General features: G+C 34.8%; 4 protein-coding genes across 9 annotated transcripts; 2 read left to right on the top strand and 2 right to left on the bottom strand.

The window, feature by feature from the left end:
* Positions 1-11,800: 11,800 nt before the first annotated feature.
* LOC142161657 (calmodulin-binding transcription activator 2-like) lies at positions 11,801-24,661 on the top strand. Of its 4 annotated transcripts, none has more exons than XM_075217456.1 (14): positions 11,801-11,978; positions 15,111-15,230; positions 15,924-16,039; positions 16,169-16,257; positions 16,653-16,695; positions 18,087-18,264; positions 18,412-18,534; positions 18,655-18,780; positions 18,854-18,912; positions 19,469-20,029; positions 20,347-21,038; positions 21,975-22,554; positions 22,859-23,182; positions 24,436-24,661. In XM_075217456.1, the coding sequence occupies exons 1-14, from the start codon at positions 11,939-11,941 to the stop codon at positions 24,448-24,450; spliced, it is 3,066 nt and encodes a 1,021-aa protein (XP_075073557.1). In that variant the 5' UTR covers positions 11,801-11,938; the 3' UTR covers positions 24,451-24,661. The 4 variants fall into 4 exon arrangements, with proteins under 4 accessions (XP_075073557.1, XP_075073558.1, XP_075073556.1 ...); XM_075217457.1 differs by having other exon boundaries at positions 24,421-24,661; XM_075217455.1 differs by lacking the exon at positions 24,436-24,661 and adding an exon at positions 24,050-24,351.
* Positions 24,662-25,133: 472 nt separating this feature from the next.
* On the bottom strand, positions 25,134-29,612 carry LOC107787000 (ubiquitin carboxyl-terminal hydrolase 3-like). 3 transcript variants are annotated; one of them, XM_016608512.2, is made up of 7 exons: positions 29,357-29,600; positions 28,913-29,029; positions 28,247-28,326; positions 27,986-28,118; positions 26,683-26,865; positions 25,952-26,133; positions 25,134-25,878 (listed from the first exon to the last, which is right to left on the bottom strand). In XM_016608512.2, the coding sequence occupies exons 1-7, from the start codon at positions 29,471-29,473 to the stop codon at positions 25,476-25,478; spliced, it is 1,215 nt and encodes a 404-aa protein (XP_016463998.1). In that variant the 5' UTR covers positions 29,474-29,600; the 3' UTR covers positions 25,134-25,475. The 3 variants fall into 3 exon arrangements, with proteins under 3 accessions (XP_016463998.1, XP_016464001.1, XP_016464000.1); XM_016608515.2 differs by having other exon boundaries at positions 28,247-28,329; positions 29,357-29,597; XM_016608514.2 differs by lacking the exon at positions 28,247-28,326 and having other exon boundaries at positions 27,986-28,084; positions 29,357-29,612.
* Positions 29,613-34,822: 5,210 nt separating this feature from the next.
* Positions 34,823-42,250, bottom strand: LOC107822195 (tobamovirus multiplication protein 1). The gene is made up of 11 exons (XM_016648714.2): positions 41,969-42,250; positions 38,163-38,253; positions 38,018-38,070; positions 37,250-37,342; positions 37,007-37,078; positions 36,827-36,899; positions 36,697-36,742; positions 36,532-36,595; positions 35,836-35,889; positions 35,674-35,751; positions 34,823-35,245 (listed from the first exon to the last, which is right to left on the bottom strand). Exons 1-11 carry the CDS (start codon positions 42,095-42,097, stop codon positions 35,153-35,155), a joined length of 846 nt encoding a protein of 281 aa, XP_016504200.1. The 5' UTR covers positions 42,098-42,250; the 3' UTR covers positions 34,823-35,152.
* An 18,018-nt stretch (positions 42,251-60,268) lies between these two features.
* Positions 60,269-69,146, top strand: LOC107820453 (putative protein phosphatase 2C 10). Its single transcript, XM_075217454.1, has 6 exons — positions 60,269-60,575; positions 60,724-60,842; positions 64,709-64,948; positions 65,466-65,742; positions 68,508-68,662; positions 68,757-69,146. The coding sequence occupies exons 2-6, from the start codon at positions 60,804-60,806 to the stop codon at positions 68,895-68,897; spliced, it is 852 nt and encodes a 283-aa protein (XP_075073555.1). The 5' UTR covers positions 60,269-60,575; positions 60,724-60,803; the 3' UTR covers positions 68,898-69,146.
* The last annotated feature ends 2,943 nt before the right edge of the window (positions 69,147-72,089 follow it).

Raw genomic sequence — 72,089 nt, 5'->3', positions numbered from 1 at the left:
TAAGTTGTTGATTATGTGGTTTGGCTTCCCTTTGCTTTTCTTCTTGTATGAGGATAGAGAAGGCTTGTGCAATATTAGGTAGATGATTCATCATCAATATACTTCCTCTCACCATTGTGAATACTTTATTTAGCCCCATTAAGAACTGTATTAGTGTTCTATCTTGCTCAATCTTACGCATATTAGTTTCATCTCCACAAATGCACTGACAACTACATTGTGTAAGTGCATTCATTGTGCAGCTTTGCACCATTCGTTTGATCATATATGTCCTCTAATTCTTGCCATAACTCCTTGACATCATTCACATATTGCAGACTATCTGCTAGATCCTTTGAAAGAGAATCAGGATCCCTGAAGTCACCATATCTTCACGTTCTCCCCACTAGTCAAAGTTGCATGTCCAATTGCTGGTTTTTGACATTTCCTTGTGATGAATCCAATCTTATTGTTCACTTAGAGAGATCTAAGCACACCTCTCCTCCAAGATATGTATCTGTATCATCGAAATCTACAGGCACCAATACTGAGTTGGCACTCTCGGATGGGTGCATGTACAGCGGACTGGTGGTGTTTAAGGTATCCTTATCCCCAGTACTTTCCTTATCTCCAGTCATTGCTCAAATTACGAATCACAGAATAAACAATCGAATCGTGAATTGAAAACAAGTGCAGAGTACTAGAGACAACACAGAAACACACGATCCTTAGAGAATTGCAAATTGAATTGTTGTAAATCGATGATTTTAGACGAACTTATAGTAGAACACAACTTTGAATAAACCTCAAAAAAATATTGAATTACGATCTCGAAGAAAACCTAAATCCCCAAACTGAAATCATAGAGTTTTGAGGACGCAAATGAAGTAAACGATCGTGAGCTACCTCAATAGATGAAGCATATGCTCTAATACTATGACAAATTTGACGATTAGTGGAAGAGTTTGAGTTGAGCTCAACTGACATAGCTGAGATTCATCGAGCGGAAAGAATTAAGAAGCTTCGAGAAGAGAGAATTTGGACTGAGTTGAGAAAATGATCTTCACTAACTGAAAAGGAAAAATGATAGTACTTCTACTTATATAAGTTGTTGTACAACTGTAACTAACTAAGCTACTCATCTAACTGCCACTAACTAACTTAACCGACTGATTGCAACAATAGCCCTTCTTAAAAAATGTGGCTATAAATTAAATACAATACAATCCTAATCTTAACAGATATGAAGCAAATTATTTTTTAAAATGGTGCATCAAAAGCTGGTCAAAAAATAATCTCATAAATTCCAAATTTGAGCTTTAGCCAAAATGTTATAAATTTAAAATACTTTATATTTACCATATATAAGAAAAAAATTCACACGAAGAACACTAGGTATTTTTTGACGGAGAAAACTGGGTGTTCAGACACAAAGATTTGAGCTTTTGTGACTCCAAATTCAAGTTGGAGCTTTAGTAAATATGCCAGCTCTTATTTTGTTGATAAAACTTAACTATAAAAGCAAACATATTTTCTTTTAGGACACAAAATAATATTGTATTCCCTAAAAATAAATATTTGAAAATTTTCAAGAATTTAATTACATAAAAACCTGCAATTACTATTGCACTTCTCTCTCTTTACTATTATGGTTATGCATACTTGCTTTTAAGAATGGCTTTTCTCATATTCTTGGCTGAGATAAATATTTCTCGATTCTCAAAGTGGAGTTGAATCAAACAAAAAATTCTCAACGAAAAGGATTTCTAGAAATTCTCTTCTCCTTGGCCGTCCAATTATTGTATACGTATATTTTTTTGGAACTATTACAATTACATTTAAAAAGTTAATTTTCCTTGCCCGTTGGGTTTAAATTAAATTCTAACAATTGCATAAGTTATCTCATTTTCTCTAAATCCAAATTGAAAAGTTTTACAAGATATTAATTATTTTAATTTAGTCGCAACAATTTGTATGTTGTAGCTTTTGTAATTTTCTAAATACAACTGAATTTGTTCCTATCTTATTCTGTTAGGATAGAGAACCCGGGTAGTGCGGAATTTAGCCAAACAGTGTTATAATGACAATAATAAAGATAATGCAAGTTGATAAAACAGTAATTAAAGCAGATAAAGAAGACACAAATTTAACGTGGTTCGTTTAAGGAGACCTACATTCACAAGCGGAGAGAAGCAATTTCACTATACCAATAAAAGTACAAAAGAGAGCACAAAATTAGAGTAAATACTCTAACTAATCCCAAATACCCCAAGAGAATAACCTCACAACAATCGCTCCAAAGAAAGGGTTCACACAAGTATTTTCCACCACTCACTCTCTTGCTAAATACTCAAGGAAGACAAAAGCTAGTAGAAATATTTCTACTTTTGTATCTCAAGGTGTGTTTGAAATGAGAGAGATGGCCTTGCTTTTATAGGACCCAAACTTGGGCTCCAAGAACTAAGAAAAAGAAAAAGGAAATTGATCAACCAATCTCTATCACACAATGATACTTTGGCTCCAAGTAAACATATTGCCAGCCAACTCTTCTTCCAAATAAGCTTATGCCTATATAAAATGGACCCCACTACAAGATTGGTCATATTACAAATTTCCACCTTGGCCTAATTTTGACTGATATAGTAAATTTTCTCCGCCTTCTCCGCAAAAGCCCTAGTGGGCGAAATCATTCTTCATAAATGCCAATCAAGTTCAGGCAAAGCTTGAACTTGGACACTAGAAGAGGTTTCGAGAACATGTCAGCATGATTGTCTCTAGTATTGATCTTCTTAACAGAGACTTTTCCATCAACAATGATTTCCCGGATAAAATGGTACTTGATATCAATATGCTTCGTCCTCTCATGATAAATTTGATCTTTAGTCAAGTGAATGGTGCTTTGACTATCACAAAAAATGATAATACCACATTGGTGCAAACTAAGTTCAGCAAAGAGACCCTTCAACCATAAGGCTTCTTTGATAGATTTATTATAAAACTTCTACATGTAGTAATGTAGCTTTCCAACTGATAGCACGACCACCAATGCAAAATACGTAGTCTATTAGTGATCTTCTTTTGTCAAGATCACTGACATAATCTGCGTCTACAAAACCAACCAAAGTATTAATATTTCTCCCAAATTCCAAACATGTGTTTGAAGTACCTCGCAAGTATCTGAGAATCCATTTCCCAGCCTGCCAATGTGCTTTACCAGGGCAAGCCATATATCGGCTCACCACACTTACTGCCTGCGAAATATCTTGGCGTGTGCACACCATTGCATACATAATACTGTCGACTGCACTGGAATAAGGTACTTGTGCCATATACCTCTTTTCTTCCTCTGACTGCGATGATTGAGCAACTGATAACTTACAATGAGCAGAAAGAGGGGTACTTACTGGTTTAGCATCTTTCATGCCAAACCTCTCCAAGACTTTCTCCAAGTGCTTCTTCTGGGTCAGGAATAGCCTATTGGCTTCTCGATCTCTCTTGATCTCCATGCCAAGGATTTTCTTAGCTGCTCTCAAATCTTTTATCTCAAATTCACTCTTCAGCTGACCTTTCAAATTGTGAATTTCTGTCAAATCCTTAGCAGCAATGAGCATGTCATCAACATATAATAATAGGTATACAAATGAACCATCATTTAACTTCCGGAAGTAAACATAACTATTATACATGCTCCTCGAATAACCATGACCCAACATAAACGAATCAAACCTTTTGTACCATTGTCTTGGAGACTGTTTTAATCCGTACAAGGATTTCTTCAACAAACAAACGTGATCTTCTTTTCCTTCAATTTCAAATCTTTGGGGTTGATGCATGTATATTTGTTCCTCAAGTTCGCCATGTAAGAAAGCTATCTTAACATCAAGTTGTTCCAATTCCAAATCATACATGGCAACTAAAGCAAGCAAGACACGGATAGAGCTATGTTTAACAAAAGGTGAGAAAATATCATTAAAATAACCCCTTGTACCTGGCTATAGCCCTTTTCAACTAATCGTGCCTTATACCTCGCATCTTCAACTCCTGAAATGCCATTCTTTTTCTTGAAGACCCACTTGCAACCAACAATTCTCTTTCCTGATGGCGGCTTCACAAGAGACCACGTACCATTCTTGTGGAGAGACTCAATTTCTTCATTCATTGCAATTAGCCACTTGGCTGAATCAGCACCAGAAACTGCTTCTTAATATTTTGATGGTTCTCCAATTTCTTCAGTTTCTTGTGCAATCGAAAAGCAAATGAAACATAATCTCCTAACCTTAATGGTTGTTTACTTTTTCTTCTTGGTCTATGTTTGGCTATAGAATACTCCTCTTCTTCTGGTTCAACTTTAGGAGTCTCAACTTTAGAAATTTTAGCTCCTGGCTCAACTTCAGGAGTTTCAACTGTATCTTGCTCCAAAGTTGATGAGCTTGGCTCATAAGGAATGCCAATCTCAATCTCTACCCGCTTCTGTGTATTATTCCCTTTATCTGTATTAAAAGAACTAGTAGACTCTTTTCTAGAATGTAACATAGAGGATTCATCAAAGGTTACATCTCTGCTAATTATAAATTTTGGTGCCATGGGATCAGGATACCATAGTCGGTATCCTTTCACCCCAGATGCATACCCAAGGAAAATGCACTTTTTAGCCCTTGGCTCTAATTTTCCATCATTTACATGCATGTATGCAGGGCAACCAAATATCTTTAAATCAGAATAATTAGCAGGAGTACCTGACCACATTTCCTCTGGAGTCTTAAAGTTTTAGGGTGCAGAAGGAGCACGGTTGACGATATAACAAGCTGTAGAGATAGTTTCTGCCCAAAAGGCATTTGTCAACCCAGTATTTGAAATCATGCAACGAGCCATTTCCAATAGAGTTCTATTCATCCTTTCTGTCACACCATTTTGCTGAGGTGTCATTCTCACAGTACGGTGTCGAGCAATTCCTTCATTCTTGCAAAATTCATTGAATTCATCATTAAAAAATTCCAAGCCATTATCTGTTCTAAGCCGTTTAACTATTTTCATGTTTGCTTCTCAATCAAAACTTTCCATTGTTTGAAAGTTAAGAAAACATTACTTTTATTTTTCAGGAAATAAACCCAAACTTTTCTTGAATAACCATCAATGAAAGTTAACATATACCTGGCATCACCTTTTGACGAGGTACGTGAAGGGCCCAAACATCTGAATGAAAATAATTCAAAGTACCTTTTGTTCTATGAATTGCTGGAGATTTGAAGCTGACTCTTTTCTACTTCCCGACCACACAATATTGACAGAACTCCATATTTTCGGTATTTTGGCCACGCAAGAGACCTCTTTTGCTGAGGATAGAAAGGCTTTTTCACTCATATGCCCCAATCGCATATGCCACAATTTGGTGATGTCAGAATCTGATTTATCTGATATCAAAACTGCAGCAACACCTGTAACAGTAGATCCTAATAGAGTATACAACGTACCGGATCTGCGTGCTTTCACGTTCATAAGAGCACCATGAGAAACTTTCAAAACTCTACCTTCACCTGTGTACTTACACCCAAGAGATTCTAGAGTGCCCAAAGAGATGAGATTTTTCTTCAAGTCGGGAACATGTCTAACGGTGAGAGTTCTCACCACACCGTTGTGCATTTTGATTCAGACTGTACCTTTTTCAATAACTTTGCAAGCAACATTGTTGCCCATCAAGATAACTCCACCTCCAATAGATTCATATGTGGTAAATAAATCCTGATCGGGACATATATGATAAGAACAACTCGAATCTAAAATTCACTCATTGTTAGATTTGAAACTATTATTAGTTGCTAAAAAAATAGTTCCCTCAGTCTCATCAGCAACTACACTTGCTTCGGCAATGTCAGTAATTTTGTGCTCATTTTTCTTTTCTGTATGCTTTTCTTTGTTTTCAACTTAAAGCATTCAGAAATAATGTGGCCTTTCGTATGACAGTATTTGCACATGACATTTCTGTATCTGGATTTTGACCTTGATTTAGGTCTCTCACTACTTGAATCTTTCTTATTGGATGAATCTCCTACAAACAAGCCTTCTCCTTGGTTCCCGCTCGTTTCCCCAGTAATATCTCTATCTATCTGTTCTTTTGATTTCAAAATAGATTTGATATCTTTATAAGAGATATTATCATTTCCATAAAACATAGTATCTCTAATATGCTTAAACGATTGGGGTAAAGAAACAAGCAATAATACAGCTTGATCCTCATCTTTGATTTCAACATCTATGTTACTTAAATCCATAAGAAGAAAATCAAAAGTATCAAGATGTGTAAGTATAGAGGTACCTTTAGCCATACGAATAGTGTAGAGTTTTTGCTTTAGGTAAAGCTTGTTTTCTACTGTTCTTTTCATATATAGGGTTTTCAGCTTTTCCCATATGCCTTTGGCTGAGCTTTCTGCAGCAACTTCACACAAAATCTCATTTGAGAGATTTAAAACGATACATGCTTTTGTCTTTTTGTCAACGATGGCAAACTCCTCGTCCGTCATTTTTTCCGGCTTCTTCTCCTTTCCTTGTAGTGCTAAATCTAAGCCATCCTGAATTAGGATAGTTTCCATCTTTAATTGCCACATTCCAAAGTTTGCACTTCGATCAAATTTCTCAACATAAGTCTTTGCTAGAGTCATTTTGGCTATTTAAACTAACCTAGTTAGATCCAGCTCTGATATCAATTTGTTAGGATTGAGAACTCGGGTAGTACGGAATTTAGCCAAACAATGGTATAATGACAATAACAAAGACAATGCAAATTGATAATAACGGTAATTAAAACATATAAAGAAGGCATAAATTTAACATGGTTCAGTCAAGGAGACCTACATCCACAAGCAGAGAGAAACAATTTTACTATACCAACAAGAGTACAAAAAAGAGTATAAAATTAGAGTAAATATTCTAATTAGTCCCAAATACCCCAAGAGAATAACCTCACAACAATCACTTCAAAGAAAGGGTTCACACAAGTGTTTTCCAACACTCACTCTCTTGCTAAATACTCAAGGAAGACAAAAGCTAGTAGAAATATTTCTACTTTTGTATCTGAATGTGTGTTTGAAATGAGAGAGATGACCCTCCTTTTATAGGACCCAAACTTGAACTCCAAGAACTAATAAAAAGAAAAAAGGAAATTGACCAACCAATCTCTACCACACAATGATACTTTGGCTCCAAGTAAAAATATTGCCAGCCAACTCTTCTTCTAAATAGGCTTATGCCTATATAAAATGGACAACACTAGCCAAAAAGATTGGCCATATTACATATTCCATAGTTAGTTAATTAGCGCAACATGAAATAGTGAAGGTGGGAATAACATGGCGATAATGATGATGAAGAAACGTTGAGTATGATGTCGGTGACATCATTCTACGGTAAAGAAAGAGAGAAAAAAGAAAGAAAAATTACGTCCCTTATCACTTGGTCCAACAACCCAATGAAAAATGGATCGGGTTTGAAGTCCTTACTAGATTTGACCCAAGTGTTGCAATGTGTGTGTGTGGGTTGTACGTGAAAATAGCACGGGCTAGCTAGTTTTTGGACCAATAATTGAAAAATAGCTAGCGTTTGCAAAGTCATTGAAAAATAGTCATTATTTTGTTGCAACACGGAAAATTCCAGCATAATATACTGGAGATTGGAGCACCTGTGCATTAACTTCCAGCATATTATGTTGGAACTCCAGTATATTATGCTGAAACCCAGTATGTTATGTTGCAACTCCAATATATTATGCTGAAAGTTCAAATATAAAAAATTCGAACTCCAGTATATTATGCTGGAATATTTTTCGGATTTTGAATAGTGTTTTATTTCAAATTTATCTTTACATGAAAAATGGCTAAATTTGTATTACTTTTGAAATTGTAGCTATTTTTTAATTATTACTTGTAAATCTGAGTATTTTTAAATTTCTATTGTATTTATGTGTAATTCTCTCGAAAAAGAAGTAGTTGTCGCCGTTGGCTCGTTGAGCAATTAGTGATTCGTGAGCATGTAGGTGCATTGTCATGTGCAAGGTATTTTTAATATCACGACCTTGATTAATCAATATTAAATCGTGTCATCTAGATAGATATACAAATATCAGATGCATTACTGAATGTATGTTTATCTTAAAATCAGAATTAAAATATATATGCGGAAGTGATCGATCATTGGTTTGTTTTTGTATTGTAATTAAATATCTTATTAATTAAATTCTGCAATGTTACTTGTTTCATTGATGGGAAGTAAACATATATTTAGGCTTAAGCGTTTCTATTTAAGTTAGAATTAGTAATAGAACTATCTGTAACCAGGACGTACAATCAATCATAGTAATCCGAAGAATATTCTGCAATGTTACTTGTTTCTTCGATTGGAAGTCAACATATATTTAGGCTTTAGCTTTTTTGTTAAGTTAGAGTTAGTAATGGAACTATCTGTAGCCAGGACGTACAATCAATCGTAGTAATCCAAAGAATTGGCGTTTTCAACTTTTTATCACCTCTTAGTCATCCCTTATATTTTCTAGAATATAGACAATTAACTAGATTAATTCGGAGTGAAATATCCTTGGTATGTAGTGAGGTAACCCCAATAACTAAAAGAGAAATTTTCATAAAGCACTATCTTCTAGTGGTAATTAGCTATCTATAGATATTATTTCCTATATTACGGATTGTAGATACCTTTTCTGTTGTTTTAGATGTATTTAAGCTACTGTATTCAGGAATACAATAGCAAAAATAGGCGTGAATCAGGGAAGTCCACCTAATCAATTGTTGTATTCGAGTGTATTCGACCATATTCAAGGCCTGAAACATGGGATTACAGCTGGACAGACTATTGTATTCAACTGTATTTGACTGTATTCACAGCATGAAACAAGGGATTAGATTGTTTTTAAATAGAAAGTGAATCAATTAACATAATAGACTCCTAGTATAACTCAACAAACTCAATTACAACATACAAATTTTGTATTTCCAGTTATAAAAAAGATTCTCAACCGAAAAATACCCCAAAAACATAGCAATCTTCAGAGAAATTATATAATACATATGAATACATAAATTATATTAATAAAAAAAATATATGAATACATTCATAGAATACAACGAGACAGTGAATACAATGAAATACATGGAATACGACGAGATACATTGAAATACAATGGAAAAAAAAACAATGAATACAATGAAATACATGGAAATACAGTGAGATACATTGAAATATATTAACAGAAAATTCAAGTTGCTCAGTCCCAAACTTCGTCGTCTTTGTTCAAGAACAAACCCTAATTTCCGGTGAATCCACCGTCGAGCAATGGTGGCAGAATAAGGACTATGTTAAAACTTGAATCTTGTATTGAAGATGACGGAAGTTGAGAACCTCGAGTTTATCCAATATTAGGGCTCTTCTTTCTCCAGAAGATGAACCTCGAGAAGATGACGACGTCTACAAATAAAAAAAAAGATTTTAATTAAAGGCCCTAAAAGAATTTTGTTAATGTTAGATTGTTATACAGAAGCTTAAACTGGAAAACGAATTTAGGGACAAAATTTGAAAAGCATCTTGCGGTTGAGTGTGCAAAAAAAGATTTAAGCCAAAAGATTTAACATTCAAATTAATCCAATCCTCCCATTCAAGAATTTGACATACATCACACATTCAATTCCCATGCCAACAACTAGTTTTCTTCTTTTCTTAATTTGGATAGAACAATTTAGAGGATTTGAGACATTTTTAAGCCATCAAAATTTTGATTCTATTTTAGATTTATCCAATATTAGGACTCTTCTTTCTCCAGAAGATGAACCTCGAGAAGATGACGTCGTTGAGCAATGGTGACAGAATAAGGACTCTTTTTTCTCCAATATTAACATACCTATAGCTTTAGTAACCTCGAGTTTATTAGCGAACCATTCTTCGTTAGCTTTAGTCATGTTCCAATTACAATGGCGAAGAAGAGCCAAAGGAACGTCCGATGGAATTGGAGAAATTGGGATCAGAGAGAACGTAGGTGATGTGGGTGAGAGGAATTTTGACATTGAGCATCGTGTTTTCAGGGAATGGGGGAAGAGAATGACATGTATCACAGTAGAGAGAGAAAGAAAATAGTGTAACTGAATAGCGTATTTAGTGGCTTAGGGGTAAGAGGTAACCAAAATTAGATATTTTGGTATAAACATTAAAAGGTATCTATAGAATATAATTTTTGAAAATGATATTTATTTAAAATAAATAAGGTGTTAACCTTTGCTACAGGAGGTAAAAATTCCTAACTATAAAATGATACCTCTAGTGCTAAGTGGCTAGCATAAACGCGAAGGCTAGTATTATTATATTATTTATATTTATAATATATAATGCTAATTATTTCATATATTTTAGAATTATTTTATTTGAGGGAACGAAATAGTTAAGTGTAAGTTGAATGAAAAGTTCCAACCATGACAAAATACATTTTAGGAAGTTCTTGTTCGTAATTCGTTCCTTTTTATTAGTTTCAAGTTCGACACCTCTTGTCCTATGTTGGATTTTGTCATGCCATCTATCTATTTTAATCTTCTGTGATGAACCCTTTTTTCTTCTCAGTTTTCATTTTTAATTAGTTGATCAATTTGGACAGATGACGTCTTATTATCTATTTTTAACCCATTTCTAAAGATAGTCTTATTTTTCCAATTGTAGTTACTTTAGTATTTTTGATAAAGTTTGATATGGTATACCAAAAGTTAAGAAACAAAAACCTTAGGAGATAGAATTGGCATGGGGGAACTAAATTAATAGCTTTGGGAAGTGGAATAATAATGACATTAGTAATTACACAAAAAACAGAAAAAGTTAAAATTTTGAAACTTAATATTACTCCCTCTATCTCAATTATTTATCGTAATTTCTAAAAATAGTTATCTCAAATTATTTGTCATTTTAGAAATTCAAGACAAAATTAATTATTTATTTCTCATTTTAGATGACACATAAATAGAATAAATATTTAATAAAAAAATTATATTTTAAAACATAAGTAAGAATAAAATATTCTAATTAATGTTTTTTAAAGGTTGTGTAAAAAAGAAACACAATAAACAATTTAAAACGAAAGGAGTAGGGAGATTTTTTCGGCCTTTTCTCTGTACTCAAAGAAATTGAGTTCATACTTCATAGACCTCCCTTTTATATGACTTTCATGGAACCATTTGGCAGTTGAAAGTTTCAACATGAAGCTAGAAAGAATTTACTTCAGACTAAGCTAGTGTTTGACCATATATTTTCAAATTTTTTTTTGAAAAATTAGATTTGGGTAAAGTTTGATTTGAAGATAAAAATGTGTTTGGACATATGTTTTCAAACACATATTTTCCAAAATTATTTTGGAAAAACATGTATATTATTAGTGTTTGTAAATATTTGGCCCAAAACAAGATATTGAGCTGGTTTTGGGATTTGGAACTTGAAATTTTGCCAAAATATAGGTAAACTTTATGACCAAACATGTGTTTGGCAAATAAAACTCAAGTTTATCTTGACAAAATCTACGGTCAAACGGCCTAAAAATAATTGAGGACGTACCATGTAAATTTGGGGAAAAGAAATTGAAAACCGGAAAAGAGCAGTGAACCGAAGGGAGCTGAAGGTGGAGAACCGGACGGTTTTCTATTCGGTCCACGCGTCGACAAGTCATGCTAATATTTGAGTGGGGTCAATTTGCCTCCGACTGCTGTATCGATGACACATGTCGCTATACAATTGGTTAAGACATGTCCCACTACTTTATGAGAATTGATAGCCGTCTCAAGTCTGAAGTCTTAAATTAATTTAATGGAGAAGTAAAAATCCGCAATATTCAAATCTAATCCATCACATTCACACCAAACTTTCTCGATTCTCATTTTCATTCCCATTCATCTTCGGTCAAGTCGGTCTTGTGATCAAGTCATCATCAATGGCGGATTGTGGATCGGATCCTCCTGGATTTCGATTAGGTAAAGTAAATTTGTGTTTTCCTCTTTCCCGTCACCTAATTGTTTGTTGTTCATGCAGTTATGCTTTAAGAATTAGATGACTATTGATTGATTAATAATATAGCTCACTGGTATAACCTTAGTCGACTTCGATTGAACTGTGAACGCAAATGCACAACGGAGAGGATACAGTGATTTTAGTTTTTCTTTGAATTGATTGAATTTTCAATAAATTAAATTTCGTAAATAACTGGAGAATTAGCTACTTTTGTTGGTTCCGACGCAATTTGGTTTGCACGTCAGTATTCTCTTTCTCTGCTCTGATAATTCATGGTCAACAATATAAAAGTGTGAGTTTTATATATTCTTTATGACATTATTTGGGTGAAAGAGTTATTGCTAACTGTGATGGACTATACATGTTATGAAAACGGCTAAATATAGGAGTTTTAGCTTTTTTATTTCTCTACCTTTTGGGTGCAAACAGGCAGCTAGTACAGACTCTGAAGTTAGATTCTGGGTTTAACATGTAGCCACAAAACCTTGGGAACTTGTAATATGGAGTATATTGTAAATCATGGGGAATTGAGATGGTTAGAGCGTGTCTGATTTATCCGCAAAATTTGGAATTCAGTTTCATTTTATAGTTTCAAATGGTGTGCAGCTGTGGTGAAGCCAGGAAATTCAATAAGGGTATTCAAATTTTGAACACCCTTTGCCACTGGGCTATGCAATGGTGTTCAAAGTCTGTTTTTAATCAATAACAAGTAAAATTTATACGTAGTATAATTTTTCGGCGAAATCACCCTTGGGCCAACATAGCTTTGCCCCCGGTGTGCAGAGTATTTGTATTGTAGCTCTAATCTCTCTCTGTAGATCAGACTTCATAGTTTGGCTTGCCCATTTCAAAACCTCAATCGTGTTTCTTAAATTTTTGTGTCATATTATAATACTAAAGGCTGACTACATGCTAAGAAGAAATATGCATAAGAAGAAATAAAACCACGTAGAAGTTGATAACCACTGCACCCAAGGGTATGACCCATTGGTCAATAAAGTGGGTGAGAACCATGAGGTATCATGTTCAAATTCAGCGGAGGCAAAAAACACTAGGTGATTTTTTTCCTTCTATCAAGCGTTGGTGGATAGAGTCACTTAGGCCTTATTTTTTTTTTTAAAGATTAAGACGCCTGAATTTGAATACACATCTGAATATTAAGATGCGTATTAAGATCTGAATATTAAATGATTAAGACTGTTCGTTTTTTAACATCTGAATGTACAAAATTTATCTTTATTTGAAAATTAATGAACATAAAATTCAAATAAAAAACAATTCACAATATATTCATATATATATATATATATATATATATATATATATATATATATATATATTATTGATAGAATATTAGTTGCTGGTGGTGATGGCTAACGGTGGTGCTTGTGAATGCCGACTAGAGGCGGTGGTTGATGGTAGTGGTTCTGGGTAATAGCTAATGGTGATTGGTATTGATAGTGATTATGGTTGAGGATGGTAGTGGTGGGTGGTAATAATTAATAATGGGGGGGTGGTAGTGGTGGTTGTGCTTGTGATTGAGGAAGGTGATGGTGGTAGTTTGTAATGGTGGACGGTATCGGCTATGATTGTTGATGGTGATGGGGTGGTTAGTTGTGGTAGTTGAGGTGGATAAGTATGTGGTTGAGAATGATGGTGGTTGAGTATGATGATGGTGGGTGACATAGTAGTAGTTGATAATGGTAACCGGTGGCGGCAATTAATAATAAATGTGGATGATAATATCTTAATGAAATTAAATTTTTATTATAGATCTTAAATCTTAATCATACATACCTATTCAGACCTATTAAGTGGTTGTGAAGAAAAAAAAACACTTAACGATTAAGATCCAGACTTTAAAAACAACCGCACTTAATGTCCGAGATCTGAATAATTAAGATTGAGACCTCCATTAAGTGCAAACAAATGAGGCCTTAGTACCTGTTGCTAGTGGGAGGTGGCGGGTACCCCGTGGAATTAGTTGAAGTGCGCGCAAGCTAGCTTGGTCACTACGGTTATTAGAAAAAAAATTGATAACCACCACTTGAGGGTAAATAAGGGGAATTCATTTAAAATTGAGGTATAATTGTTCTTAGCAATATTGCTCCTCATTTCTTAGATATTCTTTCTTTTGATAAGAATTACAAAGTAAATCTACTGCTCCATACCAGAACGTTAAGAGAAGATTTCACAAGATATTGCTGACCTTCCGCAAAACACTGTTGCCATAGTGGAACCAACTAAAGTGTTTTAGTCTAATTGCCGGTGGTTCCATAAATACGCAGGATACTTACCCACCTGAGAGAAACTTAATGTGTTGTTTGTGCTAGTAGTTTTAGTTGGAGAAAGAAACTGTTCATATGTTGGTATAAAATAGTAGAGGATGGGTGTTTGAGAGCCAAGTCAACTTTTCTTTGGCTCATCTCTCAAATTGAAAACTTCTTAGCTTGAGTGGGCTCAAGTGTAACCATGCCCAAGTTAGTTGTTTGAGCTTGGCTTGCTGGAGCAATTAAAAAGCTCAAGACTTTTGTGACATGACGTTGCAAATAAAATGCATAAGCCAGGGAGAAGCAATCTATTTGCATAACAGCTTCATCTTGAGAAATTTAAAGCAAAGAATTGAATGAAAATGAGACCTCGTCATTAGCTTTCCTTAGCTATAATAATATTGTTGACATCTCACAGATATAATTTCAAACCCAAACACCTTCACCGATGTGTCACTAGTGATCTTTCAAGTCCAACATTATCCAACTCCATCTTATTAAAGTATGTGGAAATGAGATTTGTAGTTTATGCCACAGATCTAGAAGAGAAACTGGTTTTCAGCTATGGCTTAGCTGGAGTCTCTTTCTTATGCCTTTCTCTCAGAAAACAGACACAATTATTAACTATATAAAATGTATAAGGCATTGGCAAGAGTGTTTCAAGTGTTGATCCATAGCATTGGCTGATGTTACATTTGCATGTTTTGAATTAAAGGTGCTACAATGAGGTTTATTATGTCTGACTGACTCTACATAAAACTTCTTCTGAAAGTTGGACTATGTATCTTTGTAAATATAATATTTTTTGTTGATTTTGAGTTGCAGACATAACACAGATATTATCAGAAGTACAACACCGTTGGCTGAGACCTGCAGAGATTTGTGAAATCCTGCGGAACTACAGGAAGTTTCATATAACCCCAGAGGCTCCACACAGGCCAGTTAGTATGTCTTCTTCATTTTTATCCATCTATTTTCTAAACTTGTGATATTTTTTTGACTTCAGAGCAACTATGCCACTTAGTTCATCCTAACAGACACTTCTACAAAAGAAAACTTTCTGGTTCCTTGGTTTTGATGGGAATTCTTAAAGTTTTTGCATGTATGCCCTAACGTCAATGAGTACTTTAGTTGTAAGACTTACTGTCTCAATTTAAGCTAAATTAAAGAGGATTTGAGTTTAGATAAAGCAGCAGTTTCCTTTCTGTACGAGGAATCTAATTAAATTTCTTTTATTATAGTTTTCAATGAAATGATAAATATTCATTTAATAACATGCTGCTTCTCTATCTAAAAACACATAGTCTTTATGTTTATTGGTTTTCATTCTCAGTGAGACCCTAATTTGTTTAGACATTATAAATGACTTTTCTGCAGTCCTGCAAAACTCTCATCTAAGTAGGGAAATAGAAGATCCTCTGAGAATAATTGTAGATTTTGTTTTCAAAGTGACTAAAGAATATACATTATCCTCCATGTGAGACTAGCAACTCTAAATGACTGTTGATGATTGGGGCAGTCTGTTGTAGATCCATTTTATTAGCATTGTTACCTGCATTTCCTAAAAAGGAAATGATTTGATTTTCCCTCTATTCGTGCTTTTAGATGTTTGTTCTTAATGTGTGCTTTACTCTTCAGGTGGTTCTGTTTTTCTTTTCGATAGGAAGGTGCTAAGATACTTTAGGAAGGATGGGCATAACTGGAGGAAGAAGAAGGACGGGAAGACAGTTAAAGAAGCTCATGAGAAGTTGAAGGTCAGTGTTGATAGTTTGGGCATCAGTACCGTCTTTTTGGGTTGGCTAGATGAGTCTAATTTTTCTTAGCTAAAGCTAGTGAACTTTTTTATATACTTCATACTATCTGTTGATAAAATCCTTCTGCAGGTCGGAAGTATTGATGTGCTACACTGCTACTATGCCCATGGAGAAGAAGATGATAATTTTCAAAGGCGTAGTTATTGGATGCTTGAACAGTGAGTATGGACCAATAGATGTGGCATCATTGTTTCGTTTTGTATTTTCTTTTTGGACCTCTTCTCCTTTTACTTTTGTGTCCAAATACTTCTCATGGCAAAAGAAGAAGCTCAAAATAAGAAACTAAAGAACTTATTGATTGGTTAAAATACCTTCATAAAGGAGGTATTAAGCAAAAGTAGATTAGAATAAGTACTATGTCTATTTCATAGGAATTCAGTAAATAAGGGACTATACAAGAGTTCATAAGAACATACTGTTCATTCCGTCTACTAGTCCTACAAAGAGAGATTAAACTGTTTGCACGTTCTTGTTTACTCTTTCAATCTGTTTTTTCGTCATCTCTAACCACCTCTGCACTAAAAGTTCTTTCTTTTCATTTAATTTGGTGCAGGGATCTCATGCACATAGTTTTTGTTCACTACTTGGAAGTCAAGGTTAGACTCTACTGTTTTCTTTCATTATTAGGTCATTAATCAGTTTGGTTAACTGTTACACACTCACGAGGGATTAAATCAAATTACTATCACTAAGCCGGATGTGAGAGTTCAGTTTGAGCATGATCTCCGCATCCTTCTTTCTGATCACTCTTTAGGTAATTGGAGAACCTTGGAAAATCACCGACCCCAAACTCCCACCTTTTAGGGAAAAACGGGAGGAGGAAAGGAGAAAAAGTACAGTGATAACTGGAAATTTCCAAGCATCAGTTTTTCTAGTTCCATACTTTTGGTTTTGTTTGAACTAAGAAAATCTGCACCATGCCTGTTGCACATCCCTTTAACCAGACTCTGGGTCTATGACATACAACAACAACAACGACCCAGTGAAATCTCACTAGTGTGGTTTGGGGAGGGTAGTGTGTGCGCAGACCTTACCCCTACGCCGAGGGGGTAGAGCGGCTATTTCCGAAAGACCCTCGGATCAAGAAGACGAAAAGAGGCAATATATCAGTGCCATCAATAGAAACCATAGAAGAAGAAAAAAAATAACAGCATCACCAGAATCACAAAATAGATGAAAAGCAAAACAATAACCGGTAGATAAAGCCCGTCACTAAGAGGAACGAAAGAGTAGTGTGAACTCAACATAAACCACTAACAGTCTAAATAAGACTAAGTCCTAACAGACTAGCCTCACTCTAGAGTGTCGTAGAAATATGCACAACTACCTCCTAACAAACAACCTTAATACTCGACCCTCACAACTTCCCGTCTAGGGCCACGTCCTCGGTAATCTGAAGTCATGTCCTGCCTGATCACCTCTCCTCAATACTTCTTAGGCCGCCCTCAACCTCTCCTCGTAACCACCAAAGCCAGCCGCTCACACCTCCTCACCGGTGCGTCTGGGCTTCTCCTTTGAACGTGCCTGAACTATCTGGGCCTTGCTTCCCGCAGCTTGTTTTCCATGGGGGCCATGCCCACCTTCTCCCGAATATCTTCATTCCTAATCTATCCATCTTAGTGTGCCCGCACATCCACCTCAACATTCTCATTTCAGCTACTTTCATCTTCTGGGTATGTGAGTTTTTAACTGGCCAACACTCAGCCCCATACAACATGGCCGGTCTAACCACCGCTCTATAAAATTTACCTTTGAGTATCGGTGGCACTTTCTTGTCACACGGGACTTTCTGGGTCTATGACATCTATGGAAATAGCATGTTTTTTAAAGCAAGACTGCTATATTCATTTTGAGCTGAATGCTATTTGGCTGATGATGTAATTCCCTTTATGTACTTTTCCAGTACCTTCTTGGTACTAGTTATCTTATCAAAAAGATCCATAGACTGCCGCTTTTATTATAATTCTTTGTTATTTCTCCTTGACAGGGTAACAAGGCGAATGTCGGTTGCGTCAGAAGCATTAAATCAGCTCACTCAAACTATCTGAACGATTGCTCATTGTCCGATAGTTTTCCTCGGAGTCTCAAGAAACTAGCTTCAGTAAATGCTGACTCAACAAGTGTAGCAAGCACTTTAACTTCAGCACATGAAGAAGCTGAATCGGGTAATGTTGTCTGCGGTTGGTTTTAATGTGATTTCTTCAGCTGTCTTGTAGAAATATTATGGCTATAGCCTTTACTTGATTACCTAGTTGGTAAGTGCCGAGCACTAAATCTGTTGCAAAAGGTCTCATACTGAAATTTTATTGCAGAAGATAGTCACCAAGCGTGTTCTAGATTTCAGTCATATCCAGAGCGAGCATCTGGAATGGACAGGCATCTGGTGGAAAATAGGGATGCCATCTATAGTTCATATGGTTCACCTCAATCTTCAGGTGCCTTTGATAAGTTTTTGTATGAAGTTATTGCATTTTTTCATCACTGTGGTTTCTTCAAGACTTTCATATTCTTTGATTGTTTATTTTATGTTTAAAAGTTTTTAATTATTGTTGCAGTGGAGTATACATCACTTTCCAGTATAGATGGAGGTGGAAAGTGTGGTCGTGGTAATTTTGCATCTGGTCCTCAAAGAACAATTGATTTGGGATCTCAGGAACCAGTTTCTCAGCATTGTTCAAATGGTACTAAATCGCTTCAGAGCCTTTCTGGTATCATTTTCGGAAATGAATTGGGCTTTAACCAAGTATTTTGTAGGTGAGATGGTATGCCAAGATGATTTTAAGAACAATTTGTCAGTCCAAAGAAATTGGCAGGTAAAGCTGTTTAAGGTCCTTTTTTTACATTATTACATTATATTATTGATCAACATTATTGGTTTAAGTACAAAACCAATACCTATCCTCATTCTAACTCTTTTGAGCTGCTCTTTTGGAGTCATTCCACTGTTAGCTGACATCTCCAGTCAACTCGTAGGTTTGTAAATCTGGATCTACTAAGCACTTGTATTTTAGAAATTAACGGAATCTTCCAGGATTCTTATGCATCCATTTTGTTTAAATTTAGAAGATTTCTATTTTGCTTTCTTAAAAAAATAAATTTTTCTAATAACCAAGACTCGCATGTATGATATTTTCTTGCGTTAAATTGAATGCTGCCCGTTTCTTGTGGCAAATAAGTACCTATTTTAGACAATTTAAGAATGTGTTCGTGAGCATGTGTCTCGGCAGCTCCAATCTTTTACTTAGAGTCTGAATTTGGAAATTATTTATTTTATCTTCTCCTTGCCCTTGTTTCTCATCCTTTTATTTACCAGGCTTCCTTATTCTTCAATGATGTGCTAAACTTTGCTTCTTTGTTTTAATTTATCAGTATTCTTTTGGAGACTCTGCATCGCAGTTTCATGGACAAATTGTCAATCAGGATTTGATTGGAGATTCGAGCCATGATTTGGTAAATAGTTTTCACAACAAAAACCTATCTTCAGACCTATATACTGGTAGGGGGCAATCGTACTTGTATCCTGATGAGCAAGAAGAGCAGCTAACACAATTGAATATTCAATATCTGAATTCACTCGTGGAAGTTCAAGGTGACTTCAATCAAGAAAATAGTATGGATATGCTAGGGCTTGGAGACTATTATACGATCAAACAACCTCATTTGAACAGTGTAAAAATGGAAGAGGGCCTGAAAAAAGTTGACAGTTTCTCCCGATGGGTTGTGAAAGAGCTTGAGGATGTTGAGGAGTTGCATATGCAGCCTACTAATCGAATTTCATGGAATGTTATAGATACTTTGGATGATGGTTCCTGTCTACCCACCCAACTGCACGTGGATTCAGATTCACTGAATCCCTCACTTTCCCAGGAGCAGGTCTTCAGTATCATTGATTTTTCGCCTAATTGGGCTTATTCAAACTTGGAAACGAAGGTAAATTATGAAGCATTTGGCTTTTATGTTCTCTAGCGTGAGTGCTAGATTGGCACTGCTTGCGCCTGTTGTCTGAAATCTCTATTGATTTGCAGTAGTTTCATGACTTAGTATCCACTTTTTCTATCAAATGCAATTACCTCTCTTGACCTTCCTGCGTACTGTTTATTGCCACCCAAGCTTTCACAATCATGCAACCAATTATTCAATAGCCTAGATTGTGCATAATCTCATTATTTTAGCTAAGGAATTGAAATTTACTTACTGAAAGATATTAGATGACTTTTCAAATTCTGATTTTTCGACACACAAAGCAGGTATTGATTACTGGTAGATTTCTTAAGAGTGAAGGCGAGCTGATAGAGTGCAAGTGGTCATGTATGTTTGGGGAAATAGAGGTCCCCGCAGAGGTTTTAGCAGATGGGGTACTTCGTTGTCATGCTCCCCCCCACAAACCAGGAGTACTTCCTTTTTATGTGACATGTTCAAATAGATTGGCTTGTAGTGAAGTCAGAGAATTCGAATACAGACTTGGAGCTTATCAGGAATTTGGTGCTGCCAATGTTTCTGCAACTGAGATGCATCTCCTTGAACGAATTGAAAGTTTATTGTCCTTGGAACCACTTAGTAGTTGTCACAGTTCTGATAGTATGGAGGCTGCTAAGGAGAAACAAAGTACAGTGAATAGAATCATCTGTATGATGGAGGAAGAGAATCAGCAGATGATTGAGAGAGCGTCAGACCATGATACATCCCAATGCGGAGTGAAAGAGGATCTATTTCTTGAAAGAAAGCTGAAGCAGAATTTCTATGCATGGCTGGTTCGCCAAGTTACTGATGATGGCAGAGGGCGAACTGCTATTGATGATGAAGGTCAAGGTGTACTTCATTTGGCAGCTGCACTTGGTTATGATTGGGCCTTAAAGCCAATTTTAGCATCAGGGGTAAGTGTGGATTTTCGTGACATGAATGGATGGACTGCACTTCATTGGGCTGCATTCTATGGCAGGTAAATACTCCATAGATTGATTTTTCAGTTCCTCATTTATGCTTCACTTAGCAAGTCAGTGGCCAATTCTCACTGTTCTGTGTTGATTGTCCTGTGATTTTTGTTTCATAACTGAAATTTTGATAGTTAACATTTAACAAAAAGAGATCTTTGGCCGATAGAACTGGCCTAAGTTTTGTTGAGATCCTAACACTTTTGAATATGTCTTGGTAGTTACCTTAGAGTTCAATACAAAAAAGAAAAAAGACTAGTGCCATCCTAAAGCAATTAAGCAAACATCAATAAAGTCCATTTCCTTTTGTTTGTAGTCCAAGCAATGTAGAAAAGAATGTAGATTAGCTGGATTTCATTGTGATGATTGGTGGCATGGCAATCAAAACTGATTTTCTTTAATGAATTCTGCTATAGCTGTAGAAATACCCAAGTCTAAAGGATCTATTCCATATCTGCTATTGACAAGTCGGAAAGCTGAAAGCAAATTTAAATCTAAAGACTAAGTGGGCGTTTGGACATAAGAATTGTAAAATTCGAAAATAAAGTGAATTTTTTTTCAAAGTGAATATGGTATTTGAAAATTAGAGTTGTGTTTGGACATGAATATAATTTTGGGTTGTATTTGAAGTTTTGTGAGTGATCTGAGTGAAAATTTTGAAAAATTGCTTTTTGAAGTTTTTCAAATTTTCGAAGAATTCCAAAATGCATCTTCTAAGTGAAATTTGAAAAATTTATGACCAAACGCTGATTTAAAAGAAAAAAGAAAAAATTTCGAAAAAAAGTGAAAAATTTCTTATGTCCAAACAGGCTCTAAGTAACTTCTTACTTTCATTTTATCTTGGGTGACATTAGTAATCTTATTAAGTAGTGCAATCATCATTTAATTCCCGTAAAAAGCTTCCAACAGAATGAGCAGCTTGCTAATAGGCTTTTATCTTACAGGGAGAAGACTGTTGTTGGTCTTGTCTCTTTAGGTGCATCTCCTGGAGCGTTGACAGACCCATCTGCTGAATTTCCCTTGGGTAGAACCCCCGCTGATCTGGCATCTGCCAATGGACACAAGGGAATATCTGGATTTCTTGCTGAATCCTCTTTGACCACTCACCTTTCTAAGCTTACTGTGACTGATGCAACGGAAGAGCTTGCTTCAGAAGTTTCTGGAGCAAAAGTTGGAGAAACAGTTACAGAGCGCGTGGCTGTTACAACTACTGGAGATGATATGCCAGATGTACTTTCACTTAAGGATTCTCTGGCTGCTATACGCAATGCTACTCAAGCAGCTGCTAGGATACATCAAATTTTCAGGGTTCAGTCATTTCAGAGGAAGCAAATTATTGAGTGTAGCGACAATGAGTTATCATCTGATGAGAATGCTCTTTCCATTGTTGCTTCTAGAGCTTGTAAGCTGGGACAAAACAATGGTATAGCTCATGCAGCTGCCACTCAAATCCAGAAAAAGTTCCGTGGCTGGAATAAGAGAAAAGAATTTCTTTTAATCCGGCAAAAAATCGTTAAAATTCAGGTGCATTGCTTCCTTCAAATCACAATATTTTTATACACGGGAAGTTACATATGTTTTTGTTTCTGTTGATGCCGAGGTTATCTTGCCTTTATGTTGCTTAACCGACCTCCACATGCAAAATTTTATTCATGAGTCAGATTGTGTTACATGGAAGCTGTGATAAATGATAATCAGATTTTCATATATGGGTCCTTGTCTTTAAGCTGATACATTACAATATTACATTTGAACTATAGCTCAAGTGCTCAACATCTATTAATCCTTTTCTTTCTTCACGCTGACATTTTCACTGTTCATGGTGAAGGCTCATGTAAGGGGGCATCAGGTGAGGAAGAAATATAAACCAATTATCTGGTCAGTAGGAATTTTGGAGAAGGTGATATTGCGCTGGAGACGTAAAAGAAGTGGTTTGAGGGGATTTAGATCAGAAGTGGTCATGAATAAGCCAATCATACAAGATGACTCATTACCAGAGGATGATTATGATTTTCTGAAGGAAGGAAGAAAGCATACTGAAGTAAGGATGCAAAAAGCCCTCGCTAGGGTGAAGTCCATGACTCAGTATCCTGAGGGCCGTGCTCAATATCGTAGGCTGCTTACTGCTGCTGAAGGACTTCGTGAAGTAAAGGTATAACATTGATGTCACCAAGTATGCTTCAATATGATTGCTATTATCATAGAGTTGTTGAATGGCTTTTTATGCAATACTAGGATGTTTAGAGAAAAGGGAGAGAACTGTAGCTTCTTTTTTTTTTTTGGACTGGGGTTTTTGACTGAGCAGAAAATAACAACTGCTCCTTTTCCCACTATCTGGCATGCACATCTACTTAATGATTTGATCTATGGTTGTTGCTCTTAAGTTGCAAAACATAAACTATGGGTTAAGGCGAGTTCCTAGATCAAAATTTGACTGACCTTTGTAGGGAAACAACTTGGAAAAGGTCTTTTTTTCCGGGGAAAAGTAGATGAAAAAAAGAAAAATAGGATACTACATCTCGTTGTGGAAAGTCTAAATCTTTTCTTAGGTTGATAAGCTTGGTTTATTTTTCATGGCCAAATGCGTCTTATGAACTGTGTTAGTTGAAGTTACCCTCTTATGATATACTTACGTAATATAAAAGCAGAAAAAAATGTTTAGGACAGGTCTCTGTGTTGCAGAGAGATCTTGTGGTTGGTTGCATAGTTGGATTAGTGTACCTTGACTTTCTGAACTTAGTCTGATGGGTTGAGTATTTCAAATTGTTGATATCCTAAGCTGAACATATCTGTGACTCCTCAATTCCGCATCTGAATGTGTATTTGTCAGTTTTTTTCTTGTTACCACTGCAGAGTTTTAGAAAATTACAGCCAATTCTATCGGGTTGTAGATATTGGCTCTACCTTGAACTTGAGCATTACCCTTGACCATGTTTTGGTGAATCAAAGTTTCAGCTGCCTAACTGATCTCATGGTTTTGATTGGCTTTTTGTGTAATTCGTTTCTTCTTCACCTTCAGCCGGATGGTCCAACTTGTATTCTGGAGAGCCCAGAAGATACCAGCTATCCTGAAGAGGAGTTGTTTGATGTTGAAAATTTGTTGGATGATGATACTTTCATGTCTATAGCATTTGAATAAGCTTCTTTTGCCTTGATTAGCCCAATTAATAGTTGATTCATTGTATATACATAGAAAATAGTAGCTAGCTAATTCTGCACTTTTAGCTTACTTGAGGGAAACTTCGATATAATGTAGATTCTTATGATTTTTGTTAACATAAAAGAAATGCTAATATGTGCAGCCATTAACTTTTACCAAAATAAGTTTTCCTTTTCAATTTTCGCTTCTGGAAACTTGTTTTCCATTTCTAAGAATTTATACTATCTTAGTAAATGGATTGGCAGGTATTAACTTGTTGATAGCATCGCTGCTCACGCCTGGGAAAACTCTTTGTTCTCAGAACCAGTTAATAAGCAGAAATCTGGGTGAACTGTTGGGAGATGACTGCTTGTAAAAAGACAAGCAATCTACGAGTCTAATCGTTGTACATGTCTTTCATAAATTGAAACTCTAGCTCTAATCTTTTCTAATCCTGCTGATGGGAATATCTGCTGCTATTCTTATTTCCCCTGTTTCGTTCTTTAACCACTAAAGAGGTCTATATTTCCACTTTTCCTTTTTATATTATATCGCCGTTCCGCCTTGATCTTATATAAAGGGTCATCATTTATATTCATTTAAAGAACTGGTCTGCGAGCATCCAGGTACAGACTGCTACACAGATTTCTCAAGGATAATAATGTAACTGATTGAATATACAAGGTCTTCAGTTCATAATCAAGAATACCTAGAAAGGACTGCTAAGCGCAAACTACCCAACTCAAAATTCAGTATAGTCGAGACGGATGATGAGATAAGAGAGTTATGTGGTTTTTAATTAACTTTATAGCGCTAAATTCGATTTACTTCATACTCACATAGTATAAGAGAAGGGAATCAGGTATTAGGCTCAACTTATCTCAGAAAAAATTTATACCCACATAGTTGTAAGTAAAAGAATATAGCACTAGAGCCAAGGTCCATCAGTGTTCGTCTCAACCACTTGAAAACAAAGCTACACAGCAGCAGTCTATACTTTCAAATTGAAATTACACAAAGGAGACACTTATTCCTGCTTGTGGAGTTCTGCCAACGAAATGCATTGGTACTCCTTGCAGTTTGATATCTAATAATACAATATCAACATCTCGTTTGAAGTTTCTGTACCAGGATTTACATCTCTTTATTGTTAAAGCAAGTCAAATGCTAGAAAACCCTCGTATGTTGTACACGGAACCATAAACATGTGTTAAGCAAGTCCAGTAAACCATGGGAAAGCTGAACATGACAGAAGTTAAGCAGAGAGAGGCAAAATAGTTAGGTCTCGACATGTGAGAACTCTTTATCAGCTCTTGCTAGCAGCAAGGCTCTCATAGAAGAGAATATAGCCATGATCTGTATTGCTCGAGTACTCTTGAGCTGAGCCAAAAAAGGTCTGAACAGCAGACTCATCAATGATCTCAGCATTCTCATCATCAAAGAACAACCAGTGGTTGTGGCTTTTCACAAGACTAACATAATGCCCATGGTTTGGCCCACTCCCAACATGAACTACAACAGCAAATAGAGAATACTCAGAGTCTGTGTTTTCAATGGTGTTGCTGAGTTTCAGCTCCAGAGGAAACACTACACGGTAAGACAATTTTTTGTAACGACCTAGTTGTTCCATATACTTGAAACGCTTCAAATGAATGACCAGGATGTGTGGCGGTTTCTTTATCTTCATCCGTTTTTGTGCTTCTTGCAAGCTGAATTCATAAAAAGAACGTAACTTTCCCTGTCATTTTAATTGCTTAAAAAGGAAAGGGTGAAGGCACCTACCTACAGCACTTGTCGCAGAAAAATTTGTCCTCCGCATTGAGGGTCTCTGTCGAACTGAAATTTTTTAGGCAGCTTGTAATTGAACTGTTCTGTTCAATATCAAGGCTCAAATCAAAAAATGTCTCATCCCTTGCTGTGACTGTCTCACACCTCAAACATCTTGTTTCATTGGTTAATATACCCTGCATTCATATGAAATAATAACCCGGTTAAGCAGCCTCTAGATCTAGAAAGTAGTAAACCATTTGCTAAGCTCTAGGATCCAAAATTTGCATCACAAGTGGAGTAAAGTAAGCACTTCTAATTTATACATATATGATTCTGTTCACTGATCCATGAGCATCAGATATAAATTCAGAAGACCAACATAGACCTTGCCTCTTATTCTTTCCAATGACAGAATAAAAGAATTTCATAGACAGATCTTTCTGATAACCTTCATTGACAGAATTTTAAGAGACAACTTCAGATTTTCCTCCTTGTCCTCCTCTAACTACTCTGAGAAACGAAGTCGAAAGACCCAATATAGAACCTTCCTCTTATCCTCTCAAATGACAATATAAAGAAGTTCATTGGCAGAAATTTAAGAGATAACTTGAAATTTTCTTCCCTGTCTTCTACTTTTACCTCCTGTGAAGCTGCAACATGGATGCTAAACTGACTGCTGTGGTTAAATTATGTATAGACAAGAATGATGAAATTCTAAATGAGTGAAGACACAGATAGTTTACCTGAAAGTTTTTGTGCACCCAGGTAACGAGTGGCTCCTTCTTAACACCATTGCTCTTACCATTACATGATCCATTTGCGACTTTTTCAGGAGAACTTGCCGTTAAACTTTTTGATGCATGTGACTCTTTCTCCAAGATATCAACAAGTTCATTTAACAAGAAGTTCAAAAACTCATGGGCATCCTAAGCAAAAGCATGAATCAACTGTATCAAAACCAAGATGAACTAGGAATTTATTTTGCATTATAAGCAGTGTTCTAATAATTCTGGATAGCACATGGAGTGTAGATCGTATACGATAATTTGCCACTTTGCTTCTTAAACCATTTTCCATGGCAGTTAAACCCTTTAGCTTTAAAAAGAATAGTCACTTAACCTTCTGTAAGTTTAACTGACATCTCTTATTTTTAAGGTCAAAATAGGACTTACAACTATCGTTCCTTCCTAACTATTTCTTTCTCCTTCACATAGCCATTTCCCTGTGCCATTAGGCAGATGAGCATCTCAACAGTAACTCTTCTTTTTCATCCTCCTTTTTCTTCTTCTCCTCACGCAACCAACCACCCCATAAACCCCAGCGAAACTCGTTTTCCACCTCTACGTAAATGATCACAGAAAGATGGTAATCGTTTTAACAATAAAGTAGTGTGGTTTTAGCATGTAAAGCACAACATGGGTGAGTTGGATGAGTCAGAAGGTAAAAACTTCCTCTGCCTTGTCGTGAAAATAGTTAAAAGGACTAGGTATGTCTCCCAGAATAAAATACAATGTATAAGGGCAATGGATCACTACACCTTGAAGATGCTTCAAAATACAAGATAGATAACATCAATGTAACACGAAGAGTGCATTCTTTCGATGCTAAAGCACATAAGATGACTTAGGATGGACATCCGACCTGTCTCTTGTTTCAAACTGATCTAGATTAGTTAAAAATTATACATCTAAAGTAAACGTAAACATGGCACATCTCTTTGTTTGACATTTTTAAGGTATTCCCTCACTTGTTTTTTTTTTTTTTTTGAAAAGGTAACAGATTCCAATATATTCCAATATAAAAGGTATTCCCTCACTTGCTTCAGATGATCTTTCTTTCATGTTCTTATTCTCTTTCAAACAGGTCTCTTTCTATATGTCACCACTATGAACTAATATTTCAATTCTTAAAATACAGTGATTGCGCCTTCAAGATTCTTTTGAGGCCATCAAGAAGTTCATGTGACTTGTTCCTTTGTGATCTAACCAAAAAATGATTCTTACATAGATGTAGCAAACATACAAAAATGTACAAGGAAACACGTACCTGATGCATGTAACCTCGGAAAAGTTCATTTTGCTTCCTGACTCTTTGCACAAAGCGTCGTGGAGCAATAACACCGGTTTTCTTCTTCTGTGAACTTATCTGCATGACAACAACAAGTTTACGTGCCTCCAATCTGTCAACAATCATCGACAAAGAAAAACTTTTCTCACGGATAGAAATTTTATTTCCTGATGGTAATTCTTAAATTATCAACTTTCAACAAAAAATTTAACTTGTAGACTTCATGTTGTTGAGACTGACCTGGTGGTAGACAAAAATTCCTGGTTATCGCAAAACTGGTAATACCAAATCCTCATATTCAGGCTAAAATTTGAAAACCACTACTACACAACGAAACATAACCAAGTTAAAGTTCAAGGAAGGGGAGTTTAGAAGAGAAAGCTTAAAGTTCTTATTTGTTTCTCTTATACTATCATGTTATCTTGATTTTCTTACTTCCCAAGCACTTTAGAATGACTCTTCAGTTAAAGACGCAGATCGGTCATGCTACCTCAGGTTATCAAATCTTTTGGCCTTCTCAATTGGGAAAACTAGAAAATCTCATGCTACAAAATGCTCATTCCTTCAATTTCCTCTAACCAAAATTAAGATAATAGGAATAAGGTTGCTTAACATACTGAACTAGCACTTGATTGAATTAAGTCCACAACAGTCAAATATCTTCTACTATATGTAATCCTTTTCCACTTTTCGGTTGAACGACACAGAGATAGCTGGCATTTAAAGCTAGACTTGCCAAATCCCACAATAAACTTGACACATGGAGGACATCAGACTTTTCACACGGATTCTTTTGATCAAGTAAAGAATCATAAATTCATACCAAATGGAGCAGAATATTAGTATCAAACATCAAATTACCACTTATTATACAGAAAGATCACACACTTAGATTGTATCTGGTACCTGTGAGAACAATTCAGCCAAACAAGTTAAGAGATTCTCCTCCGGTTCTGCAGGGCTTTTATTATTTGCATAATAGTCTAGCAGTTGCTCACGGAATGGTACACAAAAGTACAGCGCCTGTTTCAGAACACAACAAATTTAATCACATCGGAAAAGGCAGCAATTACTCCTAAAATAGAAGTGTTTATTGAACCTAAATTACACATAATACTGACTTAATCTGATAACGAAATCCATCATCGAAACACTAATCAAATTGCAAAACTATGTATGCATCCAGATAATCCTGACTAAACCTATAATTCGTAAACAGATAGTGAATACAAAATTCATCATAAGAAACCGTAAAAACACATAACAATTCATCGAAGCTAAACCCAGATTTTATAAAGTCAAAAGAAGGGGAAAAAATGGGAACTTTAGAGTAAAAGAAGTAAAGGCGACCTGCAAGACGCTGTTGCAGTAACAAGTATTGCCAAAGTTTTCGAGGCCAAAGTAGCGTTCGCCTTCGGGAAATTGGTCGCCGAGGGCCTTCTCCAGCTTGGAACCCGTTGCACCCATCGCCCCTTCCTCTACAAATGAGGTCTACAGTAAGTAAACATATTAGTACGATTTTATAGACCAGGAGCTGAATTTCAATTTGTCCTTCCTTTCAATTCTCTTGCTCTCTCCCACCTTTCACCCAAACCTCTTGCTTCTCATTTTTCTATTATTATTTATTTTTCTATTATTAGGTTGAGACACCAATTTACTTTTTTATTTTTGTCCAAAATAACTATCTATTTATATAATCAAGAAAAAATACAATAACTATGTGATATTTTTATATTCTTTTTATTTTTCTATTATTAGTTTAGTCACACTAATTATTTTTGTCTATAATTTAGTATTTTCTTAATGGGTGTGCCCAAAGCAAATTGATCACTTATTGTGGACCGGAGGGAGTATAAGACCGAGAGAATCCGTAGGCGATGGTACGAATTGAACTCATACTTATTGTGTCTCATTAGTAAAAATTTACTCGCGATATTTATCTAAAATTTATAACCTAATTATAATTAAGTGATATTCTTTTTTTAATTTATAATTATTATGGTTAAATATTTGGTGCGGCTAGGTATTTACCATGTGAGATGCTTCTATCATACTATTAGATTGAAGGTTTTTGTTGTGTGTTTAATCTATTAAAAGTATAGATACATTTTTTTCATAATTAAAAGTATCTTAAAATATTCTAGTTAAAGAAAATTATTTGACTCTCCAAATTACACCAGTGTCATATAAAATAGAATATAGGAGTACTAACTTAGAAGAAAGTAACACATTTTGTGATAATTCAAGTGTTAAAATTACTAAAAATGATGTTATATTTCTAGAATAATTTTTTTTTATACTAATAACATTACTAAAATAGCATTAATGGCTTCATAGCATTTATATAAAGGATAAAAAATTGATATTCCATGCCCTCTTATCCGTATATAGCTACTAACTATAGTACACAAGTATCATTTTTGTAGAGAGACTTTTTTTGCGTGCGAGATGTTTGAGTCCAAAAGAGTCAACTTGTACATATCATTATACTCAGTTAAATAAATTCTTTCAGTTTAACCAAAAAAGGAATGATCGTTAATCTATTGTTGAACATCTTTTTTCTTTATAATATATTTGGATATCAATTTGTTCTTAGATAGATGGTGAAATAAAGTCTTTTGTATATTTATAATAAAGTTGATTAGCATTTTATTTGTTCTTTTTACACGAAACATAAGTTTTGATTATTCCTTTCGAAGCTTGGCAAATGTTCATATTTCGAGATTTGGTGAGCTTGCATTCTTCCCTAATATATGTAGAACATTTATACATGTTAATTTTGACCTTACAAACCAACTAACTGCATTATAGATCATTTAGGAAAAGTTATATTTGGTTGTTTATCTGAGAAAAGTGGCAAAGATAGGTGACTACTACGAATAAATAAAGAGGACCGATAAATTGTCCTAAAATAATAATAATAATAATAATAATACATTTTGTTGAGAATGGGATGATGCTTAATGGTACACACGCTATTTTCCTGAAATAATTTAAAATACGTATTTTCCTTTTCTCATTGGTGACTATTGATAGCCCTTGCCTGCTTTGGCAAATAAATAATTAAACATGAAGTCAATGTAGATTTGGTGCAATGTATCTCTCTTGAAAAAAAAAAATAAGCATGATGTCAAGTCCTTATAATTAAATATTACTTTCATTATTCTAAATCTTTTATTGTGGCCAAATCCATTATGATCTTCTATATAAAGGAGATAAACAAGAATGAAGAAATCTCCGTGCAACGCAAAATAACTAAAAAAAATCCGAAATATGCCAAATTAAAAGGCATTAAAAAGTATCCTATAGTTTTTATGCATTAATAGCATTATAATTAGGCTAATGTAGAAATTTGTGGTCAAAATGTGTTATTTAACTCGTCTCAATCCGTTAGGGTTGAATTCCATAAGCCATGGTTAATTAACATTGTATACGGTCAAAATTGGACTGCTCCAATTTTGTATGGCTAACTGAAACCGGGGTGGTAGACCAAGGTTCGGCCTCGCATTGCATCGGAACATGGCACAGAGATGGATCGCTAAGCTCGTGAGCCGATGATCGATCAAGATCGAGACGAGCCGTGATCGAAACCACAACGAGATAGGGACCGAGCGTGATCGAAGAACGCCTGCTAAACCGAATAACAGAAAGTCGAGATATTCGTGACCGGGCAATCGTGGTAAAAATCTCGGCACGTATCAAGTCAAGACCGGACATTTAGTCAATCATGGGATTTCCTTTTGTATTTAAAATTGTACCATAAGTAGTATTACTCTACTATATAAAGAGGGTTCTAATCAATTTGTGATCATCATATTCACGCATAACAAAGTACTACATTACATTTTCTCTCAAGCTTTGTTGTTCAATTCATACTTTTTATAGCATACTCTGTTGGTTCGAGGGCGATCTAGCTCGAAGGCCATAACCGCTCATTATATTGGTTTGCTTTATTTTACAATTAATTTCTAATATTAATTCTCATATTTCTCAATTTGTACCAAGTGAAATCACATATCCTTAAAAATACTTATAAGTTTAATTGTTATTCAAGGGTAAATAAACATACAGTTTCACCTTTTCAAATCACTAAATTATAATAACTTAATACAGTTTGGTATAAATACTCAGTACAGGTAAATTTTTACCATTATCCTACCTCTAGTCTCTTCCTATCCCACCGTCCTATAAATTCTCCAATATAAGCATATCTTATATAAAAAAATAGCCTTAAAGATTATATTGCATTATATGTAACAAGGTCATTATTTGAACTTTTTTGTTATCATTATTTCCTGTTCTTATTTTTTTACTAGCTTCTCAGCTCGTTATATAATTGATTACGTTCTCCTCTATTAATGAACCTAGCAATAGTGACGAACCCAAAATTTTGCATAAGCAGATTCAGTCAAAGATGATGATATTTGTTTGTATACGGGTGTCAAATAGGACAAGCCAGGTTTGATCACTTTTTTTTTCTTCCTTTTTGCTCTTAGCATAATAGCAAAATGAAGTCATTTTAAGTCGGCATTCTAAAGTTTTAACAAAGTTGAAAATATTTTTTAAAACGATACAAGAAAATTATTTAATACTACTTATACCAATTTTCTATTTAATTTAACAAATTTTAATACAAGAAATCCAATTTAACAAAATTTATTTAACTCTAGAATGTTTCTTGTTATTACTGAGAAGTTGTTATTTGCAGAGGAAAGGGCATAATTTTTTTGTTTCATAAATACTAAATTAATTCCAATAATTAGAAAAAAGAGCTATACACCAAATCAGAAAGTTCAGTACAGTATAAAACAAAAAAAACATTTCAAGATAGACTAAATAATTTAAACAAATATCTTTGCATGCTTCATCGAATTTTAAGAAAGGAAGAATCTGAATTCACTTCGTGGTGAGGAAATTTTTTGAAGCAGATTAAACTATAGAATAATTTTATTGAATTCAAGTAAAGAAAATTAATAGAATTAGAAAAATGAGAAAAGAAGAGGATACCAAAGTAATAAATTTAGAAGGGCAAGTTGTGGTTAATTTTGAAAAAGCAATTAGTCTATTTGAAGGCACATACAATTTGAACCCTCTCTACCTAGCATCCAAAACATCTGTAAAACGGTGTATGATCCAAATAGTGATGATAAATCTATTTCTCTCCTTCTTCTTCGTTTTGCTAATTAAAGGCTAGCAAAATCTACTTTTGCCTTGCAGTCACTATTGCTGAAATGTAATATCGACATGAATCAACTACATAAAGAAATTTAAGTAAAAGGTAAAGAAAGTATTTAACTCAACCACTCTTAATTGTCATTAAGCAAACTACATGAATATTTTGGTCATTTTTCTTCAGAATCCTATCAAGTAAACTAAATTTACTAAAAAAAAAATACACATTAATTATCCGCTTTTTCTTTTCTATTAGGAATGGACTCGCCCAGGAAACATGAAATATGTGTTGTTAAGATCTGCTCATGCTTCAGCCTTGGTGGCTGCAATAATCCCTCACTTTTGTTTGGAAAACTGGTACCCTAAAGTGCGTGAACGCTCTCTCAAAGCAATCATCTGAAATTCTTGAAATAATTCTGCAGCAATCTGCGGATAACGAAACTTGATCCTTGAAAAAGGAAGTGATTAAATCTGATACACACCCATCCACATTGATCAGAACCGTCGAGCAATCGCTTGTTTCATCACCCCGAGGAGTCAATGAAGGTGGTGGTGACACTATAGGAGCCATGTTATCATGAACTGGTGGTGGAGATGGAGGTAGTTGAGGTGGTAGTGATGGAGCCGCGTGTGGTGGCATAAGTGGTGGTGCAGCCGGGTGCAATGGCGAATGTGAAGGAGGTGGTGGTGTAGGTGGATTAACCACCGGTGAGTGAAACGCTAGACGTGATGGTGGTAGTATAGGAGCCACATTATCAACTGGGGGCCAGGACGGAGGTAGTTGGGGAGGTAGTAATGGAGACACATGCGGTGGCAGAGGTAGAGCCGCGTGTTGTGGTGGAGGTGACGGCGAGACAGCATTATCATCAACTGAGGGCGGAGGTGGAGGCAATGGTGGAAGTGATGTCGGGTGGTGACTGCAATAGTCCCTCACTTTTGTTAGGAAAACGGGCACCCTGAAGTGTGTGAACCCTGCGTCAAAGCAATCATCTGAAATTCTTGAAATGACTCTGCAGCAATCAATGGATAATGAAACTTGATCATTGAAAAAGGAAGTGATCAAATTTGATACACACCCATCCACGTTTATCAAAACCATCGAACAATCACTTGGCTCATCACCCCGAGTTGAAGGAGGTTTATTAACCACCGGTGAATGAAATGCTGGAGCCGGTGGTGGCAGAATAGGAGCCACATTATCAATTGGGGGAAGAGAAGGAGATGGTTGCGGAGGTAGTGATGTAGCAGCGTGTGGTGGCAGAGGGGAAGGTGGAGCCATGTGCGGTGGTGGAGATGGTGGCGGAACTGCATTAGTAATAGGGGGCAGAGACGGTGGCGGACAAGCCGTGTGCGATTGCGGAGGTGGGGCCATGTGCACCGGTGGCGGAATCACATTAGCAACCGAGGGCGGAGGCGGAGGCAATGGCGGGTAGTTTGGGTGGTATACCCGCCATGGTAGTCTCCACCAAGGAATAGGCGGCCATCTTCGACCAAATAACTCCACGTTTTCACTTTTAGGTTCCCTTGCAGTGGCAGTAACCATGCCCATGCAAATACCCAAGAAAAGAACTACCCATAATGTACCACTTCTCGACATGTTTCAACAAAGAACATTAGCTTTGAGGTTTTACAAGAGAAACGATATAAATTGAAATAACCAAAGAATTTAACCTCAGGTAGTACGTTTGAGTCCCATTAAACTTATAACTGCTACTCTCTTAGGTGTATCAAAATTCTTCTCTATCTATGACACTCCGAATAGCTAATAATTTCAGGACTTCTAACAATTATGAGTTGCAGTCAAACTAGAACTCTTTTCCATAACACAATTGAACAAACGCCAACACCCACCCCACCCACCCACCCCACCCAAAAAAAAAAGATTGTGAATATTTTTAATGACTTCGCTGCATGGAAAAGGCTTCACCCAACAAAACCTATGAAGCATTACTATCAGTGTTGCTCTTTTATCAGTTATTGAATAGGATGATATTGCTCTGATACGCGTCGTGGAGGCAATTTCCGCAGGATAAAGAGCACTAATATAGAAGGCAATATCTCCACCACCTGAATAAAATGGAGAAGAAAAAAAGGGATCTTCGTGAAAGATCTTTTACGCCTAAAAAAAAGCTTTAAGGGAGCATGAAAAGTATGAGAAGACAAATAAAAAAAAAAAAAAAAAACCTAAGAATGGACTTGAAAATGGAAAAATAAAGTTACAGATGCAAATGTTCCACAAGGGCTGAATTTGGTTATAACAATGTAAAGAACATTTATAGAGTATTAAATTCAATTTCGTAAATAGAGTATTAAATTCAATTTCAGACATAACAATGTAAAGAACTTTTACGTTGTCAATTGAATTTTAATCAGTTATAGAATGGTTATTACTCTATTTACTAGATTATCATGGCTTCCCAAGAGTTGGTGTAGGTAAATTTAACCTAATGGTGTAAAAAATCTAGAAACTGAACTCTTAAAATAACTTAAATTACCATGTAATAGATGAGAATGAGAACAGGATGGTCAATGACATCAACATCAGCACTCCCGTCAAAAGCAGAAATAGCAACCTGCAAATAAATAACATGGAAATATGCATTTTCTTAATCATGCTAAGGCCGAATATGTGTATCCTGGATTTGGTGGAAACTTACCACTATACATCTGATCAAGAAACAAGTGCAGCAAATACCAGTCACAAAGCCAACCTGCACAACGATAGACATTAAAGACCAAAATAGATCACATTCTCATTGCACAGGAATAATTATCTTTCCCCTTATAATTATACAAACTACATTTAAACGCTCAAAATTTGTTACGCTATCCTTTAAGTACAATGAAACCATTTGGATTTGGTATAATACAGAACGAATCATGCACCTGAAGAGCTGACCCCCAACTAGTTTGAGATTGAGGCTCAATAGATTGATTGGCTAATATCGAGTACACGATAAATCATCTTTCCTTTATCTTTTGCGGAAAAAATAATCAGTATATTTTGATTATTTCAGCATTTCACCAGGTACCCCATATCCTCTCATGATAACTTTGTCTACCAAAAATTAGACAGTTTCATGCTAGAAGATAGCACCTACTGTCTACACTATCAACCAAAACAAAGATGGATGGAGCTGGGAACTACATTTCTAGTTTTTAATTGGTCAAGATACTATTATGATGGCCGGAAAGACAAGGTAGGACTTGGCACCAAAGCTTCAATGAAGATGGATTTGTTTCTCTCAAGGCAAAAATAAGCACCAAAATGAATGTAGTCTTGCATCTAATTGCCATGTACACGGCAAGAGAATGACAAAATGAAGATGAAGGCAGTTACAACAGGTACAAACCTCATGAAGCTTCTTCTGACGGCCTCTAGATTCAATAGGAAAGCGCCGAAGCATTGCGAATAACCTTAAGAGAGATTAAAAAAGGAAAAGAAAAAAGATCAATTTCATGAAATGAATATAGGAAAGAGAATATGGGCACTTGTACAATACTGGGGCACCAATTACCTTCCACCATACATGACAAATCCCAGAGCAGCACAAAACGAAATAACTGCAGAAAGTGCAGACTCAGATTTTTTAAATTAAGATTGTAGACAACAATATTTTAGTAACAATTAGCATATATGTAGCCTACCTGCGAAAAAAAGTTTAGCAGTTTCAACACCAGTCGAAGTCGGGCCAAGCCTGATGAAGATCCAGATGCATATCTGCAGTCATATTACGGTTCTATAAATAGCAAGAAACTTAGAGAGGCTTCCATTGCTTATACATGGGATATATTATCTGTGAAGTGAATAGAGCTTTGATGCACTACCTGTATAAGATACACGACTGCATTAACTGCATAATATGCAGGTCGAAGTTTATCAATGGGAAGGTTTCTTGCCTGAGAAAAAATTAATAAAAAAAGAGTAAGGCCTGATCCATGATGAAAATAATTATAATAGGTAAGGCTTCTTCCACAACGAATATATTAAGGAATATTTTAACATGATTCCCTTGAAACTATCTTGTCTGAGTGATTCCTTAAAAACTTTTGAGAATCAAATAGCATTACCTGATGGTATATTTCAGCCCAAAATAGAACTAGCAGCGTATATGTGGAAAAGAATAGAAGACCAGGGAGATCCAGAAGCATCATCTCAAGTGCCTGTTTAAATGTTGATTGGTGTTAGCTAAATTGACAAAGTAAATGCCATAATGCCTGTTCTTTAAAGAAAATATGAAAACTTGGATCCCAGTTCTGATGCATGGTATGGTTAAAAATAAAAAATAAAAACACTACTGTTCTAATATGTAAACTGCAATCAAATTCAGCAAGAGTTGGAAATATCAATCTGTTAAGGTCAGAAACTTTCATATCAACTACAAAATCATGGAATAAGAAGAGAGACAGAAGAAAGTCGAGAGTAGAAGGAACGGACGATTTGACTATTTTTGCTCTGGGACTGGGAATTGCTCACAAGACAGTTCAAACAGACAGTAAATTGATGTTAAACAAGGCGAAGTTAAGTCCATAGGTTATACACTAACCACAGGCTTGCAGCTACTGATACAGTTCTGTGATATCTACTAGGTTGGTGATGAGTTGATGCTAAACAAGGATAAATTGTTCTCAGTTCAGGCTCAAAGAATTGGAAATGATTGTTTCATCAAAATGAGACAAATGCTTCTTAAACGGTGACATTCATGAGTTAAATTCCTTCTCTTGCAGTGTAATTCCCTTGAGAGTACATTCTAGAATTTTAGGAGACAGCAGCCTACTCTGCAAGTTACTCACCGGCAAAGTGGATATTAGAATAGTTAAGGGAAAGAAAAGACTTACTTTTGGTCTTAGATAAAACACACTCCTGTAGACGCCAAATAAAATCGCTCTCACTGCCAACAAATCATGTGGTCCTTGTGAGCATCAGAATAACTTGATGCGAACAGTTTCTAGCAGAACTTTTAGAAAGTAAAGGAAATCTTACATCCACAGACAACAAAATTCATCAAGTGAAAAACCTTTTGTGTTGTCCAACCAATTCCTGAAAGACGCAATTGGATGCGGATCAGTTGTACCTGCAATACAACATGTGGAAACTTGCTGAGATGATAAATTCCGAGAATTTGGAGTAGGCCTAATCAAGACAAGCTAGTGAGATAAAGATGGAAATTTGGATAAATTTCCAAGTTTTTCAAATCCCACTGTAGTATTAAAAAAACTGCAGTGTCATCATTACTACTAGTGCCCAGACCATTAAAATAGTACAACACAAGCTTGCAATAAACAAGTGTCACCCCTTTCCACACACCCTCTCCTGCTGAGCAACATGACATACAAACACGCACATAGTCCTTCAACAGGAAAGCATAAAAACAATAATTAAAAATCACATGCAAAAGAAAAGGCGGAGAAATATAATTGGGTGGCAGACCTTTTAATAAATTCCTCTTTTTTTCATCTGATGGAGTTACAATCACTGTAAAACTCTTTTGTCTACATTGTCCCTTTTGGTTTTGTGCAGGCGTACCGGGTTAGATAAAATTAGGAATGAAGTTATTCGGGATAAGGTGGGAGTGGCTCCCGTGGAGGATAAGATGCTGGAGGCGAGGTTGAGATGGTTCGGGCATGTGAAGAGGAGAAGCACAGATGCCCCAGTTGGGAGGTGTGAGAAGTTGGCCTTGGTGGGTATGAGGAAGGGTAGAGGTAGGCCTATGAAATATTGCGGAGATGTGATTAGGCAGGACATGGCGTAACTGGAGCTTGCCGAGGACATGGCCCTTGACAGGAGGGTGTGGAGGTCGAAGATTAAGGTAGAAGGTTAGTAGGTAGGCGAGCGTGTTCCCTTGATTTTCTCAAGCCGGTAGCATTTGTGTTAATATGGTATCCTTTTATCCTTAGATTGCTAGTACTATCTATTGTTTGATTGTTATCTTCACTTCGTTACCTTAATATCTTGTTGTAGTTGTTACTTGTTGCCACTACTTCTTTTCTTCTTTTCCTTAGTCGAGGGTCTTTTAGAAACAACTTCTCTACCTTCCAGGGTAGGGGTAAGGCTACGTACACTCTACCCTCCCCAGACCCTACTTGTGGGAATTCACTGGGTTATTGTTGTTGTTGTTCTTATCCCTTTAGGTTTTGTCGGATGAACTATTTGTTTTCCATTTGATTAAATTATCCTTAAAAAATGAATGAGGAATACAAGACAGTCATTGCAATGCTTAGGTCAATTATACAGAATTTAATAGACTACTACCAATAGATGTGTTAATCTTTCTTTTGTTTCGAGCCTAGAAATGCGTTTACCACTTCATGATCGTGAGTCAAAATTAAATATGTCTTGTGTTAACAAGTCTGCTTCCCTTGCATGTTGTCATTTACTTTAAGCTCATTTTTTATGGCTCTTAACCTCTTGTGAATATCTGTTGCAAAGAGTAAAGAGAGGACTGCAACTGTGTGACCTTTTTTATGATCTGCTGTCAATGCATACGATAAGTTGCTTATTCAGGCTAGGCAAAAAATCTCAGTTAAGTTGAATTCAACATATTTGAGAATATAGTTCCTGATTAGGTAAAGATATGAAGTTAAGGGGGAAACAAATACCTCAAAAGCACTTTAGAGTGGTAGCTCGACAGTTCATAAATAAAACTTAGGCAACCAAATGTCAACCCTTCAGTTTGGTAATAGTGAATAGCAGGAAAATAAGAGTATTCTGACTTCCGCAAATTGTATCTTTGAACATAACTCCTGTGTTTCCTTACCTGCCAACTAATTTATTACCCTAGCAGTAAAAAGTCTAGTGTTACTAAAAGCGATCACCTTATCTTTTAAAGCAATGGAGCAGCACAAAACGAGGGTCCATCACTTTTTATGTGTAAGGCAATGTAACTTCAAAGAAGTATTCTCAGACAGTGAGGTAAAGTGAGAGAAAAAAGCAGTACTCCTCCCTCTGTTCCATTGTATGTGCCACTTTTCCTTATTAGTTCGTTCAAAAAATAATGACACCTTTCTATATTTAAAAGCAATACAACTATAAATTTCTCATTTTACCTTTAGCATTTTTATTTTATCGTGGTGTCCGGACCAGCTTATGTGCACCTCGACTAATTTCACGGACTGCTACCTCCCACCAGCAACAGGAAGCAAGTAACTCTATCCACCAGGGCTTGGACAAATGAGAAGAAATTATCTAGTGTTTTTCTCTCCGTTGAGATTTGAACCTAAGATTTCATCATTCTCAACTCACTTAATTGACCACTAGACCACACCCCTGGGTGTTATCCTTAGCATACTCTTACCGCCACAAAAATGTAATGTCAATTTTAAGATCATAAGTTTCAACAATCTTTCTTTTTCTCTTAAATTCTGCATGGAGTCAAACTCCGCCACATAAATTGGAACGGACGGAGTAGCTTATCCAAAATTAATACGGATGTGTTTGGTATGATACAAAATCTTTTCTAGAAATGTAGTGATTGATCAAATCATTTCTCGGTATCTGATTTGATTTGTCTTGAATTATGGAAAATGTTTTTTCTCTGGAGAAGTATTTTTCACCTCAAGCCGATAAATGACTTCCGTTACTTATATGAACATGAATTGCATTCTTTTATAAAATAAAATAAAATTTACTTTACATCACTTGCCTTAACCAATCTGGATGTTGTTGTCAACATCACAAAACCGCTTTTCTGCCTATCTTATACTTAACAATAACCATAAATTGTTTACTATATAGCCAATCAAGCACGGGAAGAATGATTCAGAAAATAGTATCCGAGGTGAAACATTTCCCCACGACAAAATATTTTCTCCATACCTTTGGTTGGTGTCAACTTCAACTCCTCTTTACCTTTCTCCTAATCCAAGCAAGACTAAAACCCATGGTTTGACAAGCGTGGAGCTCTTGCCCGAGCATGCCTAGCCCATGGTTACCAACAGAGAATCAACTAACCCTTTCTTAGTGAGCATTAACACAAGTCCACTAAGCCCATGAGATAGGCCTATGGTATGCACTCGACATAATCACTAAAATTTTCTCATCATTGGTCACTGCCACGCCTTATCCACCTGCAAATCAAATGATCCCTTTGCTAAAATAAGTCAATGTCTTAACCTTAATGTACCATTTGGTTGCCATGATTCAGGAGAAAAATGGTTGAAAAGTTGATTTTCTTGCATTTTTGCATTTGATCGGAAGGGGACGTGTAGGTAAAGCCTTCTACAAATTTTCAAAATAAAAAAATCCCAACCTTAAGTCCTGCAAAAATATATAAACCTGAAGGAAAATTATTTTTATCTTATTTTGAACTTCCTTTTCCTTTCGAACAAGGGCATCCAAGAAAATAATCTCCTATGCTTCACGATATTATGCTGCAATTTTTATGAACAGGCAAATTTTCCTCCAGACATCCAAACGAAGCCAAAGGCAAATTCAACGACAAAATCCTAGATCTAAGAAATAGACCTAGGGGCATACCCCAAAACAACGTGCCCAGAAATTTTAAACAACCCAGCGTAAGTTAGGAGCTCATATTAACTCTGAATGGATGAAATAAATCCGAAGAAATTGCCCTAATAAAAAACGAGGTTAAGTAGTGATTTGGTATTATAGTAAATGTGGGTATTACAACACTTAATCAACTAGCAATAATGGTCAATCCAAATGGTAGGCAATAAATCTCGTGTCATAAAATATGGTAAAAAAGTACTACTTGGAGTTGAATTTTATAGCATAAAGTGGAAACAGAAGTATAATCCAAGAAACGTAAGTAATGATTCAAATTAGTGTACCAGGGCAATGAAGGAGACAAACGCGTAGGCAGCACAAAGAGTATAAAAAATGCCTTCTTTCCCATTATTCGAGACCTCAAGCACTCCATTAAACCAATCAAAGATGGGAACTTCAAGAAAAAAGCGCATTGAGATTAGCAGAAAAGATGAACTCAAAATCAAGCTGCGTTTGAACTGAAAAGGAAGAAAATCAGTGTTTAGTGACCAAGTGAGAAAGAAGGGGTGGAGGGGTTGGAGGGGGCGCACGTGGATGGATGGACACGTGGGAAGTTTACTATGTCTGACTTTTGATTCTCCTATTGTTTATCTCATGGTTTGTTACGATGCACGAACTTAGAAAGTTTCAAATTTAATAAAGGAAAATGTATAAAGTATTTATTAAATTTGTCCGGAAAAATTATTTATGCACTTAAATTTTATGGGGACCTTTTACTCTCTTATTCTTGATTGAAGTGTATTAATTATCCCCTTAACGATGGGATGGGAGAAAAAGTGTTTACACTTTCTTGAAAGAGTGGCTGGCAAAACAAAATGTTAAAATGAATTAACTTTCACAAATATTATTTAAATTAAATTTAAGTTTTTCTAAATCTTTTCGTTTTATTTTTTGTTCTTTTTTCTTCTCTGCTCTTTCACTTTCTTCCTTTTCTTCTTCCCTCCAATAAAAATGATCTGACTTTATGAACCAACAAGGCAACAACAAAAATCACCTCTATCATTTTTTTTCAAAAAAGACATTTTATTGTTCTGGATCTATTTGGAACTCCCTTTTCAATAGTATTTGAGTAGATGAAAAGAAGTTAGAGTAGCAATAAAAACGGGTACGACATTTAAATGGTGAAAACTACAAAATTCTATTGTTAATGCAACCACTATATTCGGCAGCATCTTTGATGCTAAGTTAATTAGAAGGTTTTGACAGAAAAAAGAGGAAGAGAGAAAACGGGAAGGAAAAGGAAAAAAAATAAAGCAATTGGGTTTTGCGGAAAAAAATTTCGCTAAAAGACTGTCAGCAAATAAAATTCCGATGAAATAGTCTCACATAAAATCATTTACGAAGATTACAATTTAAGATATAGAAAGAAAAATCAAGTGGATCTTGATTTGAGATTTGACCATGGATGAGTGTCAAAGGATATGTGTTGATCGTGTGATGAAAAGTCCCACTACTTGTGTATATTAATATGTTTCATAATGGTCAAATTAATTTAGAGAAATGGAAAATGATGAGACGCTGGAGATTAAGAACATGAAGAAACATAAGAATTCTCAGATGGTATGGAATGACGGGGCAGTTGGGTAACTAAATTTGACATTCAAGTTTAATAATTTTAATATCTTTATGTAATAAATTATATTAGAAAAAAAAAAAAAGTCAAGAAATAAAGTTTTCTTGGGCAATTTGAGCCTTGATGTTTCATGACGGAATATGGATGTTTGTGGGTACTATAGAAAATGAAGGAAGGTGGTGGAAGATAAACTGGAAAAAATTCAAAAGAAAAAAAAAGGAAAACGAGTAAAAAAAGTTAGATGGCATTTATGCAATTCTGACGTGGCAGGGGCGTGTAATGCTGTATTTTGTCCCGGGCCCGGGCCTTAGTGGGCCTAACGGGCCGGGCCTCACGGTCCCGGGCTTCGTGGTCCTGGGCTCTGGCGGTCCCGGTCTTCGTAGGCTCAATGGGTGGAACCAGCCCGTGACGGGCCTAAGCCCACATGGTCCTGTGCTTAACGGGTCGGGCTCGTGGGCTTTGCGGGCCTAGCGGTTTTTTTTTTTAAGACAATTTCTTGTAGTATCATGGCTATATTAAAAATATATATGTAGTATATATGTATATCTAATTATTAAAGTGCTTGACGAAAAAGAAAATAACAAAACAATAGTAAAACACTAAATTGTCATGCATAATATATTTTCTTGTAGTATATTATATTGTATCTTATGTATATATATTCTCTTATATATTTTCTTGTAGTATATATATTGTATCTTATGTATATATATTCGCATAATATATTGTATCTTATGTATATATGTTCGCATAATATATTTTCTTGTAGTATATATATTGTATATTATGTATATATTGTAGCATAATATATTTTCTTGTAGTATATTATATTGTATCTTATGTATATATATTCTCTTATATATTTTCTTGTAGTATATATATTGTATCTTATGTATATATATTCGCATAATATATTTTCTTGTAGTATATATATTGTATCTTATGTATATATGTTCGCATAATATATTTTCTTGTAGTATATATATTGTATATTATGTATATATTGTAGCATAATATATTTTCTTGTAGTATATACCATTTTACACCAGGATCTAGGTAGGCGGGCGGTAGTCCGCACGGCCATCCAGATCTAGCTGCTTTAGTACACTTTAAAGGTTGGCGGTAGTCCGCACGACCAATAAGGATTCGAAATATACGGAAATTCTATTATAGTTTAATGACTGTATGGAAGGATCTATATCCTTTTACCCAAGCAAGGGGCCTGTCTAAGCCCGATACATACTCTTATTGAGCCCATGTGTCTAGCAGTTCTAACTGTGAAAGAGGTAGCCCTTTTGACAACTTCAGCGGGCTTTAATGTCACAGCTGGCTAGACGTAGCCACTAAGGCAAAGCCAATAAGAGTAGTACCAGAGCCGACTGTACCACCATCTTGGAACCAAATCAAGAAACTATATTAAAATTTCTTTATATTTTGAAAGAGTCTGGATTCTTCATGGTTAATATGCAAGAGAAATTAGTGCTTCAACATAGATATGAATCCGTTTAGCCGGACATAGTCACGGCTAGGGAGAGAGACTAAAAATACCTAAAAGAAGAATAAATATGTACCTTGTAGGCCGAGTAGCAAGGCCCTGAAGATGAACTTCAAAACTTTTATTAATTCTTGAACTCGATTTACAAACTAAGCTATGAACTAAGTGTTTACAAAGGGGGTTGGTTGAGAGAGAGAGGAGAGAGAAAGTAGAGAGAGAGGGGGGGTTCCGGCCTCCCTTCTTCAAATGAAGAGGCCTTCTTAAATAACAAAAAAAAAGAATCTTGAATAGTAAAATGGGTCCCACATCTGGGTCCCTACACAGTGTTTTTACTGTAGATAAACAGTGTTTCTACTGTTGATGAACAGTGTATCTACTGTTTAAGTGGGTCCTGGCGGCTGATAAGCTGTCAAGTCTTCTTTTTGTCCATATTTTGCATCTGTTGGAGGAATTCTTCCACCTTGTCAATTTCTCTGTCAGATAATATCATTTCTGGCTGTATAGGTTGAGTATCTTCTACGAGGTCATCACCACTCGTCTCACTTCTCATTGAAGTGTCTGATTTTTCACACTGATCCAGTGATTGGAGCAGATTTCTTTTCAACCCTTCTAAGTATTGATTTATCAAATCCAATTTATCTCCATCTTGGATCGATATTCTCCGAGCAATATGTTTAACAGTGCTTTCTTCTACTATCCTTTTTTGAGGGGCTGTCACATATAAATGAATTTGTGTTTTTATAGAATCTAATAATTCTTGTCCGTATAACGTCTTTGTTTTGGGATCAGTTTTCATCAATTTGTCCCAAAAATTGTTGTAGAATACCCTATATAAACAAGGGATTTGTTCTTCCGTATAACCCATTTCCGGGGTCCATTTATGGATCCAGGGGATAGAAAATTCAATAAAGAAGTAAATCTGATCAATTTTTTCTAAATAGCAGATATGATCTGCGTGATATAAATCAGTTAAGAATGGAGAGGCTTTTGTCCATTCTTTGTATAATTTCAGGAATGGTTCAGGCAAAATTTTTGTAGTAGGACCGTGGTATGACCACCAGTTTAAAAACCAGTTAGGGATAGGTCCTGTAAATACCTTGGCGCATACCTTGATAAACCAAGTATGCTTATGTCTTTCATTGTTATAATAAAGCACTCTATCAAATGCTTGAATATAATCCCAATAAGTGAAATTCATTGGTGATTTATTAAGGCTTATCTGCCTTTCTTTCATTGTGGAAATACCCCATTCTTCAACAGATATAATCTGTTTGATAATGACCTTTGAAAAGTTATAAACATTTTCATTTGTGTTATAACCTGAAAAGTGCTGGAATTCTGCACTACCTGTACTGATCAGGATAGTTTCATAATAGGTGCGGGTTTTATATGATTCACCCGGATAGTATAATCCATTAATCAGATATCTCTGAAATATTTTCCACGGTTCTTCTTTTCTCTGAATCTCAGAGTTTTCAAGGAGAAATATCATTTCTCTTTTTGGTAACTTTTCATATGACTTGATATCATCATTGTCTTCCTCTTTAGCAATTGAAGCAAAAGTATCATTTTGCTTTTTAGATGCTAAATAAGCCTGCAGATGTCCGTATAACGGACTGTCTTCTGGAATATCTTCCAGATGTATAGAATGTCCTGAGGATTCTCCTGTATGCGGCACCTTTGAGTTTATCAAACTCTTTTTTCCTCTTTGTATTACTGGAGAGGTTGATGAGGATCCGTATGACGATCCCTGAGAATAAGTTCTACTAGGGGAAGATCTTCCCCTACCTCTGCCCCGGGTGACCCATGAAGGGTCCATTCTGCGGAAATTGCAAATCATTATTAAAAAAGTGATTGCAAATCATTATTAATTAAAAAGGATAACATAATTCTAGTGCTGATATCATCTTGACCGAAGGGACGCACATTTTCAATTAACTGAAGAATATCAATAACTTCTTGAAAATTAGAGTGTTCTTCTTCTCTTGTTTGAATAATGTCAGCCATAATAATATCAAGTATAACTTCTTGTAAGTCTCTATTTAATTTAATCACTTTAAGAATAGTGATTAGTACCTTATCATCTAAAAACATGGTATAATAATTCATAATCTATTCTAAATATTCCCGGGATAGAAAATCCGGAAGGGAATTATCAATTCCTTTTTTGTATTGTATTTCAAAATCGAAAGGTGCTAGCTGAGCCTGCCATCTAGCAAATATTAATTTTGAAGCATCGTGCTTAAAATCTTTGTCAAACATGTATTTAACCGATTGAGCATCAGTTTTTATCAAAAACTTTTGGTTGTATAAGTCGTCTTGAAATTTTAATACACACTTAACAATAGTTAACATTTCATGCGCCACAGTAGCGTATTTCTTTTGAGCTTCGGTCCATTTACCAGAGTGAAATCTTATTAAGTATTCACTCTTATTATTGGGATTTACTTGTTTCAAAATCCCTCCATATCCAACATTAGACGCATCTGTCTCGATAATCTTTTGCCAAGTAGGATTGGCAAGGGTTAAACATGGTAAAGATTTAACACGCCCTTTAATACTCTTGACTAACTCAGTATGTTGGTTAGTCCAAGGGTGTTTATGATCTTTTTTTAGCCGATCGTATAGAGGGGCTAGATCACGTGACAAACTTTTATAAAAAGGGGAAATATAATTTAAGCTTCCCAAAAATCTTTGTAATTGAGTCCTGTCAGTGATAACATCAGGAAATTTTGAGGCAAAATCAATAGATCTTTGTATTGGGGTAATTTTTCCCTGGCAAATATTATGACCTAGAAAACGAACACTTGTTTGGAATAGACTCATCTTGGGCTTAGAGATTACTAAACCGTTTTGTATAACAATTTTCTTGAAAATATCAAGATGCTTAATATGCATCTCCAGAGTTTTAGAAAATACCAATATGTCGTCAATATAAACGATGATAAAATCCAAATATGAGTTAAAAATATCATTCATAATTTTTTGAAATTCAGAAGGGGCATTTTTCAAACCAAATGGCATAACATTCCATTCATATTGCCCAAATGGAACATTAAAAGCAGTCCTATAAGTATGCTCTTTAAATATTTGAATTTGCCAATAACCAGATTTTAAATCAAATTTTGAAAATATATTGGCGTCATATAATCTGGATAGCAAGTCCCTTTTGTTAGGGATAGGATACCTAATCCATTTCAGATGTTTATTTAATGGTTTATAATTTATGACTAAGCGCGGAATACCTCGTTCCTTTTCTGCCGCATTATTAACATAAAAGGCAGAACATGACCAAGGAGATTTTGAGGGTTTTATCAAACCCTTTTGTAACAAACTATCAATCTCGTTTTTGCAGAATTCAACTAGCTCAGCATTCATCTGGCAAGGTCGAGATTTAGTAGGAATATCATCCTCAGAGAAGGTTTCTTCGTATGGAAGAGTTACAATATGCCTTTTCCTGTTCCAAAAGGCACTAGGGTGATCGGCGCAAACATCAACGGCCATTTTTTCAGCAATTAATTTAATCTTCTGCTGAACTTTTGCAGATTGTATAGTATCAAATATATTCATACTAAGAATTTCTAATTGTAGTGAATCAACATGCCTTTGTTTCATATTAATCAAGGCATTAATATCTCTAGTTACGGGATCTGTAACAAAGGAATAGCTTATCTTTTTATCTTGATAAGTAGCAGAAAAACCATGTTTATCTATATTATTAAACGGATAAATAGCATTAATAAAAGGTGTTCCAAGTATGATTGGAGGGTATAACTAGTTTTTTACCAAAAAGAAGAAATGTGGAATACAGACTTTATTCTGGCAAATATGAGTATTAGGCAATTTGTACTCTATATCTAAAGCATGACCAGAAGCGGATTTCACCAAATGAGTAGTCTTTTGAAAATATCTAGTAGGAATCAATCCTTCCTGAATGCAGCTTACATCTGCACCACTATCAATCATAGCTATATCAGTTATAGAAAAATTATTATCAATTAAAATAGTACATTTAATATACCATTTGTGTGCAGTAACAATTTGCATCATACCTAAAAATAAATCAGATTTTTCATCAAAAATTTCTTTTTCTTTATCATTAGAAAATTCAGAAAATCCTTTAGTCGAAGATTCAGGTAGAGAATTATTTTTCTCAATTTGAGTAATCCGGTGATCGCAAATCATTTGATTTTGCTTAAGAGACTTAATATCTCTCTTCAAATTTTCGATTTCTTCTTTTAAATCATCAAAAGAAGTATCTCGACTAGGAGTGCTGGACTTTTGAAGTCTTCTATTTATTTCAGATAAAGAATATGGTGCAAAGTGTTCAAATTCGTTTTTGTATTTTTCAACAGTTTTTGAACTACTAGAACTTGAACTTGCAGCTAAAGTAATGATTTTTTCGCGAAGTTTTTCATCAGTAACTTCTTTTAAAAGTTCTATTACATTGTCAGATGTAATAGTTTTTATATTAAGATCATCAAATTGTGATTTTAATTTATAAAATTCGTCACTATCACAAGCACAAATATCACCTTTGCAAGCAGTGCAAGCAGTATCAACATTTTTATTATTATCAGAAAAATCAATTAACTCAACTTCAGCTTGAGATTCAGTCTCTGAGTAATAGTCAGATTCTGATCCCGAAGTGTATAACAAGCCATAAACCTTATCGTGTAACTCATCATCGAGTTCTAAGGTTTTCAGCTTTTGAAGCTTGCAGTTTGGAGAAATATGACCAAACTTTCCACACTTATAACACTTAATATCAGCGAGATCACGTTTGGATCTATTCTTCGCAAATCGAGCAGATTTCCTGTTCGCTTTTCTAGTATCACGTTCTTCCTTAGGCCTATATCTAGACCTCTTTTTCTTATACGGGCTATCCGGGTTAGGGTACCTATGATATTTGGTTTTCTTCTTCCTATTTTGAGTAGAAGTTCCGGGTAAACCAAACTGGGTACAAAAGTCACCTACTTGGGACCTTTCTTTAAGCTTATCTATCTTAAGCTGTCTAGAAAGTCTTAGCTCATTACATAATTTAAGACCTTCTTCTGTACAAACACCTATAAGCTTACCATAGGTATAATTATTATACAGAATCTCTCCGCAACTACCTTTTAACACATTCCTTACTCTTTCAGCAAATAAGGAAGGGAGGCCGTCTATAAACTTGGCTTTCCAGTGCTCATATCTATTCTCGGGTAGTTCCATAACTCTACTCATAAAAGTATCTTTATACCATCTAAACTCACTAAGGGTCTTACATCTAAGTCCATTTAAGTAAAGTTCGGACGGTCTGATGGTTTGAGGTAAATCTACCGTTGAAATGCTCTAAAATTGTAAGGATAAGAGTATAAACTGCATCTTCTCTACCCACTACTAGAGCCATACCTATGTTATCAACACCTTCGTCGGTTGCCGTAGCATTTATAACGAACGCCTTTTCCTCTACAGATAAATGATTATCCCACCAGCCACGAAGTTGGCCAGTAAAACCTGCAATAATCATTTTGCAAATAGTTCTATCTGTATTTTTAACACTTTTACAGATAGTCGAATACATGAGCATTCTGTGTACGAGAATGGTTAATTGTCTATCAGTTAGACCATCAAGATTCCATTCATAAATTTCGGAACCGTTATAAGACGTATTAGTCTGATTCCAATCTCGTTCCTCAATCAACACATCTTGAGGAGTAGGACGAGGATAATAATAGGTCTGCATTCTCGGTTTATCAGCATACCTATGATTTTGTTTAACAATCCCCTTGAGTTTATTAAACTCTGACCAAGTCTCAGTTTTATAATCAGAAACGGTCTCCATTTTATCAGCAAAATTTTTTGATAAATCAATAGGTCTAATATTTAAACCGGAAAGCTTTTTATCTAAAAGCTGAGCTAAGTCATCAAGAGATTTGAATTTAAAATCCTGAATCTCAGGAGGTCTTTGAATATGGGTAAGAATGTTTTGATCAACTGTTTTACTTCCTGAAGTGGAGGCAATATCAGTTGGTCCTTTCTTAGTACCCATTTTTTTTATTAAAATAGTCAAATCATCAAGTTTTTTATCAAGAGAACCAATATGTTCTCCTAAAATTTTAACATATAAACCCAAATAATTGTTTTGAGAAATCAATTTATTAATTTCTGCAATACTAATAGCTGCCACATTATCATCAATAAATTTTTGAAAGGCAGTGAAAGTAATACCAGTATTATTAGGTAAAATAAAGGGAGCCTGAGGCGGATAAATTGCTTTAGTAATATTACCACTCCCGTCTTTATAAGATCTTTCTAATACCTTTATATAAAGAGGTAAATAAGTTGTTATAAACCAAGGAACAAAATACATAATTTGATTATGTAAGGCACAAGTTTCATAAAATTCTTGAGATATATTACTCAAATCCTCTTTACTATAAGTATCAAAAAACCATGTTTTAAACTGGTTCCATTTTTCACTAAAAAATTCTTTTTGAATATAAATACGGGCCCGGGAACCTGGGCTAAAATCAATTTGGTGTGGAATCATTAAATATTATTGGGGTCGAAATCCATCTCAGAAAGAGAAGGAATATCCTTATCTGAAATATTGTCATTATCTTGAACAATATTTGTTTGAGGGTTAATCTTAACCCTTTCAACCCTCTTATCTTTGGAATCTGGCTTATCACTAGCAATAGTGTGTAAAGAAGCCGCACGATTGCGAGCTGGACCGTAAACTGGTTCAACAGGGGAAATATGTTGCATAGCAGGTAGAAGTCTGTGATTAGAAAAAGAATGTCTATTATAAATAGTAGACTTATCATCAAATTGAATACAAATCCTACCATCCGGATTTTGAGTGACATGCGAAAATTCAGTATTTGACAAGTCGTTAGTAATCTGACTTGGGGATATAACAGAATTTAAAGTCCATAGTATATATATTGTATATTATGTATATATTTTCGCATAATATATTTTCTTGTAGTATATTATATTGTATCTTATGTATATATATTCTCTTATATATTTTCTTGTAGTATATATATTGTATATTATGTATATATTGTAGCTTATAAATAATTCTAAGTATAGACAAAGAAATATTGCGAAAAGAAGCTCATGGGTAGAAGCAATAAATTTTATTACCAAAAAATGGCATATCTTTCTTAGTCATCCTTCCCCCAATGGAATGAGCACAACAAGGTACTAATACCACCATTAGAAGGAAAAAAACTAAGGAAGATGTGCCAAAATACAAGTTACATATTATTCTATGTATTATCTCTAACAAATCTCATAAATCCTTCAAGGTTCGGAGGAGGTTGCGTTGGTGGTGGTGGAAAAGAAGCTTGTTCATCACCACTTCCGGGCGAAGCCGAATCCTCCGCAAGTTCCGCTATCATTTCTTCATAAGCTTCATCTATCGCCGGTTGTGCTTCTGCAATTCCAAAGTTTCTTCTTTCCGAGCGGATCCAATCTCTAAACAATACTGATTTTTCCAAGCTATCCCTCATAGACGCTCTATGATCACCCATTTGCAGTCTTGCTTGACTGAAAGCGCTCACCTGCCGGTCCCGGGCTCGTGGGCTCAACCTTGAAGACCAGCCCGTGACGGGCTCAGGAGGCCCACCCAGGACCGGCCCACCAGGCCCGTTAGGACCGCGGGCCCGGTCCGGTCCGGTTCAGGCCCGGCCCACCGAGCAGCCCTATTGGCGTGTGTAACACGTTCTAGTACAAAAGTAGTTCTTTAATTTTAGGGAGATAATTAATACATTTCGATCAAGAATGAGGGGGTAAAAGATCGCCCGTAAAGTTTAGGCGTGTAAATAATTTTTTCGGACAAGTATAAGGGGTACTTTATGCATTTTTCTCAATTTAATAACACAAACTTTTATCCAAACTATAAAAAGGATAGAGAGGAATTCTTCGTTTTAGAAGGTGCTTTGCTTGAAGTGTTTCCATCTAACGTGAAGTAATGAGGCTATTGTATACTTTACGATTTTCACACATAATTTGTGATTTTACTTATTATCAGGTGACTAAAATAAATAATAGACTAGATAATATCTTTATTTACCTCATGCCACTTGAACTTCTCACTTTATCAATTGCAAAAACATTAATTTATCCTATTTTCTTTGCTAGCAATGTACAATGATTATAATTCCAAAAACAATATTTACCGATTAAGGATATTTTGCTTTTTTTTATTCTGCAAGACGGATTAAACAATGGGTGTACCGCTACAATCCATCTCCTAGTGTTGAAATAGAGATAAAACGAGAATAAAACTAAAATAATTTCCACGTTAACCTTATGTCATAAAACTAATATCATCAAATGTAGATATTATTTAATTAAATGAGGATTATTTATGATTTCAATTTTAGAATTTATATATTCCATTATATATTTTTGGAATTTTCTATTCTCTCCGTCTCATAATATGCGTCGTAGTTACTAAAAATAGTTGTCTCGAATTATTTGTCATTTTAGAAGTTCAAGACAAAATTGATTATATTTTTCCTTTTCTAACCTTAATAATCAATTGCATTCACATTTAGTAAAAATATGCATAATGTCATTCATAGAGATGACACATAAATTGAGAAAATATTTATAAGGGTAAAGTAATAAAAAATATCCTTTTTTAAGGAGCGTGTATAAAAGAATCACGCCAAAACAGAGGGAGTAGTCCTTTACGGTTTGAAAATTAGAGATTCATATCGTCAATCGCAGTAACTTTAAGATAGAGACATAGTCGTCGTTGTACTCTTGAAGAATCATTGGGTCCTTTTTATTTGATTTATGACAGAAGTGTACTTTTTATAAAAAATAAAAATGTATATTTGATTAGGTGTAACCATTTTTATTTATAGTTGGAAAAGGAATGTATCGGTCATCGTTCGAAATTCGATTGGCGCATAAATTACTGTTATTTAGAAATTAGCCAGTACATCCTTAATTTCAGTTTTTCAGTTCAAATTGTGTCCTGAAAGTAAGATTTTTAGTTTAAAATTTTATGACACAATAAGTACCTGTTAATCTCTAAACAACATCTCTAAGAATGACTATTGGTCTGTGACTTATGGCTACAGCCCACTCCTTCCAACGTGGGCCTTAAACTTTATTTTGGGCCAAAAGTGTTTTTCTGATTGTCGGAAAGTACGCACTGTTAAACATATTGCTCGGAGAATATCAATCCAAGACGGAGATAAAATTGATTTGATAAATCAATACTTAGAAGGATTGAAAAGAAATCTGCTCCAATCACTAGATCAGTGCGAAAAATCAGACACTTCGATGAGAAGTGAAACGAGTGGTGATGACCTCGTAGAAGATACACAACCTATACAGCCAGAAATGATATTATCTGACAGAGATATCGACAAGGTGGAAGAATTCCTCCAACAAATGCACAATTTGGACAAAAAGAAGACTTGACAGCTTATCAGCCGCCAGGACCCACTTAAACAGTAGATACACTGTTCATCCACAGTAGAAACACTGTTTATCTACAGTAAAAACACTGTGTAGGGACCCAGATGTGGGACCCATTTTACTATTCAAGATTCTTTTTTTTTGTTATATAAGGATGCTTCTTCATTTGAAGAAGGAGAGCCGAAAAACCCCCCTCTCTCTCTACTTTCTCTCTCTCTCTCTCTCTCTCTCTCTCAACCAACCCCCTTTGTAAACACTTAGTTCATAGCTTAGTTTATAGTTTGTAAATCAAGTTCAAGAATTAATAAAAGTTTTGAAGTTCATCTTCAGGGCCTTGCTTCTCGGCCTACAAGGTACATATTTTTTCTTCTTTTTAGTATTTTTAGTCTCTCTCCCTAGCCGTGACTATGTCCGACTAAACAGATTCATATCTATGTTGAAGAACTAATTTCTCTTGCATATTAACCATGAAGAATCCAGACTCTTTCAAAATATAAAGAAATTTTAATATAGTTTCTTGATTTGGTTCCAAGATGGTGGTACAGTCGGTTCTGGTACTACTCTTATTGGCTTTGCCTTAGTGGCTACGTCTAGCCAGCTGTGACATTAAAGCCCGCTGAAGTTGTCAAAAGGGCTATCTCTTTCACAGTTAGAACTGCTAGACACATGGGCTCAGTAAGAGTATGTATCGGGCTTAGACAGGCCCCTTGCTTGGGTAAAAGGATATAGATCCTTCCATACAGTCATTAAACTATAATAGAATTTCCGTATATTTCGAATCCTTATTGGGGATTCAGGCTTTTTGGGCACAACTGTTTATCCTGCCAACAAAGGTGATTAAATTGGTAGAGGGGATATGCAGGTCTTATGTCTGGTCTGGGGCAAATGAGATCACAAAGAAGGCTTTGATAGCCTCGGCTAGAGTTTGTTTACACAAGGCAAGAGGTGGACTTAATATAGTTAATCTAAAATTGTGGAACAAGGCAACTATTACCGAAACCTGCTGGGATCTAACTCATAAATAAGACAAGTTATGGATCCGCTGGATTCATACTTACTATATCAAGAATCAGTAAATGAGTACAATGTCAATACCACAACAACCATGTTGGATGGTAAGGAAAGTAATTGAGGCACATGGTGTACTGGAAGTTAGGCAGTTTTTACCAAACCAGAAAAAAACATGATCAGACAAATATACCTTCATTTGCTTGGTGACTACATAAGGATGGAATGGAAGTCATTGATGTTTCACAATGCAGCAAGGCCAAAGGTAAAGTTTATAATGTGGCTCATGATACAGGAGAAGATTTATGACATGTGACAGGTAGGGGTGTACATAGGTCGGATTGGTTCGGATTTTGCAATTACCAAACCAAACCAATTGTGTCAGGTTATTAAATCTAAAGTCCAAACCAAACCAATAAAACCCGAGTTTTTCAATCTCGAGTTTTCGGGTTATTCGGGTTTTTTCAGATTTTTTCTATTAAAATCTTCATAGCACAAAACATATAACTTGTGCTCAAAATATTTCCTTAATCCTAATAAGATACAACTATATAAGGAATTTTTCAAGAAAATAATACAAAATATGAGATGTGTCATGACATTATCCTAAAATATTCAACGATAAAGACAATAAAATTATGTAATATAAATATTGCTAATTAAAAAGCCATAATAAAAATAAACATAATCTAAAAGTTCTAAATCATGCTAAAATAAGTAGACTAATAAGAGCGTATTAATTACATGACTAAACGCTAAAGAAAAATAAAAATCGATTATGCATTTTTATCTAAATTATTGCAAAAATAAAAATAAAAATAGATATTCATTACATTGATGTTTGTAGTATTGAATTGAATGTCTTTTATTAGCATTAGTATTGATTTGATTTTGGTTTGGGCTTTTGTTAGCATTATTTAAGTTACTAATGTTAATGGCTATAAAACTTATTGGAACATTCAAAAGTTCTAAGTCCAACCTTGAAATAATATCTTAAAAGATAAAATTATGAAAAAGTTTAAGAAATATTTATAATTACATAACAATAAGTATATTTATATATTAAATATATCTAAAATTTCTATATACGTAATGTCGGGTTGGTTTGGTTTCGGTTTGACTTTCTTTAGTTAAAACCAAACCAAACCAATTATGGTCGGGTTTTTTTTCCAACACCAAACCAAATCAAATCAAACCATAGTCGGATTTTTTCTCCCGGATTATTGGATTGGTGCGGTTTGTCGGTTTCGTTTGTACACCCTTAGTGACAGGCTAGCAAGCTAGAAGATTATATTGATACAGAATGTTTAATGTGCAGAAAAGCAGTGGAAACAAGAGACCATTTGTTTGGGCAGTGTGAATATATTACTCAAGTATGGAGTAAAATGTGTAGATGGCTTGGTAGGCAATTGGCAGCAGTTCCTAAAATGGTCAATTTCTGAAGCTAAAGGGAAAACTCAACATGCGCTGGTGTTTAGAGTGATATATGCAGAAGTAGCTTACCACATATGGATAGAGAGAAATAGACGTATTTTTGAGAAGAAAAACAGAATATGAGAGCAGATTTCAAAGGAAATAGCCTATATAGTTAGTGTTAGAGTCACTCCTAAAAATAAATCTTTTGTGTATAGCCTATGTTTCTAGGTAGTATAGTAAGATGAGTATATAGAGAAGAATAACAAGCTGTGTTAGTTATGCCATAGTTTTATAATTGCTACTTGGTGATTAATAAAATAATTTTGTTACCAAAAACAAAATATGTATGACGCATGTATCTCACACGCAGGTATACATGTGATACACATTTGATACAAATATGATCTATATGTGATACACAAGTGAAACGCAATGTATTACACCAATCATTTTTTTAATGTTCATCTTCTACTTCAAATTTTCAATTCAAACCACCTCAAAACTCCACCAAATCATCCCAAAACTGATATTAAAGTTCCTTAAGATGTACCCAATCTATTACTATAATAAAACTCACTCAAAAGAAAGTAAAAATTTGACCTTTTTGGCTACACATAGTTAATTAGCTAATATTAGTAATATTTTATGAATTGGCCAGTTTTTGTAATAAGCTACTTATAAATGGACATAAGTGGTATTTTCAATTTTTTAAGTTAAGGTGTTTGGCCAAGCTCTTGGAAGTAAAAAAAAAGTGTTTTTAGTAGAAGCAAAAAAAAAAAAAAATAGCTTCCTCCCAAAAATATTTGTTTGAAAAGTACTTTTGAAAAAAATACACTTAGAAGCACTTTTTGAAAACTTTGCCAAATACTAATTACTACTCAAAAGTGTTATTTAAGTTAATTAGCCAAAACACAAATTGTTTCTCACAAAAAAATTTTTTTTAAGTACTTTTTGAAAAAGAACCTTTCAAAATAAACTGATTTTAAAAACTTGACCAAACAGACTATTCTATAGATTTCGTAACCTCCACTTTATAACTATATTTTCATTCTACTCTATTTTTCCGCTGTGTTTAGTTTTATTTATGAATTTTTCTTGTTCACATAGTTAAGAAAATAGTTTGAACTATAACTATAAGGTCGGTAAACAAAATATTTCAATTGGGAATTCTTGGTCCAATTTGTGGATTTGGTAGTTTTCAATTTGATAAATGTGAAAATTAAATGTTGTTGTCTTCATAGGATGTGAAGGCATTATTTGTCAATGGTCTTCCTAATGAAGTAAATAAATTTAATGAACAAAATCGTTCTACAATGCGCGTAGAGACAGGGCCCTCTTTTGACGTACGACTGCATTTATTTCAATGGATTTTTGACCTTCATTCAACATGCTAATCCAATTCTATTTTTGGTCATCATCACATTTTTGGCCAATTAAGACTTAAGACAACCTTAATTATTTCTTGGGTGCCCCTTTATGTGTATTTATACAATTCCTTAAGAGATGACCCCGTAAACACGTAAAAACTTGAGTAAAGCAAGTTTCTCGAACATTCAACAACTTTTTCCGAAGGCAAAACAAAGATTGTGAGACATTTAAACATGATCCATCTAATTTTGTATCGTGTAAAGCTCACTATGCAAAGTTTTAGCTCCTATGATTTTTTATTTATTTTTAGAGTTCAAACTCAACACACTAGGAAGCATATAATATTCTCTCATGAAAACTTATATTAGACTAATCCTTATTAGGAATGAGATGATGGACATAGGTCGGCAAAGCTCGACTCCATGCAATTTGAATTATTCAAAGAAAGTGTTCTTGGGTGAGATTTCAATTACTTGATCTCTAAATTAATAATTTTTCCTTTATGTATATCAACCCTTTAGAGTTGAACTTCACATTAATCGAATCTATTATTTGTCTTCCTTTTATTTTCTCTATATATAAGATAAGATATTGTTCTAGTTAACATGTACTAAATCTTTGTTAAAACTGCTAGAGAATACCAACCATTGTTCAATTAATTAAAATTATCGCTTAAAAAACATTCCAAGTGCCCAATGCCAACTCGTCAAAAAAGTGTCAGTGTGTAGTTCAAGAATCAAACTAAGATTTTCACATTAGAGAACATGTGTGACGCCCAAACTTTTGATAATTTATTCGAAATGCAATTTCATTTGGAACGCATTAATATGCATTATGCACACTATTAAACCAATTGAAGTATAAAACTGGTCTTTGGTCTATTAGTTGATTGCTAATATCAGTTGTCCTTTGAATAGCCAGTACTCAATTTGGTTGCCCAAAATTTTATTTTCATCCCTAATCCTAATCCTATTGCATGTAGTAAAAACAAAAAAATACGGTGGAAGTAAAAGGCCAATTTTCTTGACATTTCCTATATCCTTTTTTCTTAATTTCTCACGTTTCATAGGAGTGATGGGTAAGATATGATATGCTTTAACCACCCAACGATGTACCCTAGTGATTAATAAAATGGTAATAACTTATGAAGTTTCGAGTTTAAATTTTAGTGCGGAAGAAAAAAATTACTGTAGGCAATTATTTCATATCTGCCTAAGCCTTTGGCAAAGTTATCGGTGCTGAAAGAAAATAACATGTACCTAATGCAATACTTGTCAAGATGTATGCGAGCGGTCCATACACTACTATCATGAAAAAAATATAAAATACTTAGCTTTCGTTTGGCCATGACTTTGGCTACCTTTTTTTTCAAAAAAATTAAAAATATTATTTGTTTATGAAATATGATCAATTTTGAAAAACCAATTAAGATTTTTTTTTTCAAATTAAACCAGTTTTTGGGTGATTTTTTTTTTCTTCCACTCACAAACTTTAACTTTTTTTTTTCTTCAAATAAAATACATATTCAAACACAACTTCAACTGTCAAAAATTATTTTTAAATATAATTTTAAAATCTTCTTTTTAATGTTTTAACCAAATCTATATTCAAACGGTAGCTTAGTGCACTTGTATAATATGCTTGGACTTTCTTGGTATAATTCAGGCCAACTCATCAAATCACGTAAACTGCAGATTCTAATTCCGTTGACAATCCTTTTGTACTTTACTTTTTGCTACAGTGATTGCAAGTGTGTAACACTACAGTAAATATTTTTTTTTGATTTCTATATTGGTCCCGACTAAATTCAGATTCGCTTCATGAAATCCCACATTAGGGGTAAATCGCTCCCTAACAAACTCGACTCCATACCCAGGGGCTCAAACTCGAGATCTCTGGTTAAGGATAAAAAAATACTTACCACTCCACCACAACCTTTGTTGGTTCACTGCAGTAAATCTTGTTATAAGAAAAAGAGGTTTCAATAAAAGATCGATAAGGGTAGTGGTAAAAACTGGTGATAAACAGTGGAAAAGCAAGGTTCTTTATTAAGTCGAAATAGATTTAAAAAGTACAAGTGCTGACCAAAAAACATGGTCACAAAGTTGATGATCAGTTTTAGTACTACTTTTTGTGTTAATAAAATAAATTATAGTACTAATTCCTTAAACTGCTTTTTCATTTTACCACTTAAATTAAATATTTTCACTGTTAGAAAAGGAAACAAAACGGAAACACAGCTGTACTATAAGAAAGAAAAAAACAAGTAGTCCCCTCTGACTGGCTGTAACATTAGTACAAACAATAATGAAAGAAAATATAATAAAGACAGCAAAGTCAATAAGGGAAGCCCAAAAACCCAAGGCAAAAAGTCTTTTGACAGCCATTCTTGCCTCCACAGCAAATCCAACACTTTCACAAACTCCATTTAATTCCATCTCCAAAACTTTTCAAACTTCTAAAATTTCTTTGTTAATTTCTGATTTTGCTTCTGTTTAATTATACATCTTGCATATTTAAGTTTTGGTCAAGCCAAAAGTCAAATCTTATTGGCTATATCAATATTTATCTCTTTGGAATTTTGGAGACTGGTGGATCGGTAAGTTGAGAATTTTTTGCAATACCCAAATCTTGATTTTTGAAAAATTTGGTTATTTTTGAAGAAAGATGGATTCTTGGATATGTTTTGGTTGTTGGTTTTTTACCCCATCTATTTGACGATCAAGATTCTTTCTTTGATTTTGTAGGTTGTGAATTTCAGGAATTTAAGAGGGGTTATGGTACATGTTGCTTACTATAGTAGGCGGCTGAGGAGTGATTGAATTATATGGGTAATTTGTGTTGCTTCAATTCTCTCTTCTCGCAGGTGAGGTTTAATTGGCAGCTAAATCTTTTAGGTTTTGCTAGATGCATATTTGTTTTTCTTTTTAGTATTATCCTTAATTGTTTAGCTGTTACTTTAATTAGGTTATGTATGATAAGGCTGATGATCCTTTAGCTTTTATGATGGAAGTCCTTAAATGATGCTTTAGAAAAAAAAAAGTAGCCCGGTGCACAAAGCGTCCCGCGTTCACGCCAAAGGGGGTGTAAATGATGCTTTTCCATAGAAAACTAAAATTCATTCTTAAGCAATTATTTTAGGGGTTTAGCTAAATTATGCAGGTCTTATTGAGTTATGTCCTGGGGAAGAATGAGGAGTCTTTAATTTATCTTAATATCTACGGCTTAGGCGAAAGGGGGCTTTTGCTTTTTGTGAAAATAAGCTAACATGTATTGCTCTATTATGAAATATTTTGGATTAAATGTTGTCCTTTTCCTATGCAGTCTCTAGGATTGGCTGCAGGAAAGTGCCATCTTAGTGTCAGAGTGTCATGACTTCGCTGCCTTAACAGTTTTTACTAGTTCCTACGTATGCGCGATGCACGTAAATCTTTAGTCAACATGATACTTAAATTTAAAATGATTAGATATTGTTCGAACCTGCAAAAATGATCAACTTAATTAGGTTAGTTAAATGTTCTCGTTTATTGCTTTGGTTACTTTGCCATATTCAGAAATACGTTCTCTACTGAGAAAACATGCCGTCACAAGTATAATTCAACATTGAGGATCGTTTGAACATTTGTCATTGAAAAAGTAAGTGTACTTATTTTTATATAAATTTAAAGGATATCTTTTAGTTTTTGGAGGGAAAAGTTAAATTCATAAAATAAGCACATGTTTGTAGCCATATTGGCCCCGATCTGTATGTACATACATATGTCGTCAAAACCTCGACATACTACTATCCTTGTATGATTACTTAAGTAATTTTATTTCATAAACAATACACCTATCATGGCCATTATGTATAACTCGTAAAGATACTTTATTATATTTACTCATAAAGCAAGCTTCTACATTAATGTTACAATTGTATCTCAGCTCGTTAGTAAATAAGGACTATATATGACTCAACCCACTGATTATTCATTATCATGCTATGAACATTTTTCATTTTCCCATAAATTTTTCTCCTATAAATAAAGTATTCATTATTTTACATTGATTTATTATTACACAGTAGAGGTTTTGAGGATGGTAATTCTTACATTTATCCTTCATGGTTGACTTGTTTCACAAACTAATCTCACTTTAATTTTGAGGCTACATTGAATGTCACAAAATAACTTCATAAAGCTAAACATTTGTAGGTAAATTAATAATGAAATTAGTTCATGAAATTTGGATGACTTATCACTTTTTATTACCCTTGTTTCAAAGTACATGTAACTTATTAAAAATCTCCATACTTAGCATTATCATACATAGGATATACTTGGTCGTCTTTCTGGTGTGGATGAATCCCCTTCCTTACTTTTAGCTCTTCCAAAAAATACACATATATAGTTGCAAAACATAAATTGAGGGGAACATATAATAAAATTTAAAAACTTATTACAATTATGTCTTGGAGTGTTGGATAATACTAGGTATGTTGTTGCTGTTGTCTTGGAGTGTTGGCTTCAAAGAAATTCAAATTTTTTTACCGATTCAAAACTTCACTACTTAAAATAAGGAGGAAGCATATGGATTGGATAGTAACTTACAGAATTGTATAGCAATTTGCTTTTGTTGATTCTTGCACGGAATTATTTTTATGAGTTCGTGCAAACGCCTTACCGTAGCATAAATATTGAGTTGACTTTTCATACGGTCATTCAACTAATGAAAATTATGTAAGAAAGTCACTTTTCTTTGGTTTGTAATTGAAAAGTTACTCTATTTTGCTATTTCACTTATAAAGTCGCTTTTCTTTATTTTGAAATAGAAAAATAACTACTCCCGCTGTCCCATTATGTAAAGTGTACGGATTTCAAGAGTCAAACCAATTCTTCGTTGACCGAGATTCTTTTATATGCCTTTAAATATTTTGAGTTGTTAATTATTGTGACTTATAGTACTTTTTATGTACTTTCCAAATATATAAGTTTTATTTCCAAAATTTTAAAGATTTTATGTTCAAATTCAAGGTCAAAATTAAGAAATTTGAATTTCGATAAGCGAAAAATGTCACATAAATGGAGACGGAGGAAGTATATTTTTACTTTTTCACCTACAAAGTCACGCAGCATATTTAAGTGATATTTTTGCCTGAAATTTTCAGGTGGCTTTAGCTCTTATGGTAGCGTTTTAAGCCAAAGTTTAAAACATAAAAAGCCAACTATTAACCATTTTGCTGACATGCTCTAATGTCAAACCCACTAGCTTTTATTTTTACATGACAGAGCCTTATTTTGATAAAATAAAGTAACAATGGCTTCCTCTCCTTTTCTCCTTTTAGGTGATTTTGTGCTTTTTCTCAGTCTAGTCCGAATCTTTATTTTTGAAGATGAAATTTGATAGTGGATCGAGAAGAAAAATCAAGGAATTTAAAATAAACTCTAACCCCACATGTCGTTCTTTAATTCAAACAATAGATAGTAAAAAAGCCAAAATAAACCCTAGATGAGAATGCGGGCTCTCTTATGTAAAATTTAATAAAGCCTAGTAGGTCGAGTCACTGGAGCGAGTTAGTAAAACGATTACAATATGACTTTTTATGTTTAAACTTTGGATTCAAAAGGAATTGCCACATCAGGAGCTTAGAGCTGCTACAAAACAAAGAAACTGACTTTCTTGCACAATTTTGAGTGATATTTAAAGAAATCAACTCCATAAAAATCTACATGTAAACCCCTCCCCCCCAAAAAAAATATCAGAAAATATGACGCTTCTGAATTCAAGAATAAAGGCGCTTTTAATACTAAGTAAGCCTTGTATGAATAAGATAGGCTACAAATTTAGTTTCAAAGTCCTAACTCCTAAATATTAGTTATCCGAAATATTAATCCTTGTATAATTTAGGGTTCAATGTATAGTTCCAATAAATTAAATTACTTGTTTGCTTACTTTTTTCGTTGTTTATATATTTCACATTAGTTATGACATTATTGTGATTCAACATCATATAGAATATTTTCGTCTCCTTTTTTTGAATGAAGTGCTGCAATTAATTGGACTCATTTAAGTTTTTGGATGATGTTTACAATTTGGTTTCAACAATGAAAGAAGACCATATTTAGAGTACGTATTTATTTAAAACTCCATATTTATCTCAATATGTTTTTTAACCAATATAACCTATTGATTTAATGGAAAGCTTGATGTAATTAAGGCTATTTTTGTCTACTAACATTATATTCGTGCTTTTATAATAATATAGATATAGATTAACCATCTTTGAACGACTGACCTTTGGCCCTTCGTAGAACACATGTTTCTAGAAGCCCTTGGGAACCTTAATCTGTTTATTTTCTTCTCAGTTGGCCTCCTAAAGTTCTGGCTTCGTCTGTTTGTCCTACCTGCATATAGTGTTTTTGATGAAATTTCCGCAATGAGAGCGTATTTGATGGGGAGTAATTCTCTGATATTTAGCATTCTATCCTCTGGTTTTGTTGGTACATGTAGTATTACAACTTTACCCCTCTCCCGCTGCAGGAATTACTATTGACATTTTTCATGATTGGTGTTCTGTTGGTCCTCTTTCTAAGAAAGCCTGATTAATGACTTCAAGAATTTTACTTCCATATCATCTGGAATTTAGTTGTTATAGTAAATTTTGGTGGGGTGATTGTTCAGTCTCAATTTATGGTTTGTCTGCATTACATATTTGGCTGGGTTCAGAAAGCTGATGTATCATTTTGCGTTTAGCTTGCAGGAGGACGGTCATTATGTAGTTCGGGAAAAGGAAGAAGCAATCAAGGGCCTACAAAGTATGGTTTCAGCCTGGTTAAGGGGAAAGCTAGTCATCCCATGGAGGATTTCCATGTTGCTAAGTTCGTCCAGTTGCAAGGGCGTGAACTAGGACTTTTTGCTATTTATGATGGCCATTTGGGAGATAGTGTTCCTGCCTATTTACAGAAGCATTTGTTTTCCAATATCTTAAATGAGGTAAATTGTGGTTTTAGGTAGATCAGCAAAAATAAACTTCTACGATTTGTGAGAATTGCTTGGCTCGTTGTGTTATCTGTGTTTTAAGTAAGATAATTTACTTGGGGCATACAATGATGGCTATGTCGTCGATTTTCATTCAAACATAGTCTAAACATGCTTCCTATTTCTCCCCTTTCTATACCTTGCATATGGTGGTTTTTATTGAAAAATGCTATTGGTGCTCTAGCTAGATCATTCAGCTCAAAATTGGTCATGGAACAATCGCAGAAGCTAAAGTTTTGTTTAGAGATCAACTCAGAATAAGGGTGTCATGCCAAGAACAAAATCCTAATGCGTTACTTTTGACATTAAATGCATCAAATGCGTGATAATTTAATCTTGGGCAGCTTTATTTCTTTACTTTCAAATAAAATGTTGGGGTTATTGTTTTACTTTTGGGTGTTAGGGGGTGGGTGGTGGGTGGGTGGGCGGTTTGCTTTGAGTTTCTCTCACCTTTTACATTTAAAACTTCTAGGAGGATTTTCGGAATGACCCTCATAGGGCAATCTTAAAAGCATATGAGAGAACAGATCAAGCTATTCTTTCACACAGTCCTGATCTTGGAAGAGGTGGCTCTACTGCTGTGACTGCAATTCTTATAAATGGTCGTAAGTTATGGGTAGCAAATGTTGGAGATTCCAGAGCAGTACTTTCTAGGAGGGGTCAGGCCATCCAGCTATCAATTGATCATGAACCAAACACTGAGCGAGGCGACATTGAAAACAGAGGTGGTTTTGTCTCCAACATGCCAGGTGCTTCTCATATGCTGTGTTTTTCTTTTCCTTTTATAAGTGCTGACATGATTTGCTCCTGTGGATATAATAGTGTTGTTGTTTTCTCTATTCAATGTATCTTTTAGTACAAATTGAAAATGGCTTGTATCAATTAGTTCTTTAAGTCGTCCTAACTTGGTTCATACATATATAGTACCTTAGTCATAGGCCTGTATGGTCCCTCTTCACTTTTTCTTAATAAAATAGATAATACCATTTTTTTTGTAATAAGATTTCCTTTTTTTGGGGGGGTTTAACTTTCTGTTATTCCGGAATCCACTGGACTGACTAATCCAGATTCGTGCCCTAAGGCCCATTTAAGGGTGAAACGCTCCCTACTAGGAAATTCTCCATTCTTAGGGGCTCGAAACAGAGACCTGAGTGGATTAGTGCCAATTATATGCTTCTAATAAAACCAATGATATCTAGTTTAATATCTTACACCTAATTTATGTGATACTTCATCTTACGTTGTTAGGGCTCAGGATTAGGAGTCCAAATTTTGTGGTTTTATGTGATTGCAGATATTTGCTAGTGTTTTCGAGGTTAATGTGGAAAAGTCAGAGTTCTACAAATGTAATGCAAACTGTTTGGGGTTTTTCCTGAAAATTGCTTTAATAATTGTAGTTAGGATGATGTTTGAGAATTTACCTGCTATTAACTCACTTTTGAACGTGAATATTTCTGATGATAAAAAACACTTCATACGGTTTTGTTAGAAGAGGAGGAATAGACAATCTTATTAGTTGGACTAACTGAACCCAATCTTTCTGGGACAAAAAGCAGAGGAAATGGCAGCTGTGCTCAAGGACTAACCGAGTAAAGGGTAAAGGGTAAAGGGACAGGAGAACTGGATTCTGGATAATAACAATTTTTTCTGCAGAGTAAATGAAAAATGCTTCATGAGTTGGACTGTGAATTGCATGTTAAGCTTTCTTTGATGCACTGTTTCTCCAAACATTATACGAGCTAATAAAAACATAGAAGTGTGTTAACGATAGATGTTTGCCGAAGTCCATTTACCACAATTTAGAAATAGTTGTTTACAGCCCGTTAATGAAGTCTCTATTTGGGTCAAGATCTCTAGCTAGGAAGGACTCTCCCTGCCGAATTTGACGACCAAGTTTGAAGCCTTCTTTCACTCCTTCCAGTTTTCTCCACCCCTCACCAAGCACCACCAAAGTAAAGACACCAGTTTCAAAATGGAAGTGTCTACTTCTTGAGTGTGAGGTGTCGGGTTAAAGCCGATTTTTCTGTGCTCTTTGTGGGTGTGTGGACTATGTGTTGATTGTGGAAACTACATTTGCATTTTCAACATCCACATGTCTGGTTTGGTTACATTACCTGATGAATATACCATGATCAAAACTATTTGTGAAGATGAGCCAGTGACATGAATTTGTGTCGAACAAACATGATTTTTTTTTTTTTTGCACAAGTTAGGTAATTGGGAAATAAATTAGATGAAATAATTGGTGGTTGATGTTTTTATTCTAGAGAATGATTAGTAGGTTTTTTTACAGAAAAATTCTTTTAATAGGTTCTGTAGGTTGTACACTGTGAAGTTCATTTGCAAACATTGTGTTTGATTAAAAAAAATGGATCTGCCTGTCCTTTGAGTGTTGGAGTGCGGAAGCGGGCTACAGACTTTGATTGTCAAATTTTTTAGGTGGTTTATTATGTGTTAGTGCACGAAGGATCTGAGACTATCTTTGACATGGATTGAGGAACTAATAGTGAATAGAGCAGAAGTTCTTTACTAACAAGAGCAGAAGAACCACATCCGACTAATTGCAATAAGTTTTCTTCCAAGAAGAAATATTCCAACTGCAGTGCTTGAAGCAGAAGGTGGTGGAAAGGAGTTTAAATTTTTTAATTAATTGGAATGACAAGAGAGTGTTGGCCTCGTGGAAGGAATCTCCACCTCTAACCAGGAGGTTGAGAGTTAGAATCACCAATCACTACTGTTGTTCCTGAGGGGGTCTCGGCGAGTGGTCCTTATCAATAAAAAAAGAATAAGAAGAAGAATGATTTAATTAATCAGAAAGCCCCACATTTGCTTCTCTTCACTAGACATGTGGTTTAGAGGCTATCAAAAAGATTAGAAAAATGGGAGAAGGCTTGAAATATTTAAGATCTTCTGATACCATGTAAAAAGAAATGGACATTGGACCTAACTTAACCTCAAAGAAGCTAGCAGATGAGGTGAGGTGCCGAAGACCATTAAATGAGACAACTGCCCTTTCCTTCAAATTCTTGAGAAAGTCTTTTCCTCTCGTTTTTACAACCTTTATAACACCAGGTGCTTGTTCTGATTAATGATTTGATATCTACCGCTTGTGGCTCACCAAAAATATTCTTTTTGATCGATAGACTTCCTTTTTATAGTTGCATAAGCTGGTCAGTCGTTCTTTTTTTTTTTTTGGTAGAACTTAACCATGTGTCAACTATCCTTTTTCGTTTATCTGATATGATGTTCTGATCTAAAATATCTCATTTCACTGTTGCTGGTTCACTTGTGCTTTGTGGTGAAAGGGAGAAAAAAGAAAGAAAGAAGATAGTGATCTAATATCTTTGTTTAAAAATCTACTCGTAGCTAGAGTTAGAAACCACAAGAGTCCTTCGGGGTGCCTTACATCCAAACTAAACGGATTTGATCTAGACTTAAAAGGTGTCTCAAGTATTGTTGTATTTGGAGATTGTTAATGACCTGCTTATTATATATATACTCTGTATAATCTCAGGAGATGTTGCTAGAGTGAACGGCCAACTAGCTGTATCTCGCGCTTTTGGGGACAAGAATCTGAAATCGCACCTGAGCTCTGATCCTGATGTAACAAATGCTGATGTCGATGGGGATACAGATCTCCTCATACTTGCAAGCGATGGTCTATGGAAGGTGCGGTTTGCTCCAACATTCTCCCTATTCCCTTCCCATTCTGGCACTCTGGTGCAACTTCTTGTTTTCTTGCTTCTGATTTCGGATTCTTCAGGTAATGTCTAATCAAGAGGCAGTTGACATTGTGAGGAAAGTCAAGGACCCACAGAAGGCAGCCAAGCAGTTAGCGATCGAAGCACTGATCAGAGAAAGTAAAGATGATATCTCATGCATTGTTGTCCGATTTAAGGGGTAAATCCATGGGATTTATCACCGTGTGCAGTATATATATTTATTAGAGGGGTATTTGTTAGACGAAGCGTGATTTATAGACTGACAGAAGCTCGAAGTCTCGGATAATCCCGCATAAAGTATTAAAGTGTTACCTGGAAAGAGATTATATCTGTTCCTCTTCCCCCCCACCCTTTTGTAATATTCATGTTCTTTACTTGGGCTGTGTGGTTGTTATATGTTGATTTATTCAGCTAGTAGATTCTCAGCATCATTTTTCTTCACTTGCTTGAACACTCCATTGTTGCATTTGTAATGGTGAAAATGAGTAAGTTTTTTGATGGTATAGCTGGGACATTCTAATTTTGCAGAAAGCCAATTACTGGGGGAGAAATTCAAAAATAGTCAGATTTACAAGTGGTCATTCAAAAATAGCCACAGTTTCAAAAGTAATGGAAATTTAACCATTTTTCATGTAAAGATAAATCTAAACGAAAACACTGTTCAAAATCCGAAAAAATACTCCAGTATAAGTTCCAACATAAGTATATTGGAACTCTAGTATATTATATTGGAGTTCCAGTATAATATACCGGTCCAACATAATATACTGGAACTTTCCGCGTGTTGGAGTTCTAGCATAATATGCTGGAAGTTATACACAGGTGCATCGATCTCCAGTATATTATGCTGGAACTTTCTGTGTTGCAGCACTATATTTTAATGACTTTGCAAACACCGGCTATTTTTGAATGACCAGTCCGAAAACTGGCTAGCCCGTGCTATTTTTACAATTACTGGTCACCGGTTTTGTCAAACACCAGAGCGAATAGGGAATGGGACTCAAACGACAATTTGGTAAGCTTTGTACGCGCCGTTTATGAGCCATGTTGGCCACTCTAACCGGGAATTGAGAACTAGCACCTGAATGAACACCTCAGGTTAGAAAAAGTTTACCTGCACTCGATGCTTATACGGAATCAATAAATACACGATATGTGTTTGCACATGCGAGTGTACAATGGTGAAGAATGAAGACATGCAGGTTTCATAATCATAGTATGACGTTTCCAAGTTGGAAGTCAACTAGTAATAGGTTATGAAGTTTCTGATCTTAATGAAAACATTTTTTCTTGGTGAGCCTTATAGCTTATGGTTTTTCATGATTGACTTCGACAACTATCTCCTTGTTGATATAGCGCTGATATTGTCGTCACCCTGGGAAACAGAAAAAACACTTTTCGATTTCAAGTTTTCTGGTTGACATATATATATCTACAAATTATTCTAATCACATATGTTAAAAAAGGGGGGGGGGGGGATACCCTAGACACACTATCAAGAGACCGGTAATAGCTAAATTTCTTTGCCTTTTTTATTGGCTTCGTTATGTAACAACATATTGGATTTCGAAAATGGCACCAATTAAGTGAAAAAAGTTTGTTTAAGTAATACATGACTGCATTTATTGTTTTGATACTGACATAGACATAGAGTGCGCTGAAATATCCATCCTCACTCAGGCATAGTAGACTTTCTGTGTTACTTCATGTTAACATTGTAGAAGTAAATGACTGAGAGGCTAGTTCATAAAAATCTCAGACTGTACATTTACAAATGAGATGAGTCAGGATAACTAGACTGAGTATATATTGTCACTCTTGATGAAGGGGTTAAATTTTATTTACCTAATGTCACTTTTGCCATAGCCGTGTTCAGGGTGAAGTCACAAAAGAAGTTAAGGGTTCGATAAAATTTAGTAACTTTGGCATTTGTATTTGTATTAAAAAATTCATTTTATACATATGCGTAATAGATTCGGGGGTCCAAGTTTACCTTGTGATATAGCAAATAAACTAGCTACTTCACCAACTCCAACATGTTTACCTTTGATTTAGTTCTATAAACAAAAACAACAACAACAACAACCAAGTAAAATCCCTCTAATGGGATCTGAGGAGGGTAGTGTGTATGCAGACCTTACCCCTACTATGAAGGAGTAGAAAGGTTGTTTCTGAAAGACCCTCAGCTCAAGAAAACAAAAAGACAAAAGGAGACAATATTAGTAATCCACATAAATCGTAAGAAAAATAAGAACAATATGAAATGTAGAAAAAAAATGCAAAGCTAATAAAAAGGTCTGCAGTGAAAAGTGAGATAGTAAGATACAACATTACCATTAACTAACTATCTTAGACTAAAAACCATACTAAACTATGACTTCCTCCAGGCTGGATTCATTGGAACAATAATCATCATAGTCAAGGCTGAGATTGGATTGTCAAATATATCATATTTAATTGAAAGTCTAGCTTTTTAAGAACACTAAAAAGAGAATAGATAGTGAAAATTCGAAAAAGAGTTCGGCACAAAGTGGAAAAGTAAATAAAGCTTTTTTCTTTATGAAACAAATAAAAGGCTGATATTAGGTAATTTAGTCAATGCTTTTCCGATAGAAGTTGCCTTATTTACCTCCATATATTATCAAGTTTGGATGGCATCAACAAAGATCGATATAAAGATTGATTAATGTAATTTATTATGTTTTTCGTTTCGTCTTTTGTGATAATGTTTGACTAGATACAAAGTACATTATAAATAAAGTTGTTTAAAAAGTTTATGATTCTAAGCACATTATAATGTTTTTGTGATTATAAGAACATATCATTAGGAATAAAATGAGAAGTTCTACATTAAATTATTTTCAAATAAAAAAAATATTATTCTTTTTTAAATAGACAAAAAAAAAAGTGCACATGAAATATCCATATTTTCAATGTGTTGCTAATGTTATTTTTGAAAACTAAAAATAAAAAAAGAAAAAAGAAAAGAAAAGAAAAGAAAAGAAAAGAGAGAGACAAGTTAGCTTACTACAATCATATACTAATAGTAGAGTAGTTAAAAATTAAAATCATATAGACATGCACGTGACCGTATATTTTATAGGAAAAATAAAAATGTTGATGTATGAGTTATTATTTTATCTAGCTTTAGTTCCTATGATATTTGACTTATTGCATCTAACCTTTAATTAAACAGAAAGTGTGATTTTACTTATGTCGAAATATTTTGTCATTTAAGGGGAATTGTGTCGAAATATTCTGTCATTTAAGGGGACTTATGTCGAAATATTTTGTGAAAATTCATATGACCTAAAAAAAAAAATACTTTTCGTATGATTTTCTGAATATTTATCAGACAACACAAACTAAAAAAT

Source organism: Nicotiana tabacum, chromosome 7, assembly GCF_000715075.1.
Source record: "Nicotiana tabacum cultivar K326 chromosome 7, ASM71507v2, whole genome shotgun sequence".
NCBI lineage: Eukaryota > Viridiplantae > Streptophyta > Magnoliopsida > Solanales > Solanaceae > Nicotiana > Nicotiana tabacum.
The sequence above is the reverse complement of the archived record's forward strand: the minus strand, read 5'-3'. Positions and strand labels throughout refer to the sequence as shown.

Excerpts from the sequence above, each read along its gene's own strand:
- LOC142161657 (XM_075217455.1), top strand. The coding sequence starts at position 11,939 with ATGGCGGATTGTGGATCGGATCCTCCTGGATTTCGATTAG. Across the intron at positions 15,231-15,923 it reads GGCTCCACACAGGCCAGTTA|GTGGTTCTGTTTTTCTTTTC; the intron begins GTATGTCTTCTT and ends TTTACTCTTCAG. Across the intron at positions 23,183-24,049 it reads AAGGACTTCGTGAAGTAAAG|CCGGATGGTCCAACTTGTAT; the intron begins GTATAACATTGA and ends CTTCACCTTCAG.
- LOC107787000 (XM_016608512.2), bottom strand. The coding sequence starts at position 29,473 with ATGGGTGCAACGGGTTCCAAGCTGGAGAAGGCCCTCGGCGACCAATTT. Across the intron at positions 28,327-28,912 it reads TGGCTGAATTGTTCTCACAG|TGGTTTTCAAATTTTAGCCT; the intron begins GTACCAGATACA and ends GTTGTGTAGTAG. Across the intron at positions 25,879-25,951 it reads TTCTGCGACAAGTGCTGTAG|CTTGCAAGAAGCACAAAAAC; the intron begins GTAGGTGCCTTC and ends TTATGAATTCAG.
- LOC107822195 (XM_016648714.2), bottom strand. The coding sequence starts at position 42,097 with ATGCGCTTTTTTCTTGAAGTTCCCATCTTTGATTGGTTTAATGGAGTG. Across the intron at positions 38,254-41,968 it reads TTGTCTCCTTCATTGCCCTG|GTACAACTGATCCGCATCCA; the intron begins GTACACTAATTT and ends GTTGTATTGCAG. Across the intron at positions 38,071-38,162 it reads GAATTTTGTTGTCTGTGGAT|TGAGAGCGATTTTATTTGGC; the intron begins GTAAGATTTCCT and ends ATTTGTTGGCAG.
- LOC107820453 (XM_075217454.1), top strand. The coding sequence starts at position 60,804 with ATGGGTAATTTGTGTTGCTTCAATTCTCTCTTCTCGCAG. Across the intron at positions 60,843-64,708 it reads TCAATTCTCTCTTCTCGCAG|CTTGCAGGAGGACGGTCATT; the intron begins GTGAGGTTTAAT and ends TTTTGCGTTTAG. Across the intron at positions 65,743-68,507 it reads TTTTGTCTCCAACATGCCAG|GAGATGTTGCTAGAGTGAAC; the intron begins GTGCTTCTCATA and ends GTATAATCTCAG.